Source organism: Notamacropus eugenii, chromosome 1 (assembly GCF_028372415.1).
Source record: "Notamacropus eugenii isolate mMacEug1 chromosome 1, mMacEug1.pri_v2, whole genome shotgun sequence".
NCBI classification, from domain to species: Eukaryota; Metazoa; Chordata; class Mammalia; order Diprotodontia; family Macropodidae; genus Notamacropus; species Notamacropus eugenii.
The window spans coordinates 647,955,102-648,027,190 of NC_092872.1; the positions used below are offsets into that span (position 1 = coordinate 647,955,102).

Consider the following 72,089-nt stretch of genomic DNA (forward strand, 5'->3'; position numbering starts at 1 on the left):
GATATGACCTCAAAGAGTCATCATATGCTCATTCCATAATTCCCAGTTATTCAATTTATTGTCTCAGCAATATACTTCAAGATTCTGAAAACAATTACATATTAATAAGCTAATGAACTATAATTCACTGTTGTGATATTTACCTCTCAATGTTTTGTTTGGAAACAATTCCTTTCAGTGCATTTTTTAAAAATACTGTTTTGTTTTTGCATTGTATTTACAGATTAATCCTACTTTACTAGAGTCCTCTTCTGACTAAGCAATAAATAATTAAATAAAATTAAAAAAAAATGTGACCTCATCTGAAAGTGTATGCAGCATTTCACATCTGTAGAATCTTCCTTTTATTTTTTTAAATGAAAAGAAAATCTTTGTTTTCTTCCTCCCACTCCTTATACCACTGGGAAAAAAAGAAAAGAAAAGAAACAAATTTCTTATAATAAGTATACACAGTCAAGCAAAACAAATTCCTTTAGTGGCTTTATACTGAAATATATCTCAATGTGTACCCTAAATCCATTATCTCTATGTATTAGACAGCATGTTTCATCATCAGTTTTCTAGAATAATGGTCATTGTATTTAATCATAATTCTTATCCCTTTTAAGATATTTTTATAGTGTTATTATTATACAAAATGTTACTCATTTCACTTTTCATCAATTTGAAAAAGTCTTCAAAAAATTCATTTTTATAATATTAAGTCTATAAAATAAATTTTGCTCTTGGTTATGTTCACTTCACTCTATCTCAGTTTTTATGTCTTTTGAAATGTTTTTTAAATTTCTTTCCTCATTTTTAAGGCAAAATAGTATTCTATAACATTAATGTAGTATAATTTATTCACCATTACTCAAATGATGGATATTAATTTACTTTCTATTTTTTTGACACCACAAAACTGATTCAGATTTATCAGAAAAAATAATTCTTGTATTGATAAATTATATGAACACAGTTCTCAAGGGAAGCATTTTTTTAATATAGTCCTATAAAATGTATCAAATCACTACTAATTAGAGAGATGTAAATGAAAGAAATGCTGAGATTCTATCTCATTAGAAAGAAAAAGATAACAAAAAAAGTAAAATGATAAATGTTGGAGGTCTGTGAGGAAAAGACACATTGATCCTCTCTTGGTAGAACTGTGTGAATGGGTAAAACCACTTAAGAAAACAATTTGGAAATATACAGAAAAAAAAAAAAACAACTTACTGAACAGCGCATATCCTCTGATCTAGCTCTACCCTGCTAGGTCTATTACAAAAATAGATCAAAGATTAAGGAAAAAGTTCTTTATATACAAAAATATATTTATGGCACTCAATACATTTATGAGGGACAGATTTTTCTCAAGCCCTTGGAGAAATGTCTCATTATACTTTTTTTCATAAAGTCTTTTTTGTTGCTCCTTTGAGTAACTAAAATGTCCACATACAAAAGGGACAGTACCTTACAACAGAAATCTCCCTATCCAATCCCCAGTCCATTCCTCTTTGACTAGACATCAACCAGTCCTTCAATCATTCCTCATATGACAAAGATTATAGTACACCATTGTCGTCCCCCTTATTTTAAACACATTGCAGTGTTAAAGTCACTTTTCAAACACTGATATCAAGAACAGAAATAACACACACACACACTTACAGTACAATGGTTTACTTAGCTGGAGGGACTCAGTGTACATGAGAACAAGGGTAAAATAATTTATCAACAGGTGTCAATTAACCCATAATAAAATTCATAATTTCAGGTAGAAGGAATATAGAATATGAGAGTGTTCAACCTGTGAGGGAATCAACACTGATGGTTTTATTTTTAGTGATAATATGAAAAGAACAAAGAAAGACCAATGACTCATTTCTTTTAAGGAAAATGATGATTTGACAGAAGCAATGAAATGTCGCTGATAAAAAAACTAGAGGATTTTTTTTTTAAAGGAAGATAGGAGAAAAGTGTGAAAATATTATGGCCTAAAAGCTACCTTTCTTTTTTGGATGGTCATCTTCTTGATGGCAGTTAGAAGATATCATTTTATGAGTGTGTATAGGGGAGAGTATCATGGAGATTAAGACTGGACATGGCCCACCTCTATATCTCCACCATGTATTAACTTTTTGGAAAAACTAAATAGAATTTTTAAAAAAATGTTGATATCCCCAATATATTTATTGTTCCCAAGTGGCCTATATATTTCTATAGAAAATTTTCAAGAATATCTTATTTGGCAAGAGTTCTAACATGAAACCTAACCAGAAATCTTTTGAACAGGTTACTTAATCTTTCTCTGTCTCATTTCCCTCATTTGTAAAATGAAGGTTGTACTTGACGACATTGAAATTAAAATAAATTAAAATTAAATTGAAAATTCCATGATTCTTTTTTAATGTTTGTTTATTTATTTATTTTTAATTTTCAACATTCATTTCCACAAAATTTTGAGTTCCAAATTTTCTCCCCATCTCTCCCCTCCCCCACTCCAAAATGCCTTGCATTCTGATTACAGCTTCCCTCAATATGCATTTCCTTTTATCACACCCCTCCCTTCCCTTATCCCCAGCTTCTCTCTTTTCTTGTAGGGCAAAATAGATTTCTATATCCTGTTACCTGTATTTCTTATTTCCCAGTTGTATGCAAAAACATTTCTCAACATTTGTTCCTAATACTTTGAATTTCAACTTCTCTCCCTCCCTCCCCCTTCATCCCCACTGAGAAGTCAATCAATTCAATATAGGCTATATATGTGTAGTTTTTCAAAAGACTTACATAATAGTTATATTGTGTAAGAGTAACTATATTTCCCTCCATCCTATCCTGTTCCCCATTTATTCTATTCTCTCTTTTGACCTTGTCCCACCCCGTAAGTGTTTACTTCTAATTACTCCCTTCTCCATTTGCTTTCCCTTCTTTCATCCCCCCACCCTATTTGTCCCCTTCTCCCCAACTTTCCTGCAGTGTAATGTAGACTTTCATACCAAATTGAGTGAGCATGTTATTTCTTCCTTTAGCCAAATGTGAAGAGAGTAAGTTTCACTTTTTCCCTCTCACCTCCTCCCTTTTCTCCTCTATTGAATAAGCCTCTTTAATGAATGATAATTTGCCACATTCAATTTCTCCCTTTCTTCTCCCAATATATTCCTCTCTCACCTTTTATTTTTTTAGATATCGTCCTTTCTTATTTAACTCACCCTTGTGCTCTCTGTCTATACGTGTGTGTGTGTGTGTGTGTGTGTGTGTGTGTATGTATGTATGATCCCTCTATCTACCCAAATACTGAGGAGTTACAAATATTGTCTTTCCATGTAGGAATGTAAACAGTTCAACTTTAGAAAATTGCTTATGATTTCTCCTTTTTGTTTACCTTTCCATGTTTCTCTTGATTCTTGTGTTTGAAAGTCAAATTTTCTTTTCAGGTCTGCTCTGTTCATCAAGATGCTTGAAAGTCCTCTATTTCATTGAATGGCCATGTTTTCCCCTGAAGTATTATACTCAATTTTGCTGAGTAGTTAATTCTTGGTTTTAATCCTAGCTTCTTTGACTTCTCAATATCATATTCCAAGTCCTTCAAGCCCTTAATGCAGAAGCTTCTAGATCTTGTATTATCCTGATTGTATTTGCACGATACTCAAATTGTTTCTTTCTAGCTGCCTGTAACATTTTCTCCTTGATCAGGGAACTTTGAAATTTGGCTATAATATTCCTAGGAGTTTCTCTTTTTGAATCTCTTTCAGAATGTGATTGGTGAATTCTTTCAATATTTATTTTACCCTGTGGTTCTAGAATACCAGGGAAGTTTTCCTTGATAATTTCATGAAAGATGATCACTCAGTTCTTTTTTTTTTTGATCATGGCTTTCAGGTAGTCCCATAACTTTTAAATTGTCTGTCCTGGATCTATTTTCCAGGTCAGTTGTTTTTCCAATGAGGTATTTCACATTGTCTTCCATTTTTTCATTCTTTTGGTTTTGTTTTGTGATTTCCTAGTATCTCATAAGTCATTAGCCTCCATCCGTTCCATTCTAATTTTGAAAGAACTATTTTCTTCAGTGAGCTTTTGAACCTCCTTTTCCATTTGGCTAACTCTCCTCTTTAAAGAATTCTTCTCCTCATTGAATTTTTGGGCTCTTTTGCCATTTGAGTAAGTCCATTTTTTAAGGTGTTAGTTTCTTCAGCATTTTTTTTGGGTCTCCTTTAGCAAGCTGTTGACTTATTTTTCATAGCTTTCTTGTATAACTCTCATTTCTCTTCCCAATTTTTCCTCCACCTCTCTTACTTGATTTTCAAAACCTTTTTGAGCTCTTTCGTGGCCTGAGATCCTTGCACACTTATTTTGGAGGTTTTGCATGCAGAAGCCTTGACTTGTAGGTCTTCCTCTGAAGACCTAAATTGTTCCTCCTTATCCAAAAGGATGGAATGAAATACCTGCTCACCAAGAAAGTAGCCTTCTATTATCTTATTCTTTTTCCCTTTTTGGGGCATTTTCTCAGCCAGCTACTTGACTTTTGAGTTTTTTGTTGGGGCGGAGCTCAGGGCTGAGATTCAGATCAGTTGTTCAATTCCCCCAGGGGCTCTAGGCAAGGGCTCCAAAAATGGAAGCTGCCATTGCAGTGGCTGCTGCTGGAGTTCTGACTGTGCTCCCCTCTCCTGACTGACTGAGTCCTCACACTGACCTTTGAAGTTGTCTGTGGGGTTTGTGGGTTGAGCAATCTGTGAACTATTGCTGCAGTGGCTCCCTGAAGTCTGTTCAGAGTCCTGTCCCTGCCACATCAGGCTGTGATCCATGCTTCCTGTGCTGCATTGTGTGCTCTGTGCTTCTTGGGCTGTACTGCGTGCCCCTAAAACTCCATGATTCTTTAAAATCAGTATTTCCCAAAGGCATTTGACTGTGGAATACAAAATATGTCTACCTCACAAGTGTTTTTGATGTATTTATAAATTCCATTCCAATATTTTTGAGGTAAAAACATTTCTAGTATTAAAACTTCCTCATGAAAGTTCCTCTCAGCCCCTCATTCTTATCATGAAAGCACTGATGGTCCACTGAGCAGTTTTGCAAATGCTACCTTAGTGTTATAGAGGTAGGTTAATGTGACTCAACAAATTTACATGTAAGAAATTTCCAACTGTAAGTTAGGGTTCCCAAATTCAGTGTCACAGAGAATAATGAGCAGCTACTTCTGTTGTAGCAGAATAGAATGATAATGGGAGATACTTGATGGAAAAAGAGAATACACAACAGGCATTTGCTTCCAATGCCACAATATATTTCATTTGGTCCTTTAATAAGTCTTTGAGTTTCAATGCATTTTACATCATCAAACAGAAGTGCATAAGCAGAACTTTCATATATGAAATGTTGTTAGGCATCCATTTGTGGCCAGTATCTTAAAATAGAACACAAACAAATATTTTTAACATGGAAGCTGAATAGAAAAACCTAGCTCAGATCTAGTCACATGGAGGTTAGGCACAGAGCAAAAAGTTTCAGTATAATAGTTGTCACATAGTAGTTTTCCTTTATTTAGTTGATTCAGAAAGAATCTTCAGGGTATTTTATTTCAAAGCAACTTTATACTCAACCTTTGCAAGAGAATGGCAATGCCAGCCTACACATGGCTATTATATCTACAGCTAGTCAATTTAGGGAAAGAACCCGTTTTAAAAAAAATGAGAAAACATGATTTAGCAGCTGATATGAATTCTGACTAGTAGAAAAACCAGGAGTTTAGGAATAAAAGGAAAGTAGGAGAAAGGGGGAAGAATGATATGACCTAGAAGCCACCTTTCTTTTTAGATCAGCACTTTTTTGTACCACAAAAAGATCAGCATTATACTTTTTCAGTGAAAAAGAAGCCCTGAGTCTGGAATGTGCAGCTATATTAACCAATTTGATTGAATACTAATTGGTTTGTTTGAAAGTTATATGGCAGAGTGAAAAGAATACTGGACTAGAAGTTAAGAAGACTTACATTCAAATCTTTTTATAATTCCATCTTTCCCTTGATTTATGACCTCTAATCCTGTTCTTTGTCCTTATCCTGACCTCAAATTCATCCTTGCTTCAGTTATTTTCCATTATTTTCATACTATATTCTCCTCTCTTCAATTCTCCACTATCCTCTAATCTCAAATCCTTTGCCTCTGGTCCTATTGCCCATCATGATTTACCAAATTCCAAACATGGATTACATCAGCCATCTACCTCCTTGTCTTCTATTCATGTTTTGAAGAACTGAGCTAGAGGAAGTCATGAAACTGTGGTGACTGGATGCATTACAAATTTATGTTACATGTTATTAACTAGATCCTCATTGCAGCAAGTCAGTACTTTAACAGCTCCCTAATCAGTTCATATGCCCCTCACCAGAGCACTTATTCCAAAACTATCAATTCCTCCTCAGGCTTCCTATAGTAGCACCCTGTTCCATCCCTACCCTCAAGCTGAGGACCTTGCCTTATATTTATGTCAGTGAAAAATCTGATGCCACCCCATGAGAGTTCCCTCTTCTTCTATCTTCCTCATCAATCAGACATTGCATCTTCCTACATTATATTTGCCTTCACTCCCATCTATCATGAAGAGACATCCCTTCTTCGTGTGAAGAAAACAACTCTAAATGCACAAGTCAATCCATTCCCTTTCATCTTCTCCAACAGATTCCTTCCATTCTCTAAACTTCAGTTTCTTTCTACGTACTTCTTTCCATGCTGCTTGCAAATATGTCCATGTTTTCTCCATTCTTAAAACAAAATAACAAAAGTATCCTACCATCTCTGTTCACTACCATCCTATCTTTTATCCTCCTCAGCTAAATTCCTTGAAAAAAAATCATCTACACTAGATGCCTCCACTTCTCTCATTTGGTATCATATCCTCAGCAATCTCATTGCCATTCTCATCATTCAATTGAAATTCTTTTCCCCAAAGTTACTAGTGGACTGTTAAATGCCAAATCGAATTATATTTTATCAATCCTCATCCTTCTTAAGATATTTGCATCATTTGACACTATTCTGCTAGATATACTTCATTTTCTGCATCTTTGTTATGTTGTTCTCTTCTGGTTCTCCTCCAACCAATATGACGATTTTTCAGCTTTCTTTGCTCAGTCTTCTTCTAGGTTACAACCACTTATTGTGGCATTGTCCTTCACCCTCACACATGGAAACTGTTCAGTGTCTTCTTCTTTACTACCTCTATATTATCTCACTGTGAGCCCATTAACTCCTATAGGTTCAATTATCTCTGCACAGATAATTCTCAGATTCATACACCCACCTCAGTCTCTCTCCTAAACTTCACCGTCAAATAACTAGCTACCTTTTGGACATCTCTAATAAAAAGCTCGAATTATCTCAAATTCAACAGTTAGAGTCCAAAACTCATTTTCTCCTACCCTCTCCCCTTTCTGCATTACTTTATTACTGTTGAGAATACTACCACCATTCTTTCATTTCCCCAAATTTGCAACCTTGGTGTCCTCAATTCTTCACTCAGCTCTTCTGACAAATACAGAGTTCTGGCATTTCTACCAACTACTAGCTAACATGCAAGCTTTAAAATTTGTGCAGTGCTTCACGTATATTATCTTTATTGATCCTCACAACAATCTTGAGAGATAAAAGCTATTATTATCCATGTTTTCTAGATTAGGAAACTCAGCCAGATAAAGGTTAAGTGATTAATCAATGCTAACATAGGTAAGTATCTGATGCTGAATTTGAACTCAGTTCTTGCTGACTCAAGGTCTTGCACTCTATCCAGTGTACCAACTTCCTTCCTTTACCTTACAACATCTCTACTATCCATCACCTCTGCCTTCATCCAGCTTCAGCTCTGGTATATTACCTTGTTCATACCTAGACAATTTCATAGTCTGTTACTGCCTCAAGTCTCTCTCCACTCCAGTACATTTTCCATGCTGTTACCTTGGAAATCTTAAGGAGAAGATCTGACCATTAACCTCACAATCCTGCCCTCAATAAACTCGTGTGTATCCCTATTACCTTCAGGATCAAATATAAAGTCTTTAGCTTGTTATCTGAAGCCCTTCATGACCTATGCCACCCCCTACCTTGCGTTTTTACATTTTTTTCTACTTCTCATGCTCTTTGACCCAGTGATGCTGTCCCCTTTTCTCTTCTTCACAAAGAACACATCATGAGCGTTCTTCCTTCTTTCTGACTAGCTACCTGTCCTTCCTTCTAACATGGTACCTGGTGTATAGTAAGTGCTGTATGATGTTAGTTGTTATTGTCATCATCATCATTATTATTACAGTGCACTCTGCACCTTTGCCTTTTGACCTCCCCTAGCCTACTGTCCATCATGGTTAATGCCTTCCCTCTACCTTCTATTTAATCTGCATATATCTCATATGTATGGAGTGGCTCTTTCATTGTGTTGCTCATTAGAATGTGAGTTCCTTGAAAGTAGGGTTGTATTTTAACCTTTCTTTGTATCTCTTAGCATAGTACCTAGAATATAATAAGCACTTGCTAAATGCTTCCTGATTGACCTTAAAGTGTCATATGGTCATTTAATTTGGGATTTAAACTTGAATCATTTTAGGTTGGAAAACATCTTTCTTAATGCTAAATCTCATGAAAAACTGTAGTTCCCATATCATTGATGGCTCTGTCTTCATCTGCTCAGTTTGAACCTGACCAACTGATGGCACTGGAGAGAGGGAGAAAGCATTACAAAATGAAACTGGGGATATATTGAAAAGTAAAAATGCTGCTTAACCAATTGGTTATTTAGTCTATACATCCTCAAACCCATATTTATTTTTGATGGTGCTGATGTGCTGGTGGAGTATGTTATTACTTAACTGATAGAACTTGTTAGTTGTTTTTACAGTGAGTATCAAGGTCATTAATCAATAGGGAGTTTCTAGAGAAGGCTGCCTATTAAGCAGGATCATTGAGGTCTTACCCACGTACAGTACCAACTGTCATTTATTTCCATCAAAAATCTTGGTTCTTTGAAATGAATGTTCTTCATCAAGTATATAAGACAAATAATCAAATGGATTGAATGCTTCTCCTTTCAAATGGCCATTCTGATCTCCTGTGGGTATATAAGACAATCAGTCATTCATTCTGCCTGGATGTGGATAAATAAAACCAGTGTAGAAATAGCCCTCTGGAGATTTTCTAATTTCATATTTCTTCCCCCCTCCCCCTTACTCAGTCTTCTTCTGAAAGCCCAAGTATATTGTGCATATGTTCCCAGGAGATGAAATAACTTGTATTGGTCAGTGGGGATTTAGTAAAGACAGAAAGCAGAGCATGAAACAGCTCATTGGTCTTTGGAAGACAGGTGTGAAAGAACTTAACAGAAAGTGCTTTTTTGCTAATAAAATGCTCAGTGGTGAGCTGCATATGATCAATAGCCGGTCCCCAATAACAGATTTAAAAAAACTAGGCTTTTAAAAACATTATTATGGGAAGAGCTAATGCAGATTAGTCCTAATTGTTTTTCAGGAGGGTCCCAAACTATGTGTCATAGGCATTTTAAATGAGATACATGTATGCAAATGAGTATTTCCACAAATAATATTTTATGGCAAAGATCCTTTTGTTAGCACTGGATACTCTGATTTGAAGCAAATTCAACTTATGGTGCTAAGGCAGCAAATAATTGATAGATATCAGTCACTTACCCATGATAAATTTGTTTAAGAAATAAAAGATTTGCAAGGGAATATTTCCTTTGAAGATAGAAGAAATATAATATTTAAAGTGCCTGGCAATATAAAATAACAACTCTCTTTCTCTGGAGGACTTATCCCCAAGGAAATATAGACTTGCTTAGTATCAGCACCATGAAACAAAATGCCTGCCTTTGGCTTTTCCTGAATATTGGCTAGTATTTTGGGCAGGGGAGGAGAGAGGGAGCAAGACATTTCTTAGATTTGTAATGTCTTACATTGAAGAAAGCACAGTATTGTCAGTGGACTAGAGTACCAGAGTGGGGTGGACCATAGGAAAAGACTGTGGCTACTCAGATCATATCTTTAGAAGCGTCTGCCAACGAGCTTTGGTCACAGTAAGTACATCTTCCCTCTGATCCATGGCTACCAGCCATCTTGTCAATGTACCTTTTTTGGAAGGTACGAATGGATCACCAGAGCCCCATTTCCCTCTACTGAAAAGTCAACTCAGAATGTGTGACCCACTGACAATATATTGTTCAGTAGCCTCATCATTGCATACCAAAGCATTAATATTATATCATTCATACCTAAGTAATGGTTTTAGAGCATTTAGAGTTACTATTCAGCACCACCTACTGGTAAGTCAGTGGCACATTTCATTTGGATATTTTAACATCCAATAAAGCAGGTTATCTTATATTACATAAGATAAAAGAGATAAGAGAATGTGTGTTTAAAATGTAATCTGAGGAACAACGTGCACAATGATTATAAGGATCTTAAAATTTTTTTAAAGTATTAAAAACCAACTGAATTTAGGTAAAATATGACTACTAATTTTGAACTCATTTTGAACATATTTCCTCAGCGGAGAAGTGGGGGACTATGGGTAGGGAATGTTATATATATTATCAGATTTAGTCATTGTGCCAGCTGGTTTTACTTAATTGCTTTTCTTTGCTGTAAAGGAGAGTTCTAAGAGGGGGGAGAGGGGGGAGGGGGAAGGATGGTATACTGGGAAAAGCCTGGTACTAAAACAAAACAAAAGGCATCAGTAGAAGTTAAAAACAAATCCCACCGCAAGTCTTCCGAGGTTTTAATAATAGACTAAAATTTGAAAAGAAAAATTACCTAATTTCTCTCTTTAAATAAAACTCTTCAGTTGTATTTCTAACTTTGGCAGCTCACAGAGCTAATAGTTCATTAAACTTTGATAGAAGTTTGCTCACACTATGTACCAGAGTCTAGAACTTAGATGCAGTTACTTGGAACTAGACTCTCAAATAACTTCCTTGCCATTTCCTAAAATTCTTCATTTTAATTATCATCTTCATAGTTCCTATATCTCTCCCCCTGGAATTTCTTTGTTCCTAGAACCATTCTCTAGTCTGATAGGTGGGATTTTGCCTTATCTTGCCTGGAATCAAGCCTTCAGGTCACTTTGTGGCCATCACCAAAGCTTGTGGACCTTTTCCCTCCCCCAATTCTGCTAGCTTCCTTTATATGTTATGTTATGTCATTAGAATGTGAATTCCTTGAAGGGAAAGTCTATAGTGCTCTTCTGTTTTTGTGTTCTTAGGGATTACGGCCAATTCCTGGTACATAAGCGATTACATAATAAGTCTGTTATCGTTCATTCATTGTGTAGGCTGATTTTGAACAATTCCTGTTAGTGGGTGGATGGGAGGGAAGATTAGTCTGGGGAATTCCTCAAACTTGTCCTTTGACCTGAAAAGCAACTAAGAACTTCACATTTTCTAAGGTAAAGAAATGTTCTGTCAGTCTTTAAAACTCTTTAAAGTGACCTGGCATCATAGAAATTTGTGAGGGATAAACCAATCACAGCTTTAGAAACTGCTTCAACTTATTAAAACCAATCCACCTTAATCTACAAACAGAACTTTTTTAGTGGATTGATTAGTGACCAAGTTAAGACCAAATCTTAATGTTTTCCTAAGAAAACAATATTATCAGTTATTGTTGTTATATGCAGAAAATATTTGCTCTCTGTAAATTGTCCAGCTTGTCTTTTTTGTATCATAATCAACTTTGAATCCATATATTTTTCAAAGTGAAATATATACTAGAGGTTATAAATGGTAGAATCTCAGACCCACTCCTATTTTTTGAGGGGAGAAGGAGAAAAGTCAAAGAAAATAATGTGGAAATAACTATTTAACTAGCTTGAGACATTTGGGAGAAAGAAGAGGTATTCACCTCCTTATTACTGTGTGAAGTCCATGAACTCTAAACCTATGATCAGGAAGGAATAAGAAAGTATTGGACTACTGATATTTCTTCAAGAATAAAACAGATCTATGTTTGTAGGAATTCCAGCCCAGAAATTATCTCTCTCCAACACATATAGAAGAAAATCAGGACTGTTTTTAATCAAAACCAGTTATGATTTGTAAAATAAAACCTTAAATGTGAGAATTCTGAAGTGTTGGAATTGAATATTATGTCTGTAGTAGGCATCTTGGAACTTAATCAGCACTACTAAGAAGCTCTAGAACTGGAGTCAGGAGATCTGACTTTAAAATCCCAATTGGCATTTTTAATATTTGTGTGACCATTGACAAGTCACAGTCTTTTTCAATCTTATTTTCTGTATGTCTAAAATGGGTTCAATAACACACACTATTTGCCTCACAGGAAAGTGCTTTGTAAACCACACAATGCTACATGATAGAAGTTATTACTTTGTTTATCTTTTTTCTTTATGTTTATTTATTTTTAGTTTTCAACATTCATTTCCACAAAATTTTGAGTTCCAAATTTTCTCCCCATCTCTCCCCTCCCCACCCCAAAATGTCTTGTATTCTGAGTACCCCCTCCCCCAATCTGCCCTCCCTTCTGTTATACCCCTCCCTTGCCTTATCCCCATCTTCTCTCTTTTCTTGTAGGGCAAGATACATTTCTGTACCCCATTACCTGTATTCCTTATTGCATGGAAAAACAATTCTCAACATTCATTCCTAAAACTTTGAGTTCCAAGTTCTCTCCCTTCTTCCCTCCCCACCCATCCCCACTGAGAAGGCAAGCAATTCAATATAGGCTATATATGTGTAGTTTTGCAAAAGATATCCATAATAGTCATGTTGTATAAGACAAATATTTCCCTCCATCCTATCTTGCCCCCCTTTTATTCTATTCTCTCTTTTGACCTTATCCCTCCCCAAACGTATTTACTTCTAATTACTCCCTCCTCCCATTTGCCCTCCCTTCTATCATCTCCCCCACCCCACTTATGCCCTTCTCCCCTACTTTTCTGTGGGGTAAGATAGATTTTCACACCAAATTGAGTGTGCATGTTATTCCTTCGTTAAGCCAAATGTGATGAGGAAGCTTCACTTTTTCCCTCTCACCTCCCCCCTTTTCCCCTCCATTGAAAAAGCTTTTTCTAGCCTCTTTCATGACAGATAACCTGCCCCATTCAATTTCTTCCTTTTTTCCTCCCAATATATTCCTGTCACCCCTTAATTTTATTTTTTTAGATATCATCCCATCCTATTCAATTCACCTTGTGCTCTGTCTATGTGTGTGTGCGTGTGTGTGTGTGTGTGTGTGTGTGTGTGTGTGTGTATTATCCTTCCAACTACCCAAATGTTTAGAAAAGTTTCAAGAATTACAAATATTTTCTTTCCATGTAGGAATGTAAACAGTTCAACTTTAGTAAGTCCTTTATGATTTCTCTTTCCTGTTTACCTTTTCATGCTTCTCTTGATTCTTGTTTTGAAAGTCAGATTTTCTATTCAGCTATGGTCTTTTCATCATGAATGCTTGAAAGTCCTTTATTTCATTGAATGACCAGTTTTTCCCCTGAAGTGTTATACTCAGTTTTGCTGGGTAGATGATTCTTGGTTTTAATCCTAGTTTCTTTGACTTCTGGAATATCATATTCCAAGTCCTTTAATCCCTTAATGAAGAAACTGCCAGATTTTATGTTATCCTGATTGTATTTCCATAGTATTAGAATTGTTTCTTTCTAGCTGCTTGCAATATTTTCTCCTTGACCAGGGAGTTCTGGAATTTGACTACAATATTCCTAGGAGTTTTTCTTTTCATATCTCTTTCAGGAGGTGATTGGTAGATTCTTTCAATATTTATTTCACCCTCTGGTTCTAGAACATCAGGGTAGTTTTCCTTGATAATTTAATGAAAGGTGATGTCTAGGCTCTTTTTTTGATCATTGCTTTCAGGTAGTCCCATAATTTTTAAATTGTCTCTCCTGGATCTATTTTCCAGGTCAATTTATCCAGTGAAATATTCTACATTCTCTTCTATAGTTTCATTCTTTTGGTTTTGTTTTATAATTTCTTGGTTTCTCATAAAATCATTAAATTCCATCTGCTCCATTTTAATTTTTAAAGAACTATTTTCTTCAGTGAGCTTTTGAATCTCTTTTTCTATTTGGTTAATTCTGCTTTTTAAAGCATTCTTCTCCTCATTGGCTTTTTGGACCTCTTTTGCCAATTGAGCTAGCCTATTTTTAAAGGTGTTATTTTCTTCTGCCTTTTTTTGGGGTCAACTTTAGCAAGCTGTTGACTTGCTTTTCATGATTTTCTTGCATTGTTCTCATTTCTTTTCCCAATTTTTCGTCCTCCTCTCTTATTTGATATTCCAAATCCTTTATGAGCTCTTCCATGACCTGAGACCATTACATATTTATTTTGGAAGTTTTGGATGCAGCAGTCTTGACTTTTAGTTCTTCCTCTGATGATATGCATTGTTCTTTCTCATCCAAAAGAATGGAAGAAAATATCTCTTCACCAAAAAAATTATCTTTCTGTAATCTTATTTTTTCCCTTTTTTGGACATTTTCCCAGCCAGTTACTTGACTTTTGAGTCCTTTGTCAAGGGGAGGGTATACTCTGGGGACCTGTAAGTTCTTGGTTCCTCCAAGGTGGCACAATCAAGAGAGAGGTATTTATTCCTGTCTTGGCCTGTGTTCTAGTCTGGGAGCAAGCAGAAGCACTCTTCTCTCTAGGATCTGCAAGTCAGATTCCTTCTCCAGAGCTTTCACCAACTCCATCAACAAGTGGACCTCCTCACTCCAGGACCACCACTCAGGGTTTAGACTCAGATCAGCTACTCAATTCCCCAAGGGTCTTTAAGCCTAGGGCTCCAAAAATGGATGCTGCTGGCAGGGCCAGGCTGAGTTCCTTTCTCATGCATGTGAAAGAAGTTTCTCATTGATCTTTGTAGCTATCTTTGGCATTTGTGGGTTGAGCAATCTGGGAAACACAGATGCTACCTGGGCTTCTGCCCCCTGAGGCCTGCTCTGATCCTCTCCCTTCCAAACTGCACAGCCAAGGCTGGGCTGTGCTCCACTCCACACCTGGTGTGATAGACCTCTCCTGTCAGCCTTCCAGGCTGCCTTGGGCTGGAAATCTCTTTCACCCTGTCATTTTGTAGCTTCTGCTACTCTATAATTTGTTTAGAGTAATTTTTTACAGGTGTTTTATGGGTTATGAGGAGAAACTTTTACAGGTCTCTCTTTCTGCTCTGCCATCTTGGCTCTGCCAATGGTTGTTTATCTTTTCAATCATTTTATTGTCTGCCCAATCAGACTCTACAGTCTTTGGCAGTAGGGACCATTATTTATATTCCTTTTCTGTACTCCTGAGGTACTGGCATACAGAGCTGGGGGGACCTGGAATTGTAGTTAGTGTGAAGGATGAGTATTATTGGTTCTCACTCAATTCTCCATGATCACACTTAAATTCAAACTTCAAAGCTTGGTGACACAGATTCTCTAGTGGTTTTCATTACCATTGTCTCTTTTTGTGTTGTGCTTACCTAGTTCTACTGTGGAAATGGACCTTTGGTATCAATAGAATAAGTAGACATCCTTCTTTTAGATTTTCTAAAGGTGATTTTTATTCCTAATTACAACAAAATGGGAGGACGTTATAGTAGTCATAAGATCATGGAATTGACATGAGTGATACAAGTTGTCTCAGAGGCCAATGAGTCCAATCAGGACTTGGTCAAAAATCTCTTGTACAAAGTGACTGGAAGGTGGTAATAAAGCCTCTCCTCAAAAGTCTTTAATAAGAGGAATCCCATGATTTGCTGAATTATTTTATTTCACTCTTGAAAACTTTTATTGTTAGGAAATATTTCCTTACACCAACCCTAATTGTGTCTCTCTGTAACATCAACCTACTGACTCCAGTTCTGTCTTCTAGGAACAAGAATTAGGTGAAGCCCTCTTCTATATGACAATCTTTCAGATACTTGAAAGAAGGTATCATGTCTCTCTACATCTTCTTTTCTATATAATAAACATTCTCAGTTCCATTGATCAATTTTGTATGTCACAATCTCTAATTCTCTCACCATGTTGGTTGCCCTCTTTAGGACATTGCCCATATCCTTCATAAAATGCTATCCCCAGAACACAATGCAGCACTTCACATATAGCTCAAATGATGAAGAGTATAGTTCCTTTCTGAGGAATTCTTTGTTTGTAACAGCATAGTGTTGACTCATTTTAAACTTACTTTCCACTAAAACCTCAAGGTCTCTTTTATAGAAGCTGCTGAATAGCTATATACCTCCTATTTTCTGTTTCTAAAATTGAGTTTTTGATCCGTGTTGAACTTTAAATTCATCTCTATACAATTTTATCTTAAATAATTTGGCCTGCTGTGTACAAGCCTTTCAAGATCTTTCTAAACTTGGATCTGTTATCCAGTATTTTAGTTCTCTTTCCACGGAGAGACTAGCATGCAATACATATCTCCCTTCAAGCCACTGAGAAAAATGTTGACCAGTACAGATCTCTGGTCTACCCCACTTTATACTTTGCCTCAAGTTAATATTTTCTCATTAATGAATAATTTGTTGCATGGTATCATGTTTGCAGTTATAAATCCTCTTAACTATACTTTCTCCTAGTCTCTATCCCTTCATTTCACATCATGGACAGCCTTTTCAAATACTTTGCTGAAATATAGACACACTGTGTTTACAGAATTTCTCTGACCTACTAGTCTCTTTAGTAAATGAAACTGATTTTTATATGGCCTGTTCTTAATAAATCTATTGGCTTCTTGCCAGGCCTAGAGGCCTGAGGGCTACCCGAGTCTTACCTTACCTCTATTGCAGGTCTTCGGCTGGCCAAACCGGATAAACGTATGAGAGAAGAGACTTTCCGGAGTCGAACAAGGGTTAAGCTTTATTCAGGGTCCTGGTTACAAGTGCAGGGGGAATTCTTCCTTAGGAGGGAGCAAGGAATCTCCCAAGGGGGCAAAGATCTTATAATAAGAGATTGGAAGCAGAAGTGTAAGTGGGGAGAGAGGGGGAGGGGAGAGCGAAGAGAGGGAAAACGGAGCCCTCTGTCCTGTAAGGGCCCCTCCCGAGCTAAGAGAGCCTTCAGGCTTTCCTGACCCTAATTAAGCTCTCTGGCCGCGTAGTTTGCACCTGAATACTGTGCTTGTTAGATAACAATAGGTGTGCCCAGATCCGGGACAGTCTCGAGGGGGATGCTCCTCTCATCACGTTTCTCACGGGAAGAGGCGGAAATACATGAGATTGCTCGGTCTCACTCCTTGATTCCCTGGTGTTTTATGGGGGGCCTCATGAGAACTCTAAGATTTAGAAGTTCCCACCTTTACCCGCCCGAGACTGTCCACATGGAATTGAGCTTCCATCACCAGCAGCTTCTCATGATTATTCCTTCTCCAAGAGCTCACAAATCATGTTCTTTGTAATGTGTTTGAGCAATTTTACCAGAGATAACTGGTTTATAGTTAATAGACTCTTATCATCTTCCTATTTCTCTAAATAGTAACAAAGTCTATCCTTCTTCAGTACTGTAGCATTTCTCCCCTCCTTTAAGATGTTTCAAGAATCACTGATAAATGACTGTCCAGCAATCACATCTTCCAGTTACTTCAACCCTCCAATATTTGTGTTAAGCACTCAGAGTGCCTGGTGCCTTAAACTCATTGAAGATGTTGAAATCGTGCTTTTTCCTTATTTGTCTCCTGTTATTCATTTTATTCTATTTTATTTCTTTATTTTTATTTTTTAAATTTATTTAAATTTTAACATTCATTTTCACAAAATTTTGGGTTCCAAATTTTCTCCCCATTTGTCCCCTCCCCCACCCCAAAACACCAAGCATTCTAATTGTCCCTATCACGAATCTGCCCTCTCTTCTATCATCCCTCCCTTCCCTTGTCCCCATCTTCTCTTTTGTCCTGTAGGGCCAGATAACTTTCTATACCCCTTTACCTGTATTTCTTATTTCCTAGTAGCAAGAACAGAACTAGACAGTTGTTCCTAAAACTTTGAGTTCCAACTTCTCTTCATCCCTCCCTCTCCATCCATTCCCTTTGGAAGGCAAGCAATTCAATATAGGCCATATCTCTGTAGTTTTGCAAATGACTTCCATAATAGTCATGTTGTGTAAGACTAACTATATTTGCCTCCATCCTATCCTGCCCTCCATTTCTTCTATTCTCTCCTTTGACCCTGTCCCTCTCCAGGAATGTTGACTTCTAATTGCTCCCTCCTCCCATTGCCCTCCATTCCATCATCCCCCCACCCTGCTTATCCCCTTCTCCCCCACTTTCCTGTATTGTAAGATAGGTTTTCATACCAAAATGAGTGTGCATTTTATTCCTTCCTTTAGAGGAACGTGATGAGAGTAAACTTCATGTTTTTCTCTCACCTCCCCTCTTTTTCCCTCCACTAAAAAGTCTTTTGCTTGCCTCTTTTATGAGAGATAATTTGCCCCATTCCATTTCTCCCTTTCTCCTCCCAATATATTTCTCTCACTGCTTAATTTCATTTTTTTGAGATATGATCCCATCCTCTTCAATTCACTCTGTGCACTCTGTCTCTATGTGTGTGTGCATGTGTGTGTGTGTAATCCCACCCACTACCCAGATACTGAAAAGTTTCAAGAATTACAAATATTGTCTTTCCATGTAGAATGTAAACAGTTCACCTTTAGTAAGTCCCTTATGACTTCTCTCTGCTGTTTACCTTTTCATGCTTCTCTTCATTCTTGTGTTTGAAAGTCAAATTTTCTTTTCAGCTCTGGTCTTTTCATCAAGAATGCTTGAAAGCCCTCCATTTCATTGAATGACCATTTTTCCCCTTGAAGTATTATACTCAGTTTTGCTGGGTAGGTGATTCTTGGTTTTAGTCCTAGTTCCTTTGACTTCTGGAATATCATATTCCACGTCCCTTCGATACCTTAATGTAGAAGCTGCTAGATCTTGTGTTATCCTGATTGTATTTCCACAATACTTGAATTGCTTCTTTCTAGCTGCTTGCAATATTTTCTTCTTGGTCAGGGAACTCTAGAATTTGGCCACAATGTTCCTAGGAGTTTCTCTTTTTGGATCTCTTTCAGGCAGTGATTGGTGGATTCCTTGAATACTTATTTCGCCCTCTGATTCTAGAATATTAGGGCAGTTTTCCTTGATAATTTCATGAAAGATGATGTCTAGGCTTTTTTTTTGATCATGGTTTTCAGGTAGGCCCATAATTTTTAAATTGTCTCTCCTGGATCTATTTTCCACGTCAGTTGTTTTTCCAATGAGATATTTCACATTATCTTCCATTTTTTCATTCTTTTGGTTTTGTTTTGTGATTTCTTGGTTTCTCATAAAGTCATTGGCCTCCATCTGTTCCATTCTAATTTTTAAAGAACTATTTTCTTCAGTGAGCTTTTGAACCTCCTTTTCCATTTGGCTAATTCTGCTTTTGAAAGCATTCTTCTCCTCATTGGCTTTTTGAACCTCTTTTGCCAGTTGAGTTAGCCTATTTTTCAAGGTGTTATTTTCTTCAGCATTTTTTTGGGTCTCTTTTAGCAAGCTGTTGACCTACTTTTCATGATTTTCTTGCATCTTTCTCATTTCTCTTCCCAGTTTTTCCTCCACTTCTCTAACTTGATTTTCAAAATCCTTTTTGAGCTCTTCCATGGCTTGAGCCCATTGAATATTTATTTTGGATGTTTGGGATACAGAAGCCTTGATTTCTATGTCTTTCCCTGATGGTAAGCATTGTTCTTCCTCATCTGAAAGGAAGGGAGGAGATATCTGTTCACCAAGAAAGTAACCTTCTATGGTCTTATTTTTTTTCCCCCTTTTCTGGACATTTTCCCAGCTAGTGACTTGACTTCTGAGTGTCCTCTCCACACCCACCTGGCCTCCAGATCCACCCAGCCAGTGCTTGGAGTTTGAGATTCAAATGCTGCTTCCCAGCCTCAGGGCTTTTGGTGGGTCCGGGGTTGCTATTCAGTATGAGATTAAGTTCAGGTGCTCAGGTGGGCACAGGGCCACCTCACAGGGCTCAGTTTCCTCAGGGGGTTTATAAGGAGACCTTCAACAATGGATCTGAGCTCCTGCCTGCTTTGGGAGCCCCTGTCTGCTGCTGCCTCCACTGCTGCCTCCCGAGGGGGCCTGAGTTATGGAGACACCCTGCTCCCCTCTTGGCCAGACAAAAAGACCCTCTCACTGACCTTTGGCACCTGTGGATGGAGGGACCTGCGCTGCTGCTGGAGATTCTGTCCCTGAAACCTGCTTGGATCTGCTCCTTTCAGTGCCAAGCGACCAAGGCAGGGCTGGGATCTGCTCTGGGTCCTGTGCATGACGAACCTTTCGGGTCAGTGTTTCAAGTCTCTCTGGAAGAGAAATTTCCTCCACTCCGTTGTTCTGTGGCTTATGCTGCTCCCGAATTTGTTGGGAGTTCTTTTTTTTTTTTTAATATAATTTTATTATTATTATTATCTTTAATGTTTTACAATCACTGCCATAAAATTAAGATTTTATCCCCTCCACACTTACCACCCACTACCCCCCTCCCTCCCCATGACAGCATACAATTCTGTATAGGTTCTACATATGCTTTCCTGTTGAGTATGTTTTCACTATAGTCATGCTATGTAGTCGAACTAAAATAAATGGAAGAAATCATATAACAAATCAAAACATAATACACAAAAACACACACACACAAACATGAGCTGCTACATTCTTCAAATGACATTCATATTTCTTTCTCTGGGTGTGGAAGGCATTTTGCCTTAGAAAACCACCACTGGGATTTTTTGTTTTAATAAGTTCTTGCATTATCACGAAATTCCAAGTCTACCAGAAAAAACTCTCGCATACTGTGGTCGTTGCTGTGCACAAAGTTTTCTGGTTCTGCTCCTTTCACTCAGCATCAGATCATATAAGTCCTTCCAGGCCTCTCTGAAGTCTTCTTGTTCATCATTTCTTATGGCACAATAATACTCCATTACATTCATATACCATAACTTATTCAGCCATTCCCCAATTGATGGGCATCCCCTTGACTTCCAGTTTTTGGCAACTGCAAAGAGTGCTGCTATAAATATTTTTGTACATGTGGGACTCTTTCCCATTTTTATGATCTCTTGGTGATACAGTCCTTGTAGCAATATTGCTGGGTCAAAGGGTATGCACATTTTTGTCGCCGTTTGGGCATAGTTCCAAATAGCTCTCCAGAATGGCTGGATGAGCTCACAGCTCCACCAACAACGAATTAGTGTTCCAACTCTCCCACATCCTCTCCAGCATTTATCATTTTCCTGTTCTGTCATGTTTGCCAGTCTTATAGGTGTGATATGGTACCTCAGAGTTGTTTTGATTTGCATCTCTCTAATCAATAGTGAATTAGAGCATTTTTTCATATGATTATAGATATCTTTAATTTCTTCCTCGGAAAATTGCCTGTTCATATCCTTTGACCATTTATCAATTGGGGAATGATTTGTATAGTTATACATTTGAGTCAGTTCTCTATATATTCTAGAAATGAGGCCTTTATCCCCGAGCTTAGCCATAAAAATTCTTTCCCAATTTGCTACATCCCTCTGAATTTTGGTTGCATTGGGTTTGGTTGTGCAAAAACTTTTCAGTTTAATGTAATCAAAATTATCCATCTTGCATTTCATAATGCTTTCTATCTCTTCCTTAGTAAAAAAATTTTTCCCTTCTCCATAAATTTGATAAATACACTATTCCTTGCTCCTCCAGTTTATTCATGGTATCAATCTTTATACCTAAATCATGTACCCATTTGGATTTTATTCTTGTGTATGGTGTCAGGCATGGGTCTATGCCTAATTTCTGCCACACTGTTATCCAGTTTTCCCAGCAATTTTTGATGAATAGTGAGTTCTTATCCCAGAAGCTGAGGTCCTTGGGTTTATTAAACAGGAGGTTGTTATATTCCTTGCCTACTGTGTCTTAAGTACCAAGTCTATTCACTTGCTTACCTCTCTGTTTCTTAGTCAATACCAAGTGGTTTTGATAATTGCTGCTTTATAGTACAATTTGAGGTCTGGTAGCACTAGGCCCCCTTCCCAAGCATTTCTTTTCATTAGTCCCTTTGATATTCTGGACCTTTTCTTCTTCCAAATGAATTTTGATATTATTTTATCCAGCTCTAGAAAATAATTATCTGATAGTTTAATTGATATGGCACTAAATAAGTAAATTAATTAAGTAGAATTGTCATTTTTATTGTATTATCATGGCCTACCCATGAGCAACTGATGTTTTTCCACTTATTTAAATCTGACTTTATTTGTGCAAAAAGTGTCTTGTAATTGTGTTCATATAATCCCTGGGTTTGTTTTGGCAGGTAAACTCCTAAGTATTTTATAGTGTCTACCCTAGTGTTAAATGGAATTTGTCTTTCTATCTCTTGCTGTTGGACTTTGTTGCTAATATATAGGAATGCAGAAGATTTGTGTGGGTTTATTTTGTAACCTGCAACTTTGCCAAAGTTGTTTATTATTTCAAGTAGTTTTTTACTTGAATCTCTGGGATTCTCTAAGTAAATCATCGTATCATCTGCAAAGAGTGATAACTTAGTTTCTTCTTTGGCTATTCTTATTCCTTCAATATCTTTGTCTTGTCTAATTGTTACAGCTAACATTTCGAGTACCATACTGAATAATAGTGGTGATAATGGACATCCTTGTTTCACCCCTGATCTTATTGGGAATGCATCTAGCTTATCCCCATTGCATATAATGCTTGCTGAGGGTTTTAGATAGATACTGCTTATTATTTCTTGGAAAGTTCCCTTTATTCCTATGTTCTCCAGTGTTTTTAATAGGAATGGGTGTTGTGTTTTGTCAAAAGCTTTTTCCGCATCTATTGAGATAATCATGTGGTTTTTCTTAGTTTTGTTGTTGATATGATCAATAATGCTAATAGTTTTCCTAATATTGGACCAGCCCTGCATTCCTGGTATGAATCCTACCTGATCATAATGTATTAATCTCGTGATAAGATGCTGTATTCATTTTGCTAAAATTTTTGCATCTATATTCATTAGTGAAATTGGTCTATAATTTTCTTTCTCTGTTTTTTACCTTCCTGATTTTGATATCAAAACCGTATTTGTATCATAGAAAGAATTTGGGAGGACTCCTTCTTCCCCAATTTTCAAAAATAGTCTATATAGTATTGGAAATAACTGTTCTTTAAATGTTTGATAGAATTCACTTGTAAATCCATCTGGCCCTGGAGATTTTTTCCTAGGGAGTTCATTGATGGCTTGCTCAATTTCTTTTTCTGAGATGGGTTGTTTAAGTATTCAACTTCCTCTTCTGTTAATCTGGGCAATTTGTATTTTTTAAAATATTCTTCCATCTCGTTTAGATTATCAAATTTGTGCGCATGAAGTTTGGATTATGGATTTTAATCCATTCTGCTATCCATCTCCGTTTTATGGGATAATTCCTTCCATTCACATTCACAGTTATGATTACAATCTGTGTATTTCCCTGCATCCTCTTTTCCACCATTTGTGCTTTTAGCTCTCCCATCTCTCTTCCCCTCCTCAATAGTGTTCACTTTTCACCACCTCCTTCTGCAGCCTTCCCCTCCTTCTTTTAGCCCCCCTCCCTTTTTACTCCCCTTTACACTTATTGCTTCTTCCCTCCCTTTTAGCCTCCCTCCCCTTTCTTCCCCCTTGCCCTCCTACTGCTTATAGAGCTAGTTAGGATTATCTACTTAAGTTTATTGTTCCCTCCTTTAAACAAATCAGATGAGAGTACCTCTCAAACAATGCTCATCTCCCTCCCCTCTTTCCCTCTACTATAATTTTGTACTTGTTCCTGTGATGTAATTTTCCATTTTCTGCTTCCTCCTTTTCACACCTCCTATTACTATCCCTTCTCATACTTAAACCATATTTTTAACATGACATGATTTACTTTATACCCGTTCCCTCTATGTATATCCTTTTTATCATAATAGCTGCACAATTCTCAAGATTAACAGGTATCATCTTCCCTTATAGGGACGTAAACAGTTTGCCCTAACTGAGTACCAAGGTTTTGTCTTTGTCCCCCCCCCCCTCCCCCCCCCTCCCCCCCCCCCCCCCCCCCCCCCCGTTTACCTTTTTATGATTCTCTTGAGACCTGCATTTGAAGAATATCTATTGAGTTCTGGAGTTTTGGTCAGGAAGCTCTGGAAATCCCTTACTTCGTTGAATGACTTTCTCCTTTCCTGAAATGTTATGCTGAACTTTGCTGGGTACTTGATCCTTGGTTGTAGTCCCAACTCCTTTGCCTTACAGAATATTGGGTTCCAATTCTTTAGATCTTTTAATGTAGAAGCTGCAAGGTCCTGTGTGATCCTGACTGTATCTTCTTGATATTTTACTTGTTTCTTTCTGGCTACTTGTAGTATTTTCTCCTTCACTTGATAGCTCTGGAATTTGGCAAAGATATTTCTTGGGGTTTTGAGTTTGGGATCCCTCTCAGGAGGGGAATGGTGGATTCTTTTGATGACTATTTTGCCCTCTGAATCTAGCACTTCTGGGCAGTTTTCCTTGATGATTTCCTGGAAGATATTGTCCAGACTCTTTTCTTCATCATGGGTTTCTGGCAGACCAATAATTATTAAATTTTCTCTCCTCAATCTATTTTCCAGGTCAGTTGTTTTTCAAATTAAATATTTTACATTTTCTTCTATCTTTTCATTCTTTAGATTTTGTTTGACTGATTCTTGCTGTCTCATTGAGTTATTAGTTTCTACTTGCCCAATTCTAATCTTTATCAAATTGTTTTCTTCAGTTAACTTTTGCATCTCCTTTTCCATCTGACCAATTTTTCCTTTTAAGGAGCTATTTTCTCCAGTTAATTTTTGTACTTCCTTTTCCATTCAACCAATTTTCCCATTTAGGTTTTGGGCTTCCTTTTTCATTTGACCAATTTTCCCAGTTAGGTTTTGTGCTTCCTTTTCCATTTGACCAATTTTCCCAATTAGGTTTTGGGTTTTCTTTTCCATTTGATCAACTGTTCCTTTCAGGGAATTATTTTCTCCAGTTAATTTTTGAACTTCCTTTTCCATTTGTTCCATTTTCCTTTTCAAAGAGATGTTCTCCTCAGTGAATTCTTTTTTTTATAATTTTAAAATCATTGGCCAACTTTTCTGCTATTTCCTTCATCAGCTGTTCCAGGAGAGCTGCTTGTGCTTGCAAGCAGTTCATAGTCCCTTCTGAAGTCTCAGCTCTGACCTCTTTGGTGTTTGTGTTTTGGTCCTTATCTCCATAGTAAGATTCTATGGTTTTTTCACACTTCTGCTTTTTCTTGTTCATGATGTTGATTGAATGTTGTGACTTCTGATTCTTTCAGTCAGAAGCTGCAGAACTTTGTGTTGAGCTGATGTGTGAAAAAGCTAAAAGCAGGTTTTTGTTTTTTGTTTCCCAGATCAACTCTGGGGTTGGCTTGTTAAGTGTGGGGGAGGAGTGGTCTGGTCACAGGAGATCTTCTCAGCTGAACTGAGGTGAAGGCAAGCTCAGGAGATGGTGATCCCAGCTGCCCTATTGTCTTCCAGTTTCCCCTGGAGGGCTGAGGCACACCTAGATGCTAAGGCATGTTCCCACCTCTCCTGGCTCCTCTCCTGGTGCTGAGGCTTGCCTGGGTCCTAGTGAGAGTTTTCTCTGCTCTGGGTTCTCTGTCCTTCCAGTTTGCTTCCGACACAATAGGAGGAATCCCCCTTAGCTATTTTCCTAGCCTCAGGTGTTATGAGGCTATTTGCTCCATTCTGCTGTTTCTGCTGATCCAGGATTTTTCTGGGGAAACATTTTATGGTTCTTTCCCGGTCATCAAGGGGGGAGGAAAGAGCATTTACTGATTACTTCTCCATCCTGGCTCCCAGAAGTTCAAGTAGGTGACTTACCGAAGTTTAATCTTCAGGCTGAAGGTCTCAGGAGCTGCTGTGCTGATATCTGGTGCTCAGAGGCCGGGAGTTCTTCTTTACAGGTATTTTATGGGCTGTGGGTTCAGAGCTAGCTTATGTGTATCTTTCTACTCTGCCATCTTGGCTCCTCCCCCTCTCTCTTTTTTCTCTTAATCCAAAGATCAATTCTACTTATAAAATAAAATCAACAAAGTAAAAATTAGGTCATTTAGGCTCTTTATTGACACTGTTATTTTCAGAAAATTATTCTGGTACCACAGAAAGAAAGTTAAATTTTGATTTAGTGGATAGCTTTGAAACATCAGATCTACCCTTTACTACTTATGAAACCTTTAGTACAGCATTTAATCTCGTCGAGCCTTAGTTTCCTTATCTGAAAAATGAGGATCTTGAACTAAATAACCTTTAAGAGTACCTTCTGTGTCTAAATTTATGGTCCTTTGATGAGCCTAGTCATCTGTGGCAGTTGATAAATTTCTTGCCTCTGAACATACCTTGAGCATGGTGGGACCCCCAAAACATTTTCTTGTCCTTACCACTCATCACCAGTCTCATCTTTTTCTAGATTTTAGATCTTCCAGCATTATTGCTGAATAAGCAAGTCTCATTAAAACAGGAAGTTCTTCAAGTCTCTGACATCTGAGTTAATTTTTTTCTTTTGTCTCAGGAGATTCTTGTAAAGAAAAGTCTCAAGAATGGTGCTATTACTTTCTATGATCACATGTAGCTGCTATTTTGGGGCATTACAAGAACCAGATACCTTTCTCCCTCACAGCCTTGGTAATGCTTCTCATCTTGTCCCTTTGAGAAAAAAAACAGTGTAAATTCCAGAGAATTATCTATCTTGGTCCAAAGTTCTGGAAAGAAAGTGTCATCTGTTTCCCAAGAGAATGGAGGGGGGAGGAAGGTCAAGGTTCAAAAGCCTGCTTGATTATCTCTTTGAGTAACAGAGAAGACTTTAAGTGGTTAGATGAGGAAGTGAGGGAAGGCGCCACTGCCAAAGATTGCTCCACCCTAGGCTAGTCAGTCACTTTCCTAAGAGTGCAACTCTGAGGTATACTCTTCAAAAATATAGAACAAACAATGATGCCATCACATGGTTAGTTATAACATTGGAAGAAGAAGTGAGAAGCCTCACTGATTCCTAATATGATCTCTAGATTGCCCTGCAGGCTTTTCTCCAGTACTCCTTTTACTGGGTCTTTAAAAAGTCCTTTCCTCACCATCAGATGAGATACATATATATATTTTTTTTCCATATGGGTTTCTAAAGATTTTTTCCATGGGTTTCAGGCCATTCTCAATCAGGTTATCCCATTACCTTCTTTGATGGACTCTTCATCTTTAGCATCTTTGAATACTCCTATTCTTGACCAGTTTCTCTTTTCTCTGATTAGTTTGCCCAAAGCAAATCCACTCATCATTTGTTAAGATTGGCTTTGCCCTTTGGTGCAGATTGACTTCTTCACCTTTTCTTTTCCTCCTAGCACATTACTTCTTTTCTCCTAAAGAGCATCATATACACTGATAGTCAGATACCTTCCTGTGAACCTCTGTCATTTCCTAGTGTTTCCTTAGCTATGACTACTTTTTAAAAAGGCCATTCAAAACTTAAATTTTCTTCTCATTTCAAAGTCATTACTTGATACTAATCCTATGTGTGGTCTAGGGGGCATATTCAGACAGTGTGGCTGAATGGAAATATATCTGAATTTAGAGGAAGAAGACCTGAGTTCAAGTACTGCCACTTACTACCTGGTGGCTGTTGCCAAGTCAATTAACTTCCTTATACAACAGTTTCCTCATCTACAAAGTAAGGAAGTAAGACTGATGCTTTTTAGATTCCTACCACCTGTAAATCTATGATCCTATGATCTAATGCTTATTCATTTGTTGGACTGAGTTGAAGGGTGCTGAATTCAATGACTGTGATGGTTCAAGTAATAATAATAATATAACACATTCCTTTAATTTATTTGGACTGACAAAGACTTTTTCCAACAAACAAAAGCTCTTATTGGTAAGTATCGCTTTTTGCTGGGGAAATCAAGGCTCAGAGAAATTAAGTTACTCATGGAAACACAGCTATTAGCATCGTCAGGACTGAACTCAGTACTATTGATTCCATGTACAATGATCTTTTCACACTGCCTACTTCCACTAATTTTCCCAGTTAGTTTTTAAAGATATTCCTCAGAAACCTCTTCTCCTAATGGAGCATAAACTATTTAGATTTTAGGTTCATAATAGAAAACATTTGACGCATAAAGCAAGAAGTATAAAATTCCCTTCATAAAAACGTGATCCTCTTCCTATTTCCCCATAATTACAGAGTAAATCCTTAATAAAAATTTGTGACTTGAAGTTGAACTTGTTTTAAAAAAAATTTCCGGTACAACAAGGACATTTTTTTTTTGTGTAAACATGAGGTAATACTCAAGCCATCAAGTATATGCAAATACTTAAATAATGGGAACTATGATTTTTATGAGCTCAAAGAAACAAAAATAATTTTCCAGCTTTCTGCAGTTATGTAGTAAGTAGATATCACTCAATTGATTTTTTCTCTTTTTCCATGAAATCTTTTTGACTGATCCCCCTCCTCCTGACTCCCCCCAAATGGTTTGAGAAACTTGTTATTTTCCAGAAAATCCTACTGCTATATTAGTTTGGCATCATCAGAAATTCAAGAGATAGTATCAGCTACCTCATAGCTGATATTCTCTCTGTTACAATGTCAAATTATGTCTCTTTGCCTGGATAATATTTTCACGAATAAATTAAGAATTTGATTTGCTGTTCCCAGAAAGATTAAATTGACAATGATTCTTCATAATGAAATACAAATGGTTACTGATTGGTTTTTATTTTTAATGCTCACTTTGTAGGGATATATCACGGTCTCAGAATTTTGTGACCTCTTGTTCAAGCAAAGGAAGCTTAATTTGTTTTAGATGAATATTCAGTTCAGCAGAAGAGAATCCTGCCGAATAGAAATTGTCATAGGATATTGAAAATATTAAAAACTGAAATTCTTTCAAAATCAAATATCTTCTGTCAGTATAAAATGTAAACCTAAGTAATAAAATAAATAAAATAAGACTTTTTAATCAAATAAAGTCACCTGTGAATTATAATTTAGGTTCCTGTCTTAGAAAACAAGTATATCTGGACCCTTGTAAATTTCAACTGGCCTTGATCATGAGCATCTGTGGTTATACAGAAAAATGAATCTGTTGTTAATCCACAAGTTTATTTTATCCAATTGGATCAACTTTTGAAGCAATTCCTTTTATCTGAACCCAATCAATTAAATGTTTTTTACTTCCTCTGCTTTCTCTACGTAAGTGCTGGTGGAAATTCTTTGAAGTAAAATGCCCAAAAGTCAGAAAGGAAGAAGACTGAAAAGATGAAGACAACCCACCAATTTAATGACAATTTCCTAATAATACATTTTAAAATTACACTGTAAATTACATTTTAATAATAGTACATTAATAATATATTTTACAATACATTTAAATGTACTTACATATTTTAATCATCATTTCCTGATAATACATTTCTCAAGGTAAGTATGCTTCATGAAATGAAGCATATATATATGTATATATATACATATACATATATATGCATATATATGTATTACCCAAATTCATTTGCAGTTATATTTAAACTGTTTACCACTTAAATCATACTAACTCATTAACACATAACAATAACCCAAAACATGTAAAGCAGTGGTTCTTCACATCTGTAAACTTTTTTTAGAGATAGAAATGAGGTGAAATAGAAAAATAGATAATTATATTTTGATATAATAGGTTTACTTTGTAATTCTATGTATCTCATTTTATACATTTAGAAATATTCTGTAAAGGAGTACATAAGCTTCAAAGGATTGTCAAATGAATCTATTACACACACACACAGAAGGATAAGGACCTCAGATAACTAGGTAAAAGTAAGAAAGAAGAAATAATGAATAAAACTCCCTTATTAGAGAAAGTCAGCACAAATAAGAAGCAAGGGAGGGAACACTTAAAAATGAGACAAAGAGAGTTTGTGGGAATAGAATTGACTTAACGTGGGTTAAACAAAAATCACTAGAGATAAATTATTGTCTTTATGGAGAAAGTGGAATTAAAAAAACTTAATTTACAAAAAAATGCAGACAGAAATAATTGCAAAAAAAAGGAAAATATATACACACCTTTCAAAACTTCATGTGCAAATGGATTAAACAATCCATTAAAACAAAATAGTGACAGATTGTATAAGGAAACAAAAACTCACAATTTGTTGTAAGAAACACAACTAAAAAGCAAAGATATATAGAATAAATGAACTTAATAAAATATTAAAAAATATTTAGTATAACAAGAGGTCTAGATGATCAAAAGAAGTAAAGAAAAGTCAAAGATGAAGAGGGAAGACCAAGTCCAGACCTTAAACAATATTATAAAACAGAAGTCATCAAACCCATTTGGTACTAATTAAAAATTAGAGAAATAAATCAGTGGAATAGATTGGAGATTATTATGCATTAGTTAAATAAAAAAAAACCAAGAGTTGTAATCATACTGTGAGTACAATTGTCAATGTTGGAACAAAAAAAATGAAGACCAGAACAAGAAATTTAGAAACCAAGGAAGGCTTAGTAAGTTCACTAGGAAGGGAGCCCCACCCAAACAGTTGAAAACTCCCTGAAAGAACAAAATAACAAGGATTATATAGGTTTTAATTAGGTGAGAAGTAAATTGGGTACATGGCACTTCAATTGGAGAGGGTTTCTTGCTGGGGCTTGGGAACAAGACAGGGGCAGGTAACAGGAAAGGCATTTGTTTGGGTTAGTTGTTTTTCTTAATCCTGCCCTCATAGATAAGACTATTTCTGATACATGCTGTCTCAACAGTCAGTAAGGTCACAAGCAAGGGTAAAGGCTGAAATACAAATAGGGTCAAAGAAGAGTTAGAGGAACTACAGATAAAAGGAGTTGTTTTAGTTTTTTTGGTTACCTAAAGAGCTATTCTACAAAGCCAAAACAAAAAATGCGCAACATAAAAAGAGATAAATAAATACACTACATTTTGTTGAAAGGAACTATAGACAAAACATCAATATCAATATTAAAACTATGTATTCTAAATACCTTAGCACCTAAATTCATAAAAAAAAAAAAGAATTACAAGGAGACAGAGTATTGCAACATGAGCAGAAAACTTTAATTTCCTTCTCTGTGTAATGTTAATGGAATGGGAAGATCTTTCCCATCCATTAATAAGCCTATGTGACCTACTTTGAGCTCAGGCCCAGCTGACTGCTGCAATGGAGCCTGAGTCACATGGATCCTTAGTCACATGGCATGGTGGGAAAAGCCTGCTGAAGGGGTAGAGCAGAAAGGGTGGAGCAGGAAGTGACAGGGAGGCAGAGTTGAGATAGGTAGAGCTGAGGCAGAGCAGCTATCATAAGAGAGAGAGGGAGGAATTTTGTCTAGGGGAGCTTGTATGTGGGGAGGCCTAACAGAGAAGACTTGGGGATGCTAGTGCTCCCTGCACTGGTGATGTATATAAACTTCTTTGTTACCATGGTGGAATTGGCTTTTTGGTATCTGAACATATATTTTGGTTTTGCTTTTGAGGAGGAGAATTATTTATATTTTGCAAATTTATCCTGGAAATATGCATGCATATTCATAGGGCTGCTATGGGTATCCCATTGGTGTTATACTCTGGTTTTGGACAAATATAAAAGAATCAAAACAAAAAATAGAGAATTCAAAAAACTGCTGGAAAAATACTTTAGTTAAAAGACTTTTGGAAGTGAAGACTGCTTTCCTTGGTCACTGCTGCTGCCACCACCAGACACCACCAAACACATTTTTCCCCTGCTCAGCTCTCAACTCTGAATCCAGTGTCTTCTTCTTCCTCTGCTGCTCCCTGAATCTCTACCAGAGCCTATTCCCAGAGCCTATCTAGATATCCCCTTCCCCTGACCCAGCTGTGGCAGAAAATGATGTGGACACTGAACTCCTGGATTATGAAGATGATGACGTGGAGACAGCAGCTAGGGGGATGGAGCTGAGGCCCCTGCAAAGAAACATGTGAAAGGTTCCTATGTCTTTATCCACAGCTCTGGATTCCGTGACTTTCTACTTAAGTAAGAGCTGCTCCAGACCATTGTAGATTGTGGCTTTGAGCATCCATCTGAAGTCCAGCATGAGTGTATTCCTCAGGCCATCTTGGGAATGGATGTCTTGTGCCAGGCCAAGTTAGGAGTGGGAAAGACAGCCGTGTTTGTGCTGGCCACGCTGCAGCAGCTGGAGCCAGTCACTAGTCAGGTTTCTGTGCTGGTGATATATCATACTCGGGAGCTGGCCTTTCAGATCAGCAAGGAGTATGAGTTCTTCTCCAAATAAATGCCTAATGTCAAGGTGGCAGTGTTTTTTGGTGGTCTATCAATAAAAAAAGGATGAGGAGTAGCTGAAGAAGAAGTGTCCACATATTGGTGTGGGGACCCCGGGCTGTATCTTAGCCCTGGCCTGAAATAAGAGCCTCAATCTCAAACACATTAAACATTTTGTCTTGGATAAGTGTGACAAAATGCTCGAACATGCATCGGGATGTCCAGGAAATTTTCTGCATGACCACCCATGAGAAGCAGGTCATGATGTTCAGTGTTACCCTGAGCAAAGAGATCTGCCCTGTCTGCAGCAAGTTCATGCAAGACCCAATGGAGATCCTCGTGGATAATGAGATGAAGTTGACTCTGCATGGGCTGCAGCCCATGTCAAACCAAAGGACAATAAGAAGAACCTAAAACTCTTTGACCTCTTAGATGTTCTAGAGTTCAACCAGGTGGTGATCTTCGTGAAATCTGTATAGTGCTGCATTGCCCTGGCCCAGCTTCTAGTGAAACAGAACTTTCCAGCCATTGCTATCCATCGTGGGATGCCCCAAGAGGAGAGGTTGTCCCAGTATCAGCTGTTCAAGGATTTCCAGCGTTGTATCCTTGTGGCCTGTAACCTGTTTGGCTGGGGCATGGATATTGAACAAGTAAATATCGCCTTCAACCATGACATGCCAGAGGATGCAGACACCTACTTACACAGGGCGACTAGGGCAAGCCGGTTTGGTAGGGTTTGGCCATAACATTTGTATCAGATGAAAATGATGCTAAAATCCTCAGTGACGTCCAGGATCGCTTCGAGGTCAACATCAGTGAACTGCCTGATGAGACAGACATTTCTTCCTACATTCAGCAGACTCGGTAGAGGCCTTGGCCTGTCCTTGAAGTATGATACCCTCTCCCTCCCCAGGAGCTGAACACTCGGGTGTGGGGGTGAAGGAGACACTACTGCCACCTACCCCCTGCCTCCCCACACCAATGATCCTGTTCATGTCATCTCCCAAACTCCCTTATTGATTTGTCCTGTCAGATTTTATTTCTACAAAACTAAAAATGAAACAAAAAAGTGAAAAAAAAAGACTTGACTTCTACAAGTCAAGTCAATGAGTATTTATCAAGTACCTACCTTGTGCCAGGCACTATGATAAACAAAGTAGATGCAAAGAAAATTATAAACAGCCATGGCTCTCAAGGAACTCACAGTCTAATGAGGGAGACAATACAAAACAAATAAATATAAACAAAAAAAAGTGTATGTGTGTGTGTGTGTGTGTATAGGATAAATTGGAGATATCCACAGAGGGAAAACACTAGTACTGAAGAGGACTATAAAAAAGCTTCTTCCAAATGATAGGGTAGATTTTTAAAAAATAAATAGTTGGAATGCTGATTAATATAATTACAGTTAATTTACAGTTTCAATATTATAACAACCAAATTATCAGAGGAATATTTTATAGAACTCAAGATAACTAAAAAATCATTTATCAGGAGGGGGAGGCTCTAGAATATACAGAAAAGTCTGAAAAAATAGACAGACAGAATAGAACTTCCTGACATCACATGATATTGTAAAACAATAGTCATCAAACCCATTTGGTACTGGGTCATAAAAAAAAGAGAGAAACAGATTAATGGAAGAGACCAAGTAAGGGGGAATCAGGACAAGGGAGCTCAATACCCCAGCACTGAATAATCTAGAAAATATAAATTACTTAAGAGAGAGCCCCCATTTGATAAAAACTGTTGAGAAAACTGGAAAGCTATCTGTCAGAAACTAGTTTTTAAATAAGCAAATTATACCATATTCCATAATAAATTATTTTAAAAATAATAACAGTATTAAAGATCAGGCCACAAAAGTTGACATAGCATATAATAAACATTTAATAGATTTGGGTAGGAGTTATATGCTAAACCAGACAAGGGATAGCCCACTCTAAAAGATGTAAGATATAATTTTTATGACATGAAACTAGAAAGCTCATGCACAAACAAAATTAATGAATCTAGGATAAAGGAAATGGTCACATTAGAACCAATAATGACAAAAATAACAACAAATTTGACTTAAGATGCTCATAAAAAGGTTTGGTATCCAAGATATATAGACAAATGGTCAAAGGACAGAAATATGTAGTACTCACAATTACAACTACAAGTTACTAACCAGCATTTGAATGAATATTCCATGTCAGTAATAAAAAGGGAAACACAATTCAGAACAACAACAATGTTGGTTTCCTCTCCTCTCCAGCAAATAGGAAAAATGTCAAAAGATGGTAACAGTCAATGCTGGACTGAATGAATAGAATGCATGAATAGAACTATTTTAAAAAGCAAATTGGAATTCCACAGATTAAATGTTTACATCTTTGACGCAGAGGATCTGCTGATAGGGTTACACTCCAAGAAGGTAATTGATGTCTCCATGTTGTGATGGCAAGCAAAATAGGATCCTTTGCTGTTTTTGTATTATCAAGTGACTCTGATTAAATCTTGCCTTTAGCAATCAAGAGTCTTTAGTAGGGGGTAAAGTACAGAAACAAGAATTTCTTTAACTAGGAACAGCATATGTATTTGTATTGTTAATTATTTTAAAGTGATTAAAGATCTTCCCCACTAATTAATGGTCCTGCCCATTAAGGGAGTTTGATTAGGGAAGATTTGTGGAAAGACCCAAGACTCTAGTCAATGAGGCACTGGTTCTGAAGGGTTGTGATGCCCTCTGGCTCTAAAAAAAGAAATAAATACTCTGAATTGAGGTTTTGCTTTGGGGCTTACTAACTGAAAGTGTTTGTTTGACCAGATGAGGACTCTGGAGTCCTCAAGGACTAAAGAAGACTCACAACTTTGAAAACTCAGATGTCAGTGCTTCCCTCTCTGGTAACTATGGTCAGACAGTTGGACCTGTCTATTGATGGTCAGGCAGAGGAAACCATTTCTATTGACTTTTGATTTCTCTGTATTTTCAGGGTCCTGACTCCCCTGAACTAAGTGAATGATATATATGCTTGGTTAAAGGAATGATTCACATGCTTGATTAATATGATTGTTAACCCCTTGAAAGTTGCTTTCCTTTTATGAATGCATATCTAAACCTATGATAGCAGGGCCCCCTGTGTATGTTGGGGTGCATACTGTTACACGTGTACATTGAAAACATTATAGTAGCCCCCTGCCTTTTTGGCAGCAAACAAGTGGAAATAAAGTAGATCATCATTAATCAAGACTGACTAAAAAAATTGAAGTATATGAATATAACTGAAGATTTATTAATGTATGAAATGATGAATATGATGAATATAGAGAAACATGGAAAAATTTACATGGCACAATACAGAGTTAAGTCAGCAGAACCAAGAAAATAATATGCACAATGATCATGACAATGCGAATTCAAAGAATATGACCTAACAAAAATAGAAGGAAAATTCATTAAAAAAAACTAAAGAAAATTTAAAATATTTTGGAGTCAATGTGTTAAAATACACACAAGAACTACAAGAATACAAATGCTATTTACAAAAATATATATAGCCCAAAATAATTTGAGAGATATTAACCATTCTTGGTTAAGAATTCTCAGTTTAATGGCCAAAGGGCTACAAAAATGTGCATACCCTTTCACCCAGCAATATCACTTCTAGGGCTGTATCCCAAAGAGATCATAAAAATGGGAAAAGGTCCCACATGTATTAAAATATTTATAGCAGTTCTCTTTATGGTGGCCAAGAACTGGAAATTGAGGGAATGCCCATCAAATGGGGAGTGGCTGAACAAATTGTGGTATATGAATGTAATGGAATACTATTGTGTTATAAGAAATGATGAACAGTCGGACTTCAGAAAAACATGGAAAGACTTATATGAATGGATGCTGAGTGAAATGAGCAGAACCAGGAGAATGTTATACATAGTAACAGCAAAAGTGTGTGAGGACTGTTTCTGATAGACTTAGCATTTCACAGCAATGCAATGACCTAAAACATTCCCAAAGGATTCTTGAGGTAAAATGTCATCCACATCAAGAGAAAGAGCTATGGAATCAGAATGCAGAATGAAGCTGACTATTTTCTCTTGTGTTCTCTTTTGTTTTGATTTTTCTAATGGTTTCTCTCATTTGTTTTAATTCTTCTATGCAACATGATTAATATGAAAATGTATTTAATAAGAATGTATATGTAGAACCCATATAAGATTGCATGCTATCTTGGGAAGGGAGGGAGGAGGGAGAGGGAAAAAATGTAAAACTTCTGATAGTGATTGTTAAAAACTGAAAATAAATACGTTAATTAAATTTAAAAAAAGAAATCTCAGTTTGTGACATTTCCTAAATTAATTTAATTACATAGTGACATTGTTTGAAATACCAAGGAGTTCCTTTATAGAGCCAAGAGAACTAATAACCAGATTTATTTGGAACATTTAGAAGTAAAAAAATTACAAAAGAAATAATGAAAAAAAAAGATATGAGCAGGGGAGAGTAGAGAAACTAGCACTACCAGATTTCAAGATATGCTTCAAAGCACCGTAAAAAACACTAAAATTATTTAAGAATTTTCAAAAAATTGATCAGAAAAAGCAATTTAAATATACAAGATCCAGAGGCTCCAAACACTTGAGGAAAGCCTTAATAATTGATAAAAATTTCTGGGAAATATTGAAAGTGATCTGGCATAAGTAAAGTTTAGAATAACATATCACACTGTATATCATAGTTGTTGTTGTTTCTCCTTCATCCTTCGTTTTCAAAGAGGGTGATTTCTTGACTTATGAGTGAATTACATTTAAGTGAGGCAGAATTGTGCAGAGTTGTCAGTCTCTCACTCTTCCAGAGTTATTGAAGTCTAATTGCAAGACAAAAATCAAATGACTTGTGATGGCCCAGGATGCAGTGGATGGTTACTGGTATGTTTAATTGTTCAATGTCTGGCCAAGCTCTAAGCACTCCAAAGTGACTATTTCAGCTGCCTTCAGATTGCTCTCATCTGTCCATTTGGTTAGGGGAAGTCTTCACATGCTTAGGGTAGACATTCTCCTAAATCACTGATAGGTTTGTCAGCTAACCTTAACATGGTTAAATCTGCCTGACAAGAGAATTTTACTGGGGAGTCACTACTGCAAATGCCAGAGCTTCTTGGAGCCATAGGTAAGAATTGGATGATAGATGGACACCAAAAGTGAATGAGCAGCCCTCCAAAGGGCTTGGCAAGCTCTCACACCAGAGGTGCTAGTACTCCCTGAACACCTCATATACTATAATACCCTACAAATGGATACCTGATCTATATATAAAAAGTCACATTATATATTGATGAGAAGAGTAGGAAAGGATATGTCTTTTATAACTGTTGAAAAGGGAAAACAAGGTATGGAAAGGTTCAAAGGAGATAAAATGCACAATGATGAGGACACTAATTTTGGAAACCTTTTGCACAAACAAATTGATGCAGTAAAAAATCAAATGATGATAGTGAACTGAGTGTTCAGGCCATAATTTCAAGGGATCATTAAAAGTCTGCTAATTAAGAAATGCTATTAAAAAATGAAAAAAATAAACATATTCACCATGCAGGTAACTGCATTTCATAAGATGAAAAAAACAACAACTTAAAAGCAGTTCTGACAGACATTCCCTGCAATCTCCCGAAGTACTTTGTCTGAGTCCTAGAGCTGACTTCATGTGATCTTTACTCAAAAGACTCACAACTGGGTTCCACATCAGTATATGTGGGGACAAATTTTTATTTTATTGATTTTATTTTTACCCAAAAACAAAGTAACACAAACTGCTGCAAATGTGCTTCACAAAATCTTGGTTCACAACACTTTTTGCTGATAGTGTTGAAGTATGGAGGTTAAAACAAGTCACAAGTGGCAGAGCCAAGATGGTAGAGTAAAGACAAGGATTCACCTAAGTTCTCACAAGTTCACCTCCAAATAACATTAAAACAATACCTCAAAATGAATTCTGGAGCAGCAGAATCAACAAATGGAAAAGGTGAAATAATTTTCCAGCCTGAGACTTAGAAGTTTGGCAAGAATGCTTTATGTCAGTGGGGGGTGAGAGACAGTCCAGCACAGGCCATGCCAGCCCAGCAACCCAGCAGAAGTACTTGGGAAAGAATGAATCAGTAGGAGCAGCTTCTGGAGTTCTCAGCCTGCAGACTGAGATTGGGGTTGGGACAACTGGTGAGAAAGAAGTTACTGGGGACCCTTCATTGATACTGGGAGAAGGACTTTATTGCATTGCCCATATATGGTTCTGGGTTTCAATCTCAGGGTGAGGAGGAGTACTAGAAGGAGCAGTGACCTTGGTCACAATTTCAAGGCAGAAAAGATTGATTTTGGTTGCTGACTGACCAGGGCACCTGTTAAGGAAGTAGTGACCACAGCACTACTTAGATCATACTGTGTTGAAAGAACTGAAAACTTAAAGACACCCATAACTAGCAAAATAAAAAAAAACCCTGAAGGTTGGAATAGTGCCCCCTCCACACTACAAACAGAGTCCAATTTTAATATAAAGTTAAAAATTAAGAAATAAGCTGGAAAACCGAGCAATCAGCAACAAAAAAAGAGAACCTTATCATAGAAAATTACTATAGTGACAGGGAACATCAAAACAAAAATTTAGAAGACAAAAAATTAAATAGCTGAATGCAAAGCCTCAAAAGAAAAGGCGAACTGGTCTAGAGTTAAGAAATATGTTTTAAATTATATAACAGAGGTAGAGGAAAAATTGGGATGAGATCGATACAAGAAAAACATGAAAAGAGTTGACAACTCGATGAAGGAAAAAAAAAGGAGGGACTGAACTCCCCTCCCCCAAATAGGCTAAATGCAAAAGAGGCATGGTAATCTATTAAAGAGGAAAAGCTCCATGAAAAAAATAGAAGTAGCTAAGTGGAAAGGAGGGACAAAAGGCTACTGAAGAAAAAAATTCCTAAAAAATTAGAATTGGCAAAGTGGACTTTATAACTACAGGACACATGAAGAAACAGTAAAACAAAATGAAAAAAAAAGAAAAAAGGAAGGAAATGTGAAATATTTCACTGGATAAACAACTGACCTGGAAAATAGATCCAGGAAAGATAATTTAAGAATTACTAAACTGCCTGAAATCCATAATCAATAAAACAATTTGACATAAAATTTCAATAAATTATCAAGGAAAATGTCCTGATATCCTAAAATCAGAGGATAAAATAAAAGTTGAAAGAATCCATCAATCAACTCTTGAGAAAGATTCCAAAATCAAAACTCCTAGGAATATTACAGCCAAATTACAGAACTCCCAGGTTAAGGAGAAAATATTACAAGTGGCCGAAAAGAAACAATTCAAATATTGTAGGGGCATAACCAACAAGACACAAAATTTAATAGCTTGTATACTAAAGAATTGGAGGGCTTAGAATCTGATATTCCAGAGGGCAAAGGTACTAGGATTGAAAAGAAGAATCTCCTATCCAATAAAACTGAATATAATGCTTCATGGAAAAAAAAGTGGATATTCAATGAAACAGAAGACTTTCAAGTATTCCTGATGAAAATACAAGAGCCAAATTGAAAATTTGACTTACAAATGCAAAACAGAAGAGAAACATAAAAAGGTAAACAAGAAAGATAAATCATAGGGTAAGTGATATACTCAAACTTTTATATTCCTGTGTGGGAGAATGATGCCTGTAGCTCCTTAGAATATCATTATTAAGGCAATTAGAAGCATGGGGCATAGGTTTAAAGTTGCCTATGATGGAATTATATCCCTCAAAAATTAAGGGGTGAAAAAGAGGCTGTATTGCCAAGGCAATATTCACAGCATTGGTAGTGACTATGAATATGCCAGCGTAGTTCTCAATCACAAAATATAAAAGACTGTCCACATAGAAGGAAGAAGAAAAACATTTATTTAAACACCAGAAAGCCAGATTCTAGCACCAGAAAGCAAAATCTGCCATGGTGACCATGAAGTTAATAAACATGGTCACAGCAGAGGGCAAAGCCATTCTCAAACTTCCCTTCCCTCATCAGGGCCTTCTCACTATCAACTGTCACACTATGTCAGTTGGCCTGTCAGTTGGCCTATGTTCTATCCCCTCTGACCTGACCCCACTCACTCACTTCCTCCCAGTTCTGCTCTACCCTTCCTCTTCCTGTGCTACCTCTTCAGCAAGCTCTTCCCACCACATGTGACCCAGGCTTCAGGCAATTTAAGCAGATTATAAGGACCTATTAATTAATTAATGAGAAAGATCTTTCCATTTAAATCACTATTACAGAGGGTCCAACTGGGAGAAGGGGGAAAGGAAAGGTAGAATGGAATAAATTATCTCACATAAATGTGGCACAAAAGAGCTTTTATAGCAGAGGAAAATATGGGTGGTGTTGGCTGCCAATGCTTGAACCTTACTCTTACCAGACTTGTCTCAAAGAGGGAATCACATATAAACTCAGTTGGGTATAGAAATCTCTCTTACCCTACAGAGAAGTAGGAGGGATAGGGGATAAAAGATGGGGAACGGTGGATAAAAAGGAGGTCAGATTGGGGGAGGTGGTGATCAGATGCAAAACACTTTCAAGAATGGACAAGGTGAAAGGAGAAAGAGAAGAGTAAATGGGAAAAAGGATGGAGGGAAGTACAGTTAATGATCATAACTATGAATGTGAATGGGATGAACTCACTGATAAAACAGAAGCAAAAAAGAATAGATTAAAAATCAAAATACTACAATATGTTGTTTACAAGAAATACACTTAAAGCAGAGACACACACACAGAGTAAAAAACAAGAGGCCAGAGCAGAATCTACTATGCTTCAGCTAAAAAAAAAGCAAGGTACCTATCATGATCATAGACAAACCAAAAATAGAACTAATTAAAAGACATAAGCAGAGAAACTTCATTTTTATAGACCATCACTTCTTAAACTGTGGGTCATGACACTATGTGGGTCACAGAAAATTTGCAACAGTAAAAGATTTCTGAACATTCACCAGCCAAAAATTAATTAAAAATCAAATGTGGAATGAATCAGGTGTTTCTGGCAGCACTTGTCCATGTTGGATCACACAATTCCACCGCACCCTTGGTTCTGGACGCAAAGCATGTTCACTTTGCATTGCATCTGCCATTAGGCCACACAACATCAGTAAGCACTGCTGAAAAGAAAAGGGGTCACTAGTGGAAAAAATTTAAGAAGCCCTGCTATAGACAATGAAGCAATATCAGTGCTAAACATATGCAACAAATGACATAGCATCCAAATTCTTAAAGAAAATGTTAAATGACTTACTGGAAGAATTTCTTTTTTTCTGTTCATAAATTTTTTAAAATTGTCTGACTCTTCATGATTTCATTTCAGATTTTCTAGACAAAAATTCTAGTGTAGTTTGCCATTTCCTTCCTCCAATCTGTTTATAGATGAGGAAACTGAAGCAAACAGGTTAAGTGATTTGCCCAGGGTTCCATAGTTAGATTTGAACTTGGGAAGATAAGTTTTGCTGCCTACAGACTTGGAACTCTATCCACTCTGCCATCTAACTGCCCCAACAGGAAGAAAGAGAAAGTAAAACTATAATAATGGGGTACCTCAATTTTCTCCTCTCAAAACTAGATAAATCTAACCAAAAAAAAATGTAAAAGAAGTTAGGGAGATGAATAGAATTTTAGATAAATTAGATATGATTGACCTCAGAGAAAATTAAGCAGAAATAGAAGGGCATAAACCTTTTCTTCAATGGTACATGGCAACAACACAAAAACTGTCTATTCATTGTGGCAAAAGAACTTCACAACCAAATAGAGAAAAGCTGTAATTTAAAATAAATATTAAATATTAAATGCATTATTTTCAGATATGATAAAATTATATTCAATAAAAGAATCATGGAGATAGATTAAAAATTTATTGGAAACTAAATAATCTAATCTTTTTTTAATTTTTTTATTTTTTTTTTATTTTGTAATGTTTAACAATCACTGCCATACAATTGCGATTTTATCCCTCCCCACCTACTCCCCATTACCCCCCTCCCTCCCCACGACTGCATACAATTCTGTATGGATTCTACATATACTTTCCTATTGAGTATATTTTCACTATAGTCATGCTATGTAGTCAGACTAAGATAAATGAAAGAAATCGTATAACAAATCAGATCATGATACACAAACACATACACATACACAAACATGATCTGCTACAATATGTGAGTGACTTCCATATTTCTCTCTCTGAGTGTGGCAGGCATTTTGCCTTGAGATCCTCCATTGGGATTTTTTTTTTTTTTTGGTAAGAAGTTCTTATGTTATTACACAAATCTAAGTCTACCAGAAAAAACTCTCACACACTGAGGTTGTTGCTGTGCATAAAGTTCTCCTGGTTCTGCTCCTTTCACTCAGCATCAGGTCATATAAGTCCTTCCAGGCCTCTCTGAAGTCTTCTTGTTCATCATTTCTTATGGCACAATAGTACTCCATTACATTCATATACCATAATTTATTCAGCCATTCCCCAATTGATGGACATCCCCTTGACTTCCAGTTTTTGGCAACTACATAGAGTGCTGCTATAAATATTTTTGTACATGTGGGACCCTTTCCCATTTTTATGATCTCTTGGGGATACAGTCCTAGTAGCGATATTGCTGGGTCAAAGGGTATGCACATTTTTGTAGCCCTTTGGGCATAGTTCCAAATTGCTCTCCAGAATGGTTGGATGCGCTCGCAGCTCCACCAACAATGAATTAGTGTTCCAACTTTCCCACATCCTCTCCAGCATTTATCATTTTCTTGTTCTGTCATGTTTGCCAATCTTATAGGTGTGATGTGGTACCTCAGAGTTGTTTTGATTTGCATCTCTCTAATCAATAGTGATTTAGAGCATTTTTTCATATGATTATAGATAGCTTTAATTTCTTCCTCTGAAAATTGCCTGTTCATATCCTTTGACCATTTATCAATTGGGGAATGACTTGTATGATTATACATTTGGATCAGTTCTCTATATATTCTAGAAATGAGGCCTTTATCCCCGAGCTTAGCTGTAAAAATTCTTTCCCAATTTACTACATCCCTCCGGATTTTGGTTGCATTGGGTTTGGTTGTGCAAAAACTTCTCAGTTTAATGTAATCAAAGTTATCCATTTTGCATTTCATAATGCATTCTATCTCTCCTTTAGTAAAGAATTCTTCCCTTCTCCATAGATCTGATAAATACACTATTCCTTGCTTCTCCAGTTTATTCATGGTATCAATCTTTATACCTAAATCATGTACCCATTTGGACTTTATTCTTGTGTACGGTGTCAGGTATGGGTCTATGCCTAATTTCCGCCACACTGTTATCCAGTTTTCCCAGCAATTTTTGTCAAACAATGAGTTCTTATCCCAGAAGCTGGGGTCCTTGGGTTTATCAAACAGAAGGTTGCTATATTCCTTGCCTACTGCATCTTGAGTGCCAAGTCTATTCCACTTGTCTACCTCTCTGTTTCTTAGCCAATACCAAGTGGTTTTGATAATTGCTGCTTTATAGTACAGTTTGAGGTCTGGTAGCGCTAGGCCACCTTCCCAAGCATTTCTTTTCATTAGTCCCTTTGATATTCTGGACCTTTTGTTTTTCCAAATGAATTTTGATATTATTTTGTCCAGCTCTAGAAAGTAATTGTCTGATAGTTTAATTGGTATGGCACTAAATAGGTATATTAATTTGGGTAGAATTGTCATTTTTATTATATTAGCCCGGCCTACCCATGAGCAACTAATGTTTTTCCATTTACTTAAATCTGACTTTATTTGTGCAAAAAGTGTCTTGTAATTGTGTTCATATAATCCCTGGGTTTGTTCTGGCAGGTAGACTCCTAAGTATTTTATACTGTCTACCCTAACTTTAAATGGGATTTCTCTTTCTATCTCTTGCTGTTGGACTTTGTTGCTAATATATAGGAATGCAGAAGATTTGTGTGGGTTTATTTTGTACCCTGCAACTTTGCCAAAGTTGTTTATTAATTCTAGTAATTTTTTACTTGATTCTCTGGGATTCTCTAGGTAAATCATCATATCATCTGCAAAGAGTGATAACTTAGTTTCTTCTTTGGCTATTTTAATTCCTTGGATATCTTTATCTTGTCTAATTGCTATGGCTAACATTTCTAGTACCATATTAAATAATAGTGGTGATAATGGACAACCTTGTTTCACCCCTGATCTTATTGGGAATGCATCTAGCTTATCCCCATTGCATATAATGCTTGCTGAAGGTTTTAGATAGATACTGCTTATTATTTTATGGAAAGTTCCCTTTATTCCTACATTCTCCAATGTTTTTAGTAGGAATGGATGTTGTATTTTGTCAAAAGCTTTTTCTGCATCTATTGAGATAATCATGTGGTTTTTGTTAGCTTTGTTGTTGATGTGATCGATAATGCTAATAGTTTTCCTAATATTGAACCAGCCCTGTAGTCCTGGTATGAATCCTACCTGATCATAATGTATTAATCTCGTGATAAGATGCTGTATTCGTTTTGCTAGAATCTTATTTAAAATTTTTGCATCTATATTCATTAGGGAAATTGGTCTATAATTTTCTTTCTCTGTTTTGTCTCTTCCTGGTTTGGGTATCAAAACCATATTTGTATCATAGAAAGAATTTGGGAGGACTCCTTCTTCCCCAATTTTCAAGAATAGTGTATGTAGTATTGGAATTAACTGTTCTTTAAATGTTTGATAGAATTCACTTGTGAATCCATCTGGCCCTGGAGATTTTTTCCTAGGGAGTTCATTGATGGCTTGTTCAATTTCTTTTTCTAAGATGGGGTTGTTTAAGTATTCAACTTCCTCTTCTGTTAATCTGGGCAATTTGTATTTTTTAAAATATTCATCCATCTCATTTAGATTATCGAATTTGTGGGCATAAAGTTGGGCAAAGTAGTTTCTAATTATTGTTTTAATTTCCTCCTCATTGGAGGTGAGTTCACCCCTTTCATTTTTAATATTAGTAATTTGGTTTTCTTCTTTCTTTTTTTTAATCAGATTGACCAAAGGTTTATCAATTTTATTAGTTTTTTCATAAAACCAACTATTGGTTTTATTTATTAATTCAATAGTTTTCTTAATTTCAATTTTATTAATCTCTCCTTTGGTTTTCAGTATTTCTAATTTGGTATTTACTTGGGGATTTTCAATTTGTTCTTTTTCTAGCTTTTTCAACTGCAAGCCTAAGTCATTGATCTCCTCTTTCTCTATTTTATTTATGTAAGCATTCAGAGATATAAAACTTCCCCTAATGACTCCTTTTGCAGCATCCCATAAGTTTTGGTATGTTGTCTCACTATTGTCATTCTCTCGAATGAAATTGTTGATTGTTTCTATGATTTCTTCTTTAAACCAACCCTTCTTTAGAATTAGATTATTTAGTTTCCAATTGATTTTTGGTTTCTCTTTCCATGGCCTTTTATTACATGTAATTTTTAATGCATTATGATCTGAAAAGGATGCATTGATTATCTCTACCTTTCTGCACTGGATTGTGAGATTTTTATGTCCTAGTACATGGTCAATTTTTGTAAATGTTCCATGTACCGCTGAGAAAAAAGTATATTCCTTTCTATTCCCATTTAATTTTCTCCAAAGATCTATCGTATCTACCTTATCCAGAGTTTTATTTACCTCCTTAACCTCTTTCTTGTTTATTTTGAGGTTGGATTTATCGAGTTCAGAGAGGGGGAGGTTGAGGTCCCCCACTAGTATAGTTTTGCTATCAATTTCTTCCTTCAACTCCCCCAACCTCTCCTCTAAGAATCTGGATGCTATACCACTTGGAGTATACATGTTTAGTAATGATATTGCTTCATTGTCTATGGTGCCTTTTAGCAGGATATAGTTTCCATCCTTATCCCTTTTGATTACATCTATTTCTGCTTTTGCTTTGTCTGAGATTAGGATTGCTACTCCTGCCTTTCTTACATGAGCTGAAGCACAATATATTCTGCTCCATCCTTTGACCTTTATCCTATGTGTATCCCCCCGTTTCAAATGTGTTTCTTGTAAGCAGCATGTTGTTGGATTATGGCTTTTAATCTATTCTGCTATCCGTCTCCGTTTTATGGGAGAGTTCATTCCATTCACATTCACAGTTATGATTACAATCTGTGTATTTCCCTCCAACCTCTTTCCCACCATTTGTGCTTTTAGCTCTCCCGTCTCCCTTCCCCTCCTCAATAGTATTCACTTTTCTCCCCCTCCTCCTGCAGCCTTCCCCTCCTTCTTTTGACCCCCCTCCCTTTTAGTTCCCTTTACTCTTATTGCTTCTTTCCTCTCTTTTAGCCACCCTCCCCTTTCTTCCCCCTTCCCCTCCTACTACCTATAGAGCTAGTTAGGCTTATCTACTTAAGATTATTGTTCCCTCCTTTGAACAAATCAGATGAGAGTACCTCTCAAACAATGCTCATCTCCCTCCCCTCCTTCCCTCTACTATAGTTTTGTACTTCTTCCTGTGCTATAATTTGCCATTTTCTGCTTCCCCCTTTCCACACCTCCTATTACATTCCCTTCTCATACTTAAATCATATTTTTGACATGACATCATTTACTTTATGCCCGTTCCCTCTACATATATCCCTTTTATCATAATAGCTGCACAGTTCTCAAGATTAACAGGTATCATCTTCCCTTATAGGGAGGTAAACAGTTTGCCCTAATTGAGTAGCAAGTTATTGTTTTTGTTTTTTCCCCTCTGTTTACCTTTTTATGATTCTCTGGAGACCTGAATTTGAAGATCAAATTGTCTATTGAGTTCTGGTGTTTTGGTCCGGAAGCTCTGGAAATCCCTTATTTCGTTGAATCACTTTCTCCTTGCCTGAAATGTTATGCTGAACTTTGCTGGGTAGTTGATCCTTGGTTGAAGTCCCAACTCCTTTGCCTTACGGAATATTGGGTTCCAATTCTTTCGATCTTTTAATGTAGAAGCTGCAAGGTCCTGTGTGATCCTGACTGTGTGTCCTTGATATTTGAATTGTTTCTTTCTGGCTGCTTGTAGTATTTTCTCCTTCACTTGATAGCTCTGGAATTTGGCAACTATATTTCTTGGGGTTTTGAGGTTGGGATCCCTTTCGGGAGGGGAACGGTGGATTCTTTCGATGACTATTTTGCCCTCTGAGTCTAGTACTTCTGGACAGTTTTCCTTGATGATTTCCTGGAAGATATTGTCCAGACTCTTTTCTTCATCATGGGTTTCTGGCAAGCCAATAATTCTTAGATTTTCTCTCCTGGATCTATTTTCCAGGTCAGTTGTTTTTCCAATTAAATATTTTACATTTTCTTCTATCTTTTCATTCTTTAGATTTTGTTTGACTGATTCTTGTTGCCTCATTGAGTCATTAGTTTCTACTTGCCCAATTCTAATCTTCATCGTAGTGTTTTCTTCAGTTAGCTTTTCCATCTCCTTTTCCATCTGACCAATTTTTCCCTTTAAGGAGCTTTTTTCTCCATTTAATTTTTGTACTTCTTTTTCCATTCGACCAATTTTCCCAGTTAGGTTTTGGGTTTCCTTTTCCATCTGATCAATTTTCCCAATTAGGTTTTGGGTTTCCTTTTCCATTTGATTAGCTCTTCCTTTTAGGGAATTATTCTCTCCAGTTAATTTTTGAACTTCCTTTTCCATTTCTTCAATTTTCTTTTTCAGGGTGATGTTCTCATCAGTGAATTCTTTTTTTATAGTTTTTAAATCATTGGCCAGTTTTTCTTTTATATCCTTCTTCAAACGTTCCAGGTAATCTAGTTGTGCTTGCGAGAAATTCATAGTCCCATCTGAGGTTTCAGATGGAAGTACAGTCTCAGCTCTAACCTCTTTGGTGTTTGTGTTTTGGTCCTTATCCCCATAGAAAGATTCTATGGTTTTTTCACTTTTCGTCTGCTTTTTCCGATTCATGATGTTGGCTGAGTGTTGTAGCTTTTGGTTCTTTCAGTCAGAAGGTACAGATCTTTAAGTTGAGCTGATGTGTGTCTGGGCTAAAAGCAGGCTTTTGTTTTTTGTTTCCCTGATCAACCCTGGGGTTATCTTGTTAGGTGTGTGGGAGGTGTGGTCTGGTCTCAGGATATCTCCTCAGCTGACTTGAGGCAAAGGCAAGGTCAGGGGATGGTGATCCCAGCTTCCCTATTGTCTTCCCTTTTTCCCTGGAGGGCTGGGGCACGCCTAGAAGCTAACGCGTGTTCCCGCCCCTCCTGGGGCTCGTCTCCTGGCTCTGAGGCTTGCCTGGGTCTCAGTGCGAATTTTCTCTGCCCTGGGTCGTCTGTCCCTCCAGATTGCCTCCACCACAGTAGGAAGAATGCCCCTTTGCCACTTTTCCAGCCTCTGGTGTTATGAGACCACCCGCCCCCTTCTGCTGTTCCCGCTGATCCAGGATTAATCTGGGGAAGAATTTTATGGTTCCCTCACGGTCATCAGGGGGGAGGAGAGAGCACTTACTGATCACTCTGCCATCCCAGTTCCTGGAAGTTCAAGTAGTGACCCACCGAAGTCCGTCTTCAGGCTGAAGATTTCAAGGGCTGCTGCGCTGATGTCTGGCACTCAGCGGCTCTCACCGGCTCGGCCTGGCTTATCTCCTGCTCAGCTGGTCTCGCCCGTCACTCTTGGGCTCCACTGGTCCCCTCCGCCCTGCCGCGCTGACCGCGCTGCGCTGTGCGCCGGGGTCTTACCCCCGCGGAACAGATCCCTCCCGTGGACCCTCCGGTCCAGCCTGGGCTCCGAATCCATCAAAGTCCGTCACCCACTGGATTCTACACCTCCAAAGTCTGGTCAGACTCTCCCCCCAGAGATATCCAGAGGAGTTTTTCCAGGAGCTTAGGTGAGTTGTTGCTTTCACTCCGCCATCTTGGCTCCGCCCCCCTAAATAATCTAATCTTAAAGAATGAGTGGACCAAAGAACAAATCGTAGAAACAATCAATAATTTTATTAAAGAGAATGATAAGACAACATACTAAAATTTATGGGATGCAGTACTTAAGGGAAAATCTGTATCTCTAAACACATCAATAAAACAGAGAAAAAGCGGGTCGATGAATTGTTCATGAAACTAAAAAAAAAAAAAACTAGAAAAGGAATGAATTAAAAAATCCCCTGTTAAACATGAAATCAGAAATCCTGAAAACTAAAGGAAAGACTAATAGAACTGAAAGTAAGAAAATCATTGGATGTTTAAATGAAACTAACAGCTGTTTTTTGAAAAAACCTAATAAATCATTGTTTAATTTGATTTAAAAATGAAAGAAAACCAAATTGTCAGTATCAAAAATGAAAAGGGTAAATTAACCAGAAATGAAGAGAAAAAGAAATTATGAGGAACTATTTTTTCAAATTATGTGCCCATAAATCTAACAATCTAAGTGAAAGGGATGAATATTTATAAAAATATTTATAAAAATTTATAAAATTTATAAAAAAAAATCTCCCAGATTAGCAAGAAGAAATACAATACTTAAATCACCATATATTAGAAAATGAAATTGAACAAACTGTCATTATGCTGCCCAAGGGAAAAAATCCATGGACCAGATGGATTCACAAATTCACAAATAAAACGATGAAAGAACAGTCAATTTCAATACTATATAAACTACTTGGAAAAACAGACAAAGAGGAGTTCTACCACATTCTTTTAATAATGCAAATATACTGCTCATATCTAAACAAGGAAGAGCAAAAATAGAGAAAGAAAACTATTGAGGCAAAAACTTTAAAATACTAGAAAGGGAGTTTTCTTAGCAACAATTTGGGAGTTGTTTGCCATTTCCTTCTGTAGCTCATTCTGAGGCAATTAAGGTTAAGTGAGTTGTCCAAGGTCACACAAGTAGTTAAGTGTCTGAGGTCAGATTAGAAGTAGGTCCTCCTGACCTCAGGGCCATTGCTCTATTTATTCTACTACCTAGCTGCCCCTGCACAAAGTCAGCTCTAAATAATGGGGAAAAAATATTAAATGATTAATATTAATTGTTTCTGGTTATGTCAACCAAACATAATAAAAAGGACAATTCTACCTGTATTTATTTATTTAGTACCATGTCAATCAAACTACCAAAATATTTTATAGAGCTAGAAAAAAATAATAAAATTCATCTGGAAAAACAAAAAGTCAAGAATATCAAGTTAAGCAATGAAAAAAAAATATAAAGGGAAATGAGTTTGCCCTAACAGATCTCAAAACCAAATCACAAAGTGATAATCATCAAAACAATCTACTTCTGATTAAGATACAAAATGGTAAATCAGTGGGATAATTACGTACGCAATACGCAGTAGTAAATGACCCTGGTAATCTAATGTTTGATAAACCCAAAGATTCCAGATTTGGGGACAAGAGCTAACCATTTGACAAAAAATTCTGGGAGACCTGGAAAGCAGTTTGGCAGAAACTAGATACAACCCAACAACTTACACTGTATACTAATGTAAGGTCATCCTCCAACTGTGAATTAGTCTATCCATTCTGAAGGTAATTTGGAACTAAACTCCCAAATCTCTAACAATTTTGTTATATATTCTTTGATCCAGTAATGCTATTCTTAGACATATAATCTAAAGAAATAAGAGAGGGAAAGGGCTCATGAGTATAAAGATGTTAATAGCAATATTTTTGTAGAAAAGAATTGGAAACTAAAGGTATACCCATCCTTTGGAGAATGACTGAATAGTCATAATTTATAAATGTAATGGAATATTATATTATTTTACTATAAGAAATGATGAAAGAAACACATTCAAGGAAATTTGGGAAGACATACATGAATTAACAAATAATAAAGTGAGCAGTACTAAGAAATGAATTTGTATAATACTTTTACAACATGTAAACAAAACAACTTTGAAATATTTAAGGCTCTGAAATGATCAACCATGACTTTATAAAAGCAATGATGAAAGATGCTTCCAATGTAAACAAGGAGATGATGAACAAGTAGAACAGCGTAAGACATAAATTTTCAGACATAGTCAATCTATAGATTTGTTTTGCTCATTAAAGAAATGCTTTTACTTAAAATTTTGAGGTCCAAATTCTATCTGTTTCTCCCTGCCTCCTTCACCTCTCCCCAATTCTGACATGGTAAGCAATTATGTAAAATATTTCCATATTAGACATTTTGTATAAGACTCAAACAAAAGGAAAAAAAAAGGAAAAATTGCATGTTTCAATACGTATTCAAACAAAATCAGTTCTTTCTGTGGAGACAGTATATTTCATCATTAGTCCTTTGGGATTTTCTTGGATCATTGTAATGCTGAGAACAGCTAAGTCATTTACAGTTTTTCATTGAAAAATATTGCTGTTACTGTGTACACCATTCTCTTGGTTTGTTCACTTCATTATGCCTCAGTTCAGGTAAGTCTTCATAGTTTTTTTTTTTTTGAAATCATTCTGCTTGTCATTCTTTAAAACACAATAAAATTTCATTACAACCATATGTCACAGCGCTTGTTTAGCCATTTCCCAATTGATAGGCATCCCTTCATTTTCTAATCTTAGTCTCCACAAAAAGAGTTATGATAAATATTTTTGTACTTGTGGGGCTTTTTCCATTTTTTATTATCTTCTTGGGTTATATATCTAGTAGCAGTATTACTGAATGAAAGGGTATGTACAGTTTATAGCCCTTTGGGCATAGTTCCTGATCACTCTCCATAAAGGATGGATCAGTCCACAACTCCACCAATGGTGCATTTGTGTTCCAGTTTTCATACATCCCCTCCAACATTTAATATTTTCCTGTTCTGTCATAAGGTGTGAAGTGGTACCTCAGAGTTGTTTTAATTTGTATTTTTCTAATTAATAGTGATTTAGAGCATTTTTTCATATGCCTAAAAATAGTTTTGATTTCTTTGTCTGAAAGCTGCCTGTTCATTTCTTTTGGCCATTTATCAATTGGGGAATGATGTATATTTATAAATTTGACACAATTCTCTATATGTCTGAGAAATGAGGCCTTTATCAGAGGTACTTATTGCAAAAATTTTCCTCAGTTTTCTGCTTTGCTTATAATCTTGGTTGCTTTGATTTTGTTTGTGCAAAAATTGTTTAACTTTATGTAATCAAAATGATCTATTTTACATTTTATAATGCTCTCTATATCTTATTTGGCTCTAAATTCTTCCCTTATTCATAAATCTAACAGATAAATTATTCCATTCTCTTAATTTTCTTATAGTATGACCTTTATGTATAAATTATGTACTCATTTTGACCTTATCTTGGTAAGTGGTGTGAAATGTTGTCCCATACATAGTTTCTGCCATACTGTTTTCCAATTTTCCCAGTAGTATTTGTCCAATAATCAATTTCTGTTCCAAAAGATTGGATCTTTGGGTTTATCATCTACTACATGATTATGGTCCTTTATTACAATGTAATGTGTATCTAATCCATTCCATTGATTTACCACTCTATTTTTTTAACCAGTACAAGATTGTTTTATAATATTGTTTTATGATAACTTGAGATCTGGTACAGCTTAACCACTTTCACTTTTTTCATTGAGCTTTTGTTCTTCCAAATGAATTTTGTTATTCTTTTTTTCTAGCTTTATAAAATAATTTTGATAGTTTGATTGTCATAAGAGATTATATATATTAATGAATAAATAGATTAATTTAGGTAGAATTGTCATTTCTATTATATTGGCTTGACCTACCCATGAGCAATTAATATTTTTTCTAATTGTTTAAAACTGACTTTTTGTGTAAAAAGTGTTTTATAGTTGTGTTCATATAGTTCTTGGGTTTGTCTTGGCAGGTAGATGACCCAGTATTTTATATTGTCTACAATTATTTTAAATAGAATTTCTCTTTCTATCTCTTGCTTCTCTGGACTTTGTTGACAATATGTGGAAATGCTTCTTGATTTATCTGGGTTTATTTTGTATCTTGCAAATTTGCTAAAGTTTTTAATAATTTCAAGTGGTTTTTGAGTTCATTCTCTAGGATTTTCTAAGTGTAACATCATATCTGCAAAGAGTGATAGTTTTGTTTACTCATTGCCTATTCTAATTAATTCTTTTTACTTTGTTATGGTGAACATTCATAGTATGATATTAAATAAGAGAGGTGATAATGATCATCCTTGCTTTATCCCTGATCGTACTGGGAAGGATTCTAGCTTATCCCCATTGTAGATAATGCTTGCTGATGGTTTTAGATAAATATTACTTATCATTTTAAGGTAACCCACATTTATTCCTTTGCTCTCTAGTTATTTACCAGGAATGGGTGCTCTATTTTGTCAAAAGTTTTTTCTGCATCTGTGAGATAATCATATGATTCTGTTGGTTTTGTTATTAATATGGTCAATTATGTTGTTAGTTTTCCTAATATTCCTGGCATAAATTCCTGAATTCCTGGTATAAATCCCACCTGGTCATAGTGTATACTCCTTGTAATATATCGCTATAATGTCTTTCCTAGTATTTTGTATAAATATTTTGCATGAAAATTAACTGGGGAAATTCTGGCATGGATATTAGCCCCATATTTGCATCACAAAAGGAATTTGATGAATTTGTTAGGACTTCATCTATTTTTCCAAATAGTTTATATAGTATTGAAAATAACTGTTCTTTAAATTTTTGATGGAATTTACTTGTGAAGCCATCTGCTCCTGAGGATTTTTTTTCCTTAGGAAGTTCATTGATGGATTGTTTAATTTCTTTTTCTAACTCTAGGTTAGTTAAGTATTTTATTTCTTCTTCTGTAATTTATATTTTTGTAAATTTTTTGTATATTTGGGTAATTTGTATTTTTGTACATATTCATCCATTTCATGTAGATTGTCAAATTTATTGGGCAAAATACCTCCTGATAATTTCTTTAATTTCCTCTTAATTGGTTATGGATTCACCCCTTTCATTTCTGATACTAGTAATTTGGTGTTCTTCCTTTTTAAAATAAAACTAACCAATGTTTTATGTGTTTTTATTGATTTTTTTCATAAAATCAATTTTTGGTTTTATTTATTCAATGTTTTTCTTACTTTCAATTTTATTAATTTTGCCTTTGATTTTCAAGATTTCTAATTTGGTGTTTAATTGAGTATTTTTAATTTGTTCTTTTTCTAGTTTTTTTTTAAGTTGCATGCCTAATTCATTGATCTGCTTTTTCTCTATTTTATTGATGTAAACAATTAAATATATGAATTTTCCTCCAAGTACTGCTTTTACTGCATCTCATAAATTTTTACACATTGTGTCATTGTTTTCACTTTATTTAATGAAATTAAAAATTGTTTCTACAATTTATTCTTTGACCCACTTATTTTTTAGTATTAGATTATTTAATTTCCAATTTATTTTAATCTCTCTTTCCACTGTCCATTATTGAATATAATTTTTATTGCATTATGATCTGAAAAGGATGCATGTAGTATTTCTGTTTTTCTGCATTTGATTGTGAGGTTACGTCCTAATATATGGTCAGTTTTTGTGTAGGTGCCATGCTGAGAGAAAAACAAAGGTATATTCCTTTCTATTCCCATTGAATTTTCCAGTGAAGTCTTTCATATCTAACTTATTCTTACTTTTTGGTCACCTCCTTAATTTCTTTCCTTTTTTTTTTTTAGATTTATTTAGTTGTGAGAGGAGGAAGTTTAGGTCTCTCTTCTAATATAGTTTTATTTACTATTCCTTACTGTAACTCATTCAACTTCTTTAAAAATTAAAATGTTATATTATTTGGGTGCATATGTGTTTAGTATTGATATGACTTCATTGTCTATGGTACCTTTCAGCAAGATATATTTTTCTTCCTTATCTTCTATAATTGCTTTTTGCAATATATATTTTTGCTTTTGTTTTGTCTGAGATTGTGATTGCTACCCCTGCTTTCTTTGCTTCAGTTGAAGCATAATAAATTTTGCTCTAACCCTTTGTCTTTATCCTATGTACATCTTTCTGATTTAAATGTGTTTTTTGTAAACAACATTTTGTAGGATTCTGATTTTTAATCCATTCTGTTATCTTCTTCCAATTTATGGGTAAGTTTATTCCATTCATATCTGTAGTTATGATAACTAACTTTGCATTTCCCTACATGCTATTTTCTTCTTATTTATCCCCCCTTTCTCTTAGCCCCCACCCTTTCCCTCCTCACAAGTGTTTTACTTCTGATAACCAGCTTCCCTGATCTATCCTCCCCATTATCAGTCCCCCTCTCTTTTTCTGGGTAGGTGATTCTTCATTGTAATCCCAACTCCTTAAACTACCACTATATCATATTCCAAGCCCTCCAGCTCTTTAATGTGGAAGCTGTCAAATCCTGTGTAATCCTGACTTTAGCACCACAGTATTTGAATTGTTTCTTTTTGGCCGCTTGTAGTATTTTCTCCTTGACCTGTGAGCTTTGGTATTTGGCTATGATATTCCCAGTTTTCATTTTGGGATCTCTTTCAGCAGTGATCAGTGGATTCTTTCAATTTCTACTTTGCTGCTGGTTCTAATACATCAAGGCAGTTTTCCCTGACAATTTCTTCAAAGATGTTGTCCAGGCTTTTAAAAAAAAAAACAAAACTACTTTCAGGCAGTCCAATAATTCTTATATTAGTTTTCCCAGATCTATTTTCTAAGACACTTGTTTTGTCAGTGAGAAATTTCATATTTTCTTATATTTTTTAACTTTTTATTTCATTTTATTATATCCTTATGTCTCATGGAACTTCCATTTGCTCAATTCTAATTTTTAATGAATTGTTTTCTTCAGTGATATTTTTTACTTCCTTTTCCATTTTCTAATTCTATCTTTTTAGGGAGTTATTTTCATTGGTAAATTTTTGTATATCCTTTCCCATGCTATTAACTCTTTTTTATTATTCTCCTGCATTACCCTCATGATTTTAAAAATATTTTTAGGCTCTTCCAGGAATACTTTTTGGGCCTGAGATAAATTACATTTTTATTTCAGGCTTCACATGTAGCCATTTTCACATTTTCATCTAAGTTTATGTCCTGATCCTTCCTGTTGCCAAAGTAACTTTCTATAGTCAAATCCTTTTTGTTTTTGCACATGTGTCTGCTTTTTTTTGTCACGGTGTTTTTATGTGAAAGTTGGTCTCTGGTTCTATACTGTTCCAAACTATTTGTGCTGGGATTCTTGGTCTTACTGAGTGCTTTCACTAGGCTTCCGGGTTTAGTTACTTGTTTTCACTGGAGGTAGGCTTCCCTTCTGGCATGTACTTGGAGGTAGGGCCTCCCTGTTGGCCTCTCCTATGTGTGGGATTTAGCTGCTGGCCTTCTCCAGGAGTGGGGTCTTTCTTCTGGATTACTATTGTATCAGAGTCTTTCTGGTGGCTAGCCTTGGAGGAAGGGTCTTGTTGCTGACTTGCTTGCTAGGGAAATATGGTCTCTCTACCAGCAGGCCCCAAGGCTGGTTCTTACTGTTGGCCAACTGCAAGGTAGAGTTTCACTATTCAACAACAGCGTTCAGGCATCACTGGGGGCTTGTGCTAGAGGTGGGGTTGCTGGGATGGGGCCTTGCTGAGCTGCACAGACTTCTCACTTGCATAAGAGGCTGCTGTTTTGCAGGAGGGTTGGGGTTCACTGTTAGTTTGCCCTAGGTTTGGAACCTTGCTAGAAGCCTCCTGCTATGAGGCTGGCTAGAGATGCTTCTCTTGGACCTTATTCCTCTCCCACCTGAGTGAGATAAACTTTTTCTGCCATGCTGGTAAGCTGCTTCCCTGCTCATAGATGAATTCTGAGGTGTTTTTCTAATTGTTTGGAAGGGAATTTGGGACGACTTCAGAGGCTTCCTTCCTCATTCTACCATCTTGGCTCTGGAAGTCCCTTTGATCATTTTTGTGTTTGTTACAAGGGATTATTTTTTAAAATATTGAGGAAAGAGGTTTAAAAAATGAGAAAACAGGTAATAGGAAAAATTATAGTGACACAAAAGAAAAAGAACATGTAAAAAGACATAGAAGAAAGCAAAAGGAAATTCAGAGGTAGACACGGACAAGCAGCACAGCTTTGGAACTAACTTGTTGATTTTGTTATGTTATTTAAAAATAAGCTATATGTCATTGAGACTCATGGTTTCAAATATGAACTTATTTTTCTATTCTTTGTATGTGGAAATATTGTTGTTGATCAAGTTTAAAGTTTTAAAAAAGTTAAAAAGAAAGGAAAAGCATGGAATCCCCTTTTATGTGGCTAGGACTGAGCAAACCCTGTGAGGGCAAGTGATTATGAATATAATCAGTCTGTAAAAAGGGAGTGTGAATAAAATTGAAAAAAAATCTATGCAAAAATATTCCTTTTTTATTGGACTATTTAAGGGACACAAACATAATTGATTCAACATAATGCTTCATAAACTTCCTCTTTCTGACAGTGAATTACATCTGGGCATGGCAAAAGATGGAAGGAGATGATCTTTCATATTTCTGTATTATGCCTTGATGACTGATGGAGTATATGTGTTTTCTTGGTTTTAATTACTAGGCCAAAATTAGCACAGGCAGCAGAGAATTGATCCATACTTTGTTGCATCTCAGCTTTAGAGGTTACATTGAGTGCAAAATCATCTGCAAAGACAAAATCATGCACCAACATTCCCTTTGCCTTGGTCTTGGCTTGTAATCTTTTCAAATTGAAGAATTTACCATCACTATGGTGGCTGCTCTTGATGCCATGTTTTCAACCTCATTGGAGGCATTTGACAACATGGCTGAAAACATAAAGGTAAAAAGCATGGGAGCAAGCACAAAGCCCTGTTTCCCTCCATTGGTTACTGGGAAGGCACGAGAGCGGTTTCCACTATCCAGAAGCCAGGCAAACATGCCAGTATGAAATTGATGTACAGTACTAATGAACTTCTCTGGGCAACCAAATTTTGACATAATTTTCCATAAGTCCTCATGACTAACAGTATCAAAAGAGCTACAAACGTTGTGTATAGACCTCTGTTCTGCTCCTGGAATTTCTCCTGCAGCTGTCAGCAGCAAACACCATATTGACTGTTTGTCACCTCTTTCTGAAGCTATACTGCCTCTCAGGTATTACGTGGAACTGTCCATTATAACAAATAGAAAAGTTTTGAATGCTGTTGATAAGTTCACTTACCTTGCTAGTGTACTTTCCAGGGATGTACACATTGACAATGAGGTTGACGCACACATTGCCAGAGCTAGCTCCCAAAGAAAAGTATGGGAGAGAAGAGGTTTTAGACTGACTACCATACTGAAGGTCTACAGAGTCACTGTACTGACCTCATTGTTGTATCCTGTAAAACATGGACAGTCTACTAACACCATGCCAGGAAACTGAATCGCTTCCATCTGAACTGTCTTAGGAAGATTCTGAAGATCACCTGGCAGGATAAGGTACCAGAGACTGAGGTCTTTTCTTGAACTAAACTGCCAAGCATTCAAACTATGCTTCTGATGGGTTGGTCATGTTGTCTGAATGCAAAATATACATTTGCCAAAAAGACGTTTTATGGAGAACTCACATGGGGCAGGCAATCACATGGTGGTCAGAAGAAGTGGTACAAGGACACTTCCAAGGTCTCTCTCAAGAACTTTGGATTTGATTGTGGGATATGGGAGACACTGGCTCAGGATCACTCAGCTTGGCATGCTCACATCATAAAGGGTGCTGTGTACTATGAACAAAACAGAATTGAAACAGCACAAAGGAAATGGAGGATGCACAGATTTGGAGTATCCACCCTAAATGTTTACATAGATAATCTGTACCCAGTCTGTGGTAGAGCATTCTGAGCTCATATTGGTCTGATCAGCCATAGCTGGACACATTGAGACTTGACTTTATCATGATGATATCATGTGGTCCTCTTCAAAAACAAAGGACAACAACCACCATTATGCCTTGACATGCAGTGTTCATCCAAGGAACATTCAAAAGGCTGAAAGTAATTAGTTTTCTGGTCCAACTATTCTGCAACAGTCTAACAATATCCAAGCTTTCACTAGGCCAAACAGAATCAACATCACATCATAAGTTTTGTGTATTGTAGTTAGGGATGGATTTTTCTTGGGGCTAGACATCCTCTATTTAGCATTTTGTTGAGAGATGGCAAATATCAGTATTGAAGATGGGATATCTTGAGGAGTTTTTCAAAATAACATATATACTTTCTCACAAATCATCATGCCATCATATTTTTACACTTCCTTAAAAAGTAAGACTTATTATAACTTTCCAGTTTAGGAGTCAGAACCACATTAGCTGATAATAGAAGGAGAATAATATGTGATGGCCAGTCTACCAAGTCCTCTATTGGTACCCATGCAACACTAAGTGACCCGAAGAAAATGTCCCAGCGTGTTGGCTAGACCCTCCATAGAAGATTTATGTGAGGCCATGTACAAGATATATATAGGATAAATAAATTTGCATGGCTAATGTTCTTCTACACTTTTGTACAATGCCCAAATTGATAGGATCATAGTTCCATCAAGATTTTGAAGTATGCTGTAGTGGAAAAGGGCTTAGTAGCCAAACGATCTACTCTGCCTAAGAACTTGCATTCAAGTTCTTGTTCTACTTCTAATGAGGTATTTCACATTTTCTTAATTTTTTCATTTTGTTTTCATTTTGTTGAACTGTTTCTTGATGTCCCATGGAATTATTAGCTTCCACTTGTCCAATTCTAATATTTAAGGAATTATTTTCTTCAGGATGCTTTTGTACTTCCCCTCACCAAATTTGGCCAATTTTTATTTATAAGGAGCTATTTTCATCAGTGATTTTTTTGTACTTCTTTTTCTGTTCATCCTGATTTTTTAAGTTGATATTTTCTTCAGTATTTTTGTACCTGTTTTGCCAAGCTGTTGGTTGTCTTTTCATAATTTTTTGCCTTTGTTTTAATTTCAAGTAATTTTTCCTTTGCCACTCTTATTTGATTTTGAAAAGAATATTTTAGTTCTTCAAGGAACACTTGTTGGATTTGTATCTGATTCACATTTTTCTTTGAAGTTTTGCTCATAGTTGTTTGTCTTCACTGTGTACTTCTGAGTTTATATCTTGATTTTCCTCATCACCATAATAGCTTTTCATTGTTCCTTTTTCTTGTCATTTTCTCCCAATTTCTTGATTAGGAACATGTTGTTAATATTGGGCTTTGTTCCTGGTATGGGGCAGGGAGATTTGTTATCTCAAGCTTCAGCCTTTTTATTTTTTGCACTGCTGTTTTCAGAGCTAGGTTTTGTGTGTGTGAGTGCATGTGGGTGCGTGTGTGTGTGTGTGTGTGTGTGTGTGTGTGTGTGTATGTGTAATTAATTTTCAAGGCTTGCAACATGGTATGATCTGGGGAAAGGTATGATTACTTTTTTTTTTTTCCTTCTTTTTCTCTTTCTTCCAGAAGTTCTGGATATTGACACAAAACATCTAAGAATTTTCATCTGAAGGTTTCTGTGAGACTGTAATCAATGGATTCCTTCTATAATACTTTATTATTCTATTTGGTCCTACACAATTTTCTTTAATAATTTCTTAGATTATATCTACTTTTTTTGGTCCTGGATTTCAGGTAATACTGTGATTCTTTAGTTATCTCTTACTGACCTTTATTTGTTTTTGATATGATACATCTAACATTTAACTTGATTTTCTCACTCCTTTGATTTTGTCTTAAGATCTCTTATTGTCTGAAGTCAGCAATTTCCATTTGATACCCTCTGATTTTTCTGGGAGCTTGTTACTAGATTAAAGTTCTGCATTTCTTCTGTTAAGCTATTGATCCTTTTTTCTTCAGTTTTTTCGTCCATAACTCTAATCTCTTTTATAATCATTAAAAGAAAACTTCTTACATCATTTCTTTGAAGAATTCTATTTGTTCCTGTGATCAAGCTTTGTTTTTAGGATTTGATTATACATGTTTTAAGTAACTCTATTCTTCTGGTCTTGTTTATTACTTTTCTAGCCTATGTTATTCCTGGAATCATTAAAAACATGTTTTTGTTTGCTTATTTTTGTTACTGAGGCTTCAGGATCTGAATTCTAGGTGTTCGCTACTCTGAGGAGCAAATTAATTTGATGATATTTCCTTTTCTTCAGTGGTCTTTTTTTAGGCCTTTTCCTTCACCAAATACCAAAGTTCTCTCCTGTGATCAGCCTTACTTGAGGCCTTTCCTTTGGATGGGAAGAAACAGGAAGGAGAAATCTTTTCTTTAGAACTCAGTTTCCAGACTGCCCTCTTCTGGTATGAGAGACCTAGCTGAGGCCTTTTCCTCAGCATACAAATCTGTCAGTTTCACTTTGGTCCCTCAGGGAATTTCTTTCTGTTCAAGCAGTTGAGTATTTTTATTTTTAAATCAACTGTCCACCTGAGGTAAGGCTTCGTTTTCTTCACACTAAAATGTTGCCTTTTCCCTAGTGTATAGTTTTTTTTTTTTGAATAACCTTAGTTCCAAATTCTATCAGTTTCATCTCTATCCCCCAGTGTACTCAATGGTTAGTTGAGACTTTCAGAACTTTAGTTTTACTTTTTCTTTTTTCCTGCAGGGAATTTCTAACTTCAGAGATTTTAAAAGTTTCATTTTCATCTTTAAGGGCTGAATTTTTTAGAAATCAGGTTGTTTAATGGTAGATTGTAGCTAAACTGTGCTTTTCTTCTATTCTCCCCTCTTGGTCTGAAATTTCATTGATATATTATATGACTATGTCAGTGGAATTGCCTTCATAATTATTTTTGTAAGCCACAGAAAGATATGTATCTTATTACATTATAGTCACCTTGTTTGTAGCTAGATACGTTCAGTCCTGTTAATCATTCATCTTAATCATGGACTTGGCTCTGCATTTTTATTATTTCCCCAAATAAACCATGAAATTTACTGTCTTTTTTGCATAATTAGAATAATTTACAGATTCTGAAGTGTCAAAAGGAGAATCCCCCAAGTCTTTCAAGATAATGGCTATATTTTATTGTGTGTATATCCCTTCCAAAGGAAATGATGCTGAAGGGAATAAATGTACATATAGAAAACCTAGCTGACTTTTGTTAAATTCTATTTTTTAAATCTGTGACAAAATTTGTAGTCATACCTGATATGGTATTTGTCCAAAGCTCCCTGTACGTGAAAGCAATAAGCCAGTTTAGATAAATCTGCAAAAACATATTATAGTCAGACTGCAAATGGATCTAAATAGCAGAGAAGCTTACATTTTATCCTAGAAGCAATAAGGAGCTCTTAAAACTTCTTGAACAGAAGAGTGAGGTGGTTATAGCTCTACCCTTTAAAAATGTCATTTTGGTAGCAATATAGAGGATGGATTGAAAAGGGAATAAAGGAGACCAGTTAGGTAATTATTGAAATATTCTGGATGAAAGGCTATGTAGGTCTGGATTCAGGTGTTGATTATAAGAATGGAGAGAAGTGAATAGATAGAAAAGATTACATGAGGGACAACACAGTAATTAACTGCTTAGGAAGAATAAGGGAGAATGAAGGAAGGGTTAAAGCACAATTAATCAACAAGCATTCATTATGTATTTTCTATGGAATAAATGCTATACTAGGCATGGGGTCACAAATATAAAAAAAATGAGAAGATCCCTGCTCTCAAGGAGATTATAATTCTAATAAGAGGATATCACATGTAAAAAGTTAGCTAAAATTTGATCTGAGCAATCCCAGGAAATTTTTGCATACACCAATAGAGGGATTGTGAATGGTGTTATAAGTCAGTATAGAAGTCAATCATGCTGCTTCCTGTAGTAATGGTGATAGAAAATTACTGAAGATTGTGATGATTTCCCAACTGAAACAGAAGTTAGGAGAAGGGACTCAAACCTAATAACTAGCTAGAACTCTGGGAAAGTTGTTGCTTCTTTTAAAGTGTTTGTGCATGGATTTGTCTTTTATTGATAGCATGCTATCAAAGAATAAGCTAATTAATATTTTGCTTCTTGGGAATGGCCATGGGGTATAAATTCAGCCAAAGAAAATATATCAAAATAGGGATACCTGGGCATTGTAATTAAATTAGAAAAAATGACTTTCTGCGGATGATGGCAGAATATATTCTGATCTTTACCGACCTTTCTCTTTGAAGGGTTATAGTATATGCCTTAACTGTCAAGGACACACTAAGTCTGCTATGTGTAGTATCCCCTTGGGGCTAAATTCCCAACTCCAACTTATATGGATGGGCCATAGATATAAGAAGAGGCTAATTATATCTCTTCTCAGGATTCTAGGGGTAGCTGAAGGGCTGAAATTTTTAGTATCCTAGATGATGAGTCACTATCTTGTGTGTTTCTCATTGATAGCCAGACAAATTACTTTTTTAAAGGGTATTTACTAAATGGATATATCAAGGAGCATTGCTACAGAAATATCTTCGTGCCCCAAAATCAGGGGCTTGCATTACTTTTACACATAGATGGTCCCTGGAAAGAATGAGAACAAATTTGGAGAATTCCTTTGGCTAAAGGGCACAGCTACATCTCCTGGTTAATGGGACATTTTTTTGGTCTTTGAAGAGTCCTTATGATTTTTACCCTAGGTGTACATCTCTTTTAGGCTCTGAGGTCAATGTTCTTAGTCATGAAGTTATCTTTTTTCAGGCCCATTTAAAACAGTTTATCAGACACGCAGCTGAAATTCCAGTTCCCCTAAATCCACACATTTGTCAACATTTGGCAAAGTCAGATCCTAGTCCTTACAGGTCAAAAACAAGAAAGACAAAAGTGAATCTTGCACCAAGTAAATTTTGAGTCCTGATCTCCAGACCCCACACAGAACAGTTCTGGATAGATGAAGAAAGGCCACTCCATTCCATAAATGAAGGATTATTTATGACTCTGACTCCCTGATGTATCACCAGATATGATAATAAATGTAAATGTGCTATCTAAAGATAAAAGTGAGTTTAGGTCCCTCTCTTAGGTGAAAGTGCTCTCTTGCTTACTGCAGGGTAAGTTCTTTCTCTTACAGACACTCACATATGTTTTTTCTCTTACACACATAGACCCCATACACCCCTGGAGCTGGTATATAAGAGTACATTATTCTAGCACCTCCAAATTCACAATTATGGAAAAAGGACACAGCTTCCCAATGCTAATTCACTAATGGCCAGATCACAATAACTGAAACAGTGAGGCTGAGTTTGATCCAAAAATAGGAATGGTTCAAAAGGTTTCAGAAATCCATTTGGATTGGAAGCCAGTTACTCTAAGAAGTTCTTACAACACTTGGCTATCATTTCCAATAACTACAGACTGAATAAATGTGGTTGCTCAGAGAACAAGTAGTTAGCTATAGATAAATTTAGGAGGCAGATGCATCTGGTGACGCATCACAGAAGTTTAACACTAAAGGACAACTATGTTTTAGGGTGATATGATCTAAGCTGACAGGGAGGTTGGGCTTAGGTCCCAAATATAGTGTGATCAGGTTATCAAATACTAACACGAAAAGAGTAACTTCTCCAGTGTTCATCTCCTTTCTGCCAGCATTAATTAGATGGAAATTCTCTATAATTCAGTTCAAGTCCCACTGAAGAGTCAGATAGCCCAATGCAAATTAATCCGACTGAGTATATCTCAGTACTTTGGTTGATAACAGCATATATGCCCAAATTTCTATATGTCTACAAAGTCAACCCTATCTAGGATCCCAACACGGAGTGTAGGCAGAACCAGGGAGGCATGAGACAAGGTAGGGTTTGAAGGGTTGCTGAAATGAATGCCAGAGTAAATTTTTGGAATGGAATAATTTCCACAAGTCTCAGTGATTTTGCCTTTCAAGCATCATGAAGATTTTTTTCACTCAGGATTTTTTCCCCAGGTTTAACGGTTGGCATACCAAGGTAAGGGCAGCTGTCACAACGGAAGGCATCACCCAAATAACAATTTCCACAAACTGACTTGGGTTGGGATCCCTTCTGCTCCTTCACTTTCTCCTGCTTCAGTTCTTCTGCTAGGCCACATGTGCAATTTTTACAGATCTTCTTTTTTGTCCCTTCTGTACATGAAGCAGCCCATAGGGAAGCTGGATCTGGCTTCTTCAAAACCTCTGGATCCAAGAGTTCATCAGAATCAATGAGATCCATGCCATCATCATTCATTCTGTTGGCTGAGAGTGTCTACAGCTTGGCAGCATTAGGGTCCATGTCAGGCTTCTCTGATATAGTAGACTTCTTGGGAAAGGAAAGCTTAAGCTGGGTAGAAGAGCCTACTTCAAAGTTTGTTTTTTTGTCTGTGACCTGAACAGAGACCAAGCTGTCATTTTGGTAATCCAGGTGCTCCTGTAATGATTGTACCTCTTCTGGGGTTAAGGACTCCCTCTGTAACTCCTTCACTTCCTCAAGCCCAGAGAGTGTCACGGTTGAGCATAGCTTAGCTGCTGTCATCACTTTGTTTCATGAATTGAGGTTGTCTCCACTGGTTCTTTCAGAAGGACCTGCCCACCTGGTCTAAGGATCCTAGCAATTTCTAGTAAAATTTCATTGTTATGCAGTGTTGTACTTCTTGGAACCAGACCCAAAAGAACAACTTCGAAGCTGGATTCTTTGTGAGCCCATTGTAGCAGTTGGTTGATGTTTTCCACAGACACATGATTCTCATCACCAGCCAGTTTCTGTAGTTTATCAACCAGACTTTTCAGAGCCTCCACTGGAGATGACTTATCACTGCCACACGCTGCCCAGTTGAGATTCCATACTCACCTTGCTGCAGCGTCACCAGTCTGAAAACTTTTGTAGGTGGTGAAGAAGTAAGCTTCTAGGGCTCAAAAGATGCTCAGCAGATTGTCTTTAACCTTAGCCCAAAGAGGCAGCACCCTTGGCAGCCACCACCGACCAGTACCCACTCTTCTGCAGTCGCTCAGCAGCAGTCCAGACTCTCCCCAGAAGATGGTTGACTGGTTTCGTGGGGACTCTGAGGAGACTCAAAGATGGGGTGGGGGGAAGAGAGGGGGTTGGGAAGGAAGGGAGGGGAGGGAAAGGAAATGGAGCCTGAGTGTACACACACGCTTCGACGCCCTGAAGTTATCTTTCTTAAGCATGTGTAATTAATCTTCAGATGTCTCCCTGTTTATAATGCAGAAACTGCTACTAGAGCTGGAAGACATTGCTACCCACTCCAGTAGACACTGCTCCTAACATGGATAGGGACTTCAGGTCTTAGAACTCTTTGAATTAAAAAAGTGATTTCTGATCAATGGATAGAAGTGGAGCACAACACTAATTCTGACTTTATTCACTTCTCTTGTTGCTTTCTGGTACAGAAGTAAAACAATAAAAGTCTATCTCTTCAAGGTGCTCCTGAGCCTAGAATCTCCTGAAGCTTGGCTGCTGCTCTTCCCATTTTCTAACTTTTTTTGTTGTGTTCTACATAGTCCCACAGGATGTCACTGATTCTCTCCAACAAGATATTCCTTTTGTTGTGCCATCTGTTTTCATCCAATGATAATCACCTTATTCCTCCAAAATTGATTAAGGACTAGTTCACATCTTTGAATCAACTGAGAAGTCTGAGTCTTCTGTGGTTGCATTAATTGGAATGAGGTATGCAACCTCAAAACTTACACATGGAAAGATAATGTCACCTTCCCTCCCAAAGAGGAAGTGGACTTAGAGAAAAGGAGGGACGCACTAGGGATCAAGACAGAGATGTTTTTCATCTCCCTTCCATGTAGCAATTTCATAAGATGGCAGAAGTTGATCTTTGAGCCAAAAGAAAAGTAGAACAATATTACCACCTCAAAGTAGCCAAAAATGACATCATCTTTGTTGTGCAAAACATGTGCGACCTTATCAAGGCTAGAAATCTGAGAATAAGTCTCTAGAAGAGAGACAGGGTCTGTGTCTTATCTGAATAAGGACATTAGATGTTAGAGGCATAAACAATCTTTTATAGATATGACACTTAAGTACTGGTAATTTCTAAATATGCCATGCTTCTTCCATTCGGAGTGTTCTATCCTATGTTAGGTATGTTATATGTCCGTATCTGAATACTACTAGATCCTTAAGACAAAAGTATTCACTCAGATCTTGTGGAAATAAAGTTCATTGGGCCTCTAGAAAATTATAATAGCTTTATCTATTAAATCAGTTTTCTGGGAATTAACTGTGTGGTAAAGCTGATGCCCCGTATCAGCACATAAATCAGAATATTTAAGCAATAGGGATGAGGATGTCAGGCTGTCTGCCATATTTTGCCATCTAACATCCTTTATCTAAAGAAAGAAACAATTCTGCTAGTTATAAAGAAGAAAGGAGATATTTAATAAGGATGAGCAGGCACATAGACTTCAATTTTTAACTCAGCATAAGTAAGCAAACCCATTAAAATGACTTCTTTTTATTGTGAATGTCTTAACAATAACCCCAGAAATAGTAGATGGAAAGCCTTTCTACAAATAGCAGAGTTAGATAGATGAGTTTCCTTGGGCTCAGCTGGGCCTACCCTGTAACACAAAACATTTATCTTTCAGTTCAAGATGAGGATGAAATAGACAGAGATACAGAGAGACTACATTTAAGGCTTTCTTTGCTGAACCGAGGAACTTTGTAGCTGCTTGTTTTTCCTCTTGCAAAGATAGAAGAAAAGGGTTATCCTTGATGCTCTGCCCAAAAGCAAAAAGAGTAAATGAGAACAAATGCAGACCACACAGCACTTCCAACTTCCAAAAGTTCCAGGCTTTAGTATTTTTCTTCTTTTTTTGTTAGTTTTCTTTTTACTAAAATTTCTACAGTTTTGATTTAGTAAAAGGAGAAGTCTGAGCCTTCTGTACTTACATCAGTTTGGGTGGGAATTCTTCTCATCACCTTCTGAGGCTGAGAGATTATATAATGTCTTTTGTACTATAAATGTAATGGCAGATATGGAACGGGTGCAGGAATTGCTCTTTTTTAAAACATATGAGTTATTCTAATCAATGGGGCCAAACTGTTTGCAATGAAAGGTTACCTTCTCAATACAGTTATGTGACTCATTGCTGCTTTCAGGTTCTTACAACAGCAAGCAATCCAATGAGAAGGAAAGATAGGGTTCCTCTGAAAAGACCAATGTCAATGCATAGGGAATTCATCAATACACATATACAGACATATATGTGTGTATTTGTGTTTTCCCCCAGTACCATACTGCTTTCTTAAGTCATACATACGTACATACGTATATATATATATACATACACATATATAATACACATATGTATACATTTATCAGAGACAGAGTATTGTTATGTGTATTCATCACCCTTCAACATATTGCCTGACAAAATTTCCAGCTATGACAATTGATAGGCTTAACCAGCTGCAAAACAGATTTGTAATGAATGGGTAAATAAATGGTAAATTTTCTCCCTAATCTTTCTGGACATTTTATAATTGTTAGAATGATCATAAACTTGTCATATATACCTGCTTCCCTTTAGTCAAAGAGTCTTGCCATTTGGGAATGTACTGTACCACAGACCAGGTGCTTCAGAAAATAACCCATTCTAGACCTGCATCTGGTTGTTTGTCTTCCTGGCTTACAGAGCAATTGTCTTGGTTAAGTCATGGAGTTTCACCTGGTGTACAACTTCTCAGTATTTTTAGTGAGGAATGAGCCAACGACCCATATCCTGGTATGTTAGAAGGTTAATTAGCTTCAGTGGATAAAACACTTTAAGACTTTAACACATTCGAAAATAAGCATGCGCTACACTTAGTGAATTGCATTATTAACACTGACTTCTAAGAAAAACTGCAGAGCTATCCCAGTAGCAAAGCTTCTCTCTCTATATACTCTAATTAGTAGAGCATTTCAGTAGCATTAAGAGAAATCTCCTATCTTGGCAATATCTACCATTGTCATTTAACATCTATTGAGCGCCAGCCATCCTAGATAATAGTAAAGTAAAAAAAGTAAACAAGCAGATTTCACCCTTTAGCAGTTTATTCTTGAAGCCAGCATGACACAAATCCAACTTTCAATAAAACAGTAAGGTTTTTTTTAGTCTTTTTGACTTGATTTTTCCTTTTCTGTTATTCTAAATTTAATAGAGATAGATGTATATAAATATATTCATTCATAGGAGACTTTTGGGGGGTGGCTCTTTTCTTTCCTGAAGAGATGTAGAGAGGTGAATTGAACAAACCTTAATAAAAACTCTTTTGATTTGGCTTTAGTTAGCAATCGACAGGCCTCAAACCCTGTCGATCAGTGAGTTAAGGGGACATCTACCCCCAAGCATGTGAAGACCTCCTCTTGTGAAATAGGTGGATGAGAACAAATTGTTCCAACATCCATGAAGATGGCTGAAGCGGGTTTTGTGGAGTGCTTACAGCTTGGTCGGACTTCAAAGATTCTGAGGTCATCTACTGCATCCCAAGCCATTTCCACTAGTCCTGACTTTTGTCTTGTCCCTGGACTTCAATGACTATGGAAGAGAGAGTGAGGCTGAAGACTTTCTGCCTGACTTAAATTCAATTCACATGCAGGTCAAGACGTCACCTGTGATGTCATTGGTCATCTTCGAAAATGAAGTATGAGAACTAACAGTGAGACTGAAAATTGTGCAGTATATTTCCCGATAAAGCTCTCTCTCTCTCTCTCTCTCTGTATATATACATATATATGTACACACACACACATATATACATATATATATACATATATACATATTACTGTAAAAACTTCCATTTTACTGCAAGAGGGAGAGGGAATACCTTTACTTGATGAAACTTCAGTTTCTATATAGTATTGGTTTCATCAAATTCTCTTCCAGATGTGACATAGTTGCTGGATGGGTCCTCATTTCAGCAATCACTGGAATGACCCTTGGCTCTTTCTCCTGGGCCTTATTGCTACGCTGACAATCCACCAAATCCAGTGTGCACTCTGTGTTGTGGACTTTTTGTGGCTTGCTATTCTGATCTTTTGAAGCTCACAAGGTGGTAGTTATTTCTAACCTCCTTAACCTAAAACAGAAGAAAAAGAACAATAACATAAAAAGGCATAAATAAGATGCTCATATTCATACAACACATGTCAGCCTTCAATAAGAAAGCCCCAAGGCCTCTTTCCATTCAGAGTGGATAATTCTCTCTCTTAATTTATCACCATGGAGAGGGAAAAAACAGTTAATGTTTCAGTGTCAATGTAGTAGGAAGTCTCCAGTAGAACATCCCAAGGATCTATGCTTGCCTCATCCCTTTTAATATTTTTATCAATGACTTAGATAAAGGTATAGATGTAAGACTCATCAAATTTGCAGAGGGCACAAAGCTAGGAGGGACATATAATACAACGACTGAGTCAGAATTCATAGAGGATCTTAGACTACAGTGTTGGTGTGAATCTAATAAGGTGAAATTCAATATGTATAAATGAAAGTCATGTACTTGGATGCACACAAAATATCACCTTCACAAATGTAAGAGAAAGAGTTATATGAACAGATAATAGTTGTTCTGAAAAAAGTATCTGGCCATCTTAGTGGACTGTAAGCTCAGTTATGACTTACCAAAGTGTTGTGGTATCTCCCAAAACAGGTAATACGACTTTGGGCTGAATTAAAGGGCCTGTTTCTAAAACAGGGACATGATAGTACCACTGTATTTTGTTGCAGTTCATCTAGAGTAATGTACTCAGTTTTGGGGTCTGTGGTTTAAGATGGACATTACTAAAAGTAAAAAGAATCACAAGGAGGACAACTAGAATGTAGAAGTGTCTTGAGTATACAGTGAATAAAAATGGATTAAAGTAACTGATCACGATTAGCCTATTAAAGGGACTTCCATGAAAACAAATTTGAAGAGCTCTGATATGCAAGAAGAAGTAGACTTGTTTCATTTGGTGCTAGAAGGCAGAACTAGGAGTCATGGGGATTAGTCACGAGGAAAATTTCAGCTTGATGGAAAGCAAAAATTGCTAATAATTAGAGCTGTCCCAAAGAGGAATGGACTGCCTAGACATGTATTAAATTCCCTTTCCTTAGAGTTCTTCAGAGGCAGGATGACCTTTTGTTGGGTATGTTTTACATACGTACATACATACGCACTTACATACATGCATGCGTATGTATGTACACCCATATACTTATACCTACACCCATATATACATGTGTGTCAAGATATATAACTATATGTTTATGTGCACATATACTATATGTTACATGCATATTTTTATGTATATGTACATGATATACAGGTTGTATACATACATGACATATAAAGATATATAGTTCTAACCACAGTAGGGTTGTCTTTAGTATATTGGTTGAATTACATGGGTATTGAGATTCTTTCTACCTATCAGATTTTTGATGTTATGATTTTTATGTCCTTTCCCCAATGTTTTGGGGTAAGTCTTCCTCCACATTTCTCAATATTGGATGAGTACCATCAGCTATGCTTCTCGTCAGTTGCATGACTTGTCCACTTTCTTTCATATGATACATTCTCCCAGAAGCTCATTTATACCATTTGTCTTGTGTAATTCTTCCACCATAACACCGTGTATCCTACTTCCACTTGCGATGCAACTATCTGCTATCCTTTCAGCGACCTCCTACTTTAGTTTTTTGGAGACTGAAAATCCATACCCCACAGCCATAAGGCGTTACTGGAAGAATATTAGCATTAAAAAAAAATGTTTCAGAGGGAAAAGGTTCACTAAAAACACTGCATGATTTTTCAAACAAAATCTAGCACACTTTTCCTGTCCTATTCAATTTTTGACCTAATTTGTTATTAACCTGAATCATCTGTCCAATATTATGTACGTATATAATAATAATTTTGTTCATTATGTACATATATAATAATAATCAATAAGTGGTTCAGTGGATAGAGCACTGGA

At 36.5% G+C, this 72,089-nt stretch overlaps 2 pseudogenes; one reads left to right on the forward strand and one right to left on the reverse strand.

Moving 5' to 3' along the window:
- Nucleotides 1-27,573: 27,573 nt before the first annotated feature.
- Nucleotides 27,574-33,309, forward strand: LOC140519406 (spliceosome RNA helicase DDX39B pseudogene; annotated as a pseudogene).
- A 31,726-nt stretch (nucleotides 33,310-65,035) lies between these two features.
- On the reverse strand, nucleotides 65,036-70,862 carry LOC140519413 (anamorsin pseudogene; annotated as a pseudogene).
- Nucleotides 70,863-72,089: the final 1,227 nt, after the last annotated feature.